A 72089-nucleotide genomic window follows, 5' to 3' on the forward strand; every position below is an offset into this window, starting at 1 on the left:
TGGGAATCCACCTCCTATGCAGCCACCAACACAAGCACTATTGCTGATGACAAGAAGTGCTTAATGGTAGGAGCCAGAAATTGATGCCTTCTCAGATGCTCTTCCTATGTCATACAGATATATTTGAGGATGCTTGCAGCTGACTATCAAACTGAGCATGTAGTTCCCAATAAAAAATCTAGAGAAAGGACTGAAAGAACTGAAAGGGTTTGCAACTCCATGGTAAAATTAACCTTATAAACCAACGGAGCCCTCCAGAACTCTCAAGGACTAAAATACTAACCAATGAGCACACATGGATAGACCCCTAGCTCCAGATGCATATATAGTAGAGAACAGCATTGTCCAGCATCAATGGGAGAAGAGACCTTGGTCCAGTGAAGACACATTTTCCCAATGTTGAGGAATGTCAAGGCACTGAGGTGGAGAGTCTGATTGGAAGAAGGAACACCTCCATGGAAGAAAGTGGAGGGGAAGGGTTAATTGGAGCAAAGAAAAGAGAATAAAATTTTAAATGTAAATACAGAGAATATTCAAAAAATCATTAAAATAAATAAATAAATATAATATAGTACATATAACATTTTGTACATTCATATGTCATATAATGATAACATATAATATATAGTATACAATATATAACAATATTTATTATGTATTGTATAGAATAATATATAATACATAGCATATAATATTGGGTATATATCATGTTTGTGTTTTATAATTATATATAAAATGCATGTTTTATACATATCTAGAAATCTCTAAGATATGCCAAAATATGTTATCGTTACCTTATAACTTTAATAATTTTTAAGAAGTTAAAATCCAGAGAGTTATAACAGGATAACTATTCATGTAATTAAAATATTAGAATACACTACAAAATGGTAAATAATTGCCTCTTGTAGTCCATTACTATGAGTAATGGAACAATATTTAAAATCCTAAATATAAGACAGTATCACAAAAATAAGGAATATTATTTTACTTAAAACTTAAGTGTTTGTGAATGTGTATTTGTATGTTTGTGTATGAAGCACTTAAATGTTTTATTCATGTAAGCATCCATGTGCTTGTGTTAGTGTGAAAGACAGAGGAGTATATTGGATATCCTTTTTATTAGTACCTAGCATATTCCCTTGCATCCATGACTCTGGCTGAACCTAGAACTCTTGTTTTATCAACTAGAGTAATTAACAATTATCCTTTATCTACCTGTTTCAGCAACTGAAACACTGTGTTGACAGATATTTGAGGACAAACCTTATTCTTTGAAGCACATTGTAATCACAAAACTCACATTTGAATGCTTGCACATCAAACATCTTTGCCTATTGACCATTTCCTCAGTACTAAACTAGAAGGTAGAGAGAAGGAGGAAGGAAGGGTAAGCAAGATGGGGAGGAAGAGGAGAGGAGAAAAGGGAGGAGGTATCAACACAAAACACAAGATGATACTGTAGTAAAATATAAAATTTCTATCCATTTAAAAGGTAAAAGACACTGAAGAAAGGATGGGGTTTATTGCCATTTGTTATAGACGGAATGTATGTTTAAAGAATCACTACATTACCAAGGATAAATCACATTTTATCCTTTCATTAAAATAATTTACAACTTTAAGTACACACATACTCCTGTGTAATGAAAACACCAATTAAAACTCAGCAAACTCTTATAACTTAGTCTGATTTATTGAGTCTTTTAGCATCATTATTGGACATTATTATAATCTCAGACAAATGACAGTTCCTGTCTGCAAATTTTCTACAGCGTCTATTTCTATTAATGAAAACAATGAAACTTTAAAAGTTTAGAAAAGAAAATATATTAAAGTATTAAAATCACCTTATAATATATGATAAAGTCAAATAATATACACATTCACCATATTAATTAAATGATGTAGATATTATTGCTGCTATCTAAATAACTATAATTATATACCTATTTATAATTATAATTCTATTTCACTATCTGGAATGTTAAGATGACATATTACTAATTGAAACCTCTTCATAGAAGAGATGATTTGAGCACAAGATTCCTTTTTTCTTTTTTTTTATGGTGGTGCCATCTACAAGTGTGTTAGGCCACATTTATGGCTATCCTAAGTCATACATGAGCTGAATCTGCATACATAAAGCATTTTGCAAAATGCTTTACTGAGAAAATTTTCAATTTCTTTACTCTGAATTTTATGAAACGGGGAAGGCTAAGGTGTGTTTTACATAGGGAAGTATACCCTTAATAAAAAGTAAAACACATTGTTATACTCCCCTGCTGAATCAAACTGTCGTTCATAGAAAGTAAATGCTTTTCTCTAATTTTTGATATTAATCACTCATATGTTATATAAATACGGAGAATTTAGCAGGAATTCAAGATAGATTTCCTTGGGAAAAAGGAAATCATAGAAAGAGCTCTTGAAACTTAATTGTATAATATGATAGCTCAAAATAACAACGGTATGTCATATCACAATGCTTGCTGGATATTTTAGTGTTCTATTAGCAGTAGTGTGTTATTACCAAGATGTAAGTATTATATTATTTTTGTTTGTTTTCAATATTTTTAGTTTTGATTGAGTTAAATATTCTAATAAATTTTGGCAGAAATTTTGCAAGATGATCGTTCAGTTAAAATTACATCTAAACTTCTGAGAAATAAATGATTAAACATTCCTTCAATATTTTTTGTCCACAAATACAGTCCTATAAGGAGGATAAATGGAAAAGTCCAACACAAAGAAGAAAACTATACCCAAAATAAAGCAAAAATTAATCACGCAATAAAGCCAAAAGAAGAAAAGCACACAAACATAAATCTACCTCTAACAACAAAAATAACGGACAATAAGAAATCACTTTTCCATAATTTCTCTTAATATTAATGGATTAAATTTCCCAATAAAAAGGCATAGACTATGCAACTGAATATGTAAACAGGATCCAGCATTTTGCTGCCTACAGGAAACTAATCTCAGAGACAAATACAGATACTACCTCAGAGTAAAAGGCTGGGGGAAATAAATCTTCCAAGCAAATAGCCCCAGGAAACAAACTTTAGTAGCTATTCTAATATGAAATAATATAGATTTTCAACTAAAAGTCCTCAAAAAGGATAAGGAAGAAAACTTTTTACTCATCACAGAAAAAAATCAAGCAAGATGACCTCTCAATCTTGAACATCTATGCTACAAATACATGGGTACCCACATTTATAAGAGAAATCCTACTAAAATTCAAAGTATATATTACATCACACACAATAATAGTGGGAGACTTGAACACTCCCCTCTCATCAATGGACAGATAATGGAGACAGAAAATGAACAGAGACACAGTGAAACTAGCAGAGGTTTTGAATCAACTGGAATTAACAGACATCTACAGGAAATTTCATCCAAAAACAAATGAATATACTTTCTTCTCAGCACCTCACTGTATTTCCTGCAAAACTGATCATATAGTCGGTAACAAAACAGGCCTCAGCAGATACAAGAAAATTGAAATACTCCTATGCATCCTGTCATATCACCATGGACTAAGGCTGGTCTTTAATAACAACAAAAGCAACAAAAAGCCCACATACACACCAATGCTAAACAATGCTCTGCTCAATGAAGCACATTATTTCATGAGTCTGCACCAGGTACTCTGGGTATATGTTATAGCTTTGTGTTACTGTGGAAATTCTAACAGTATGCACTGGTGAGACTCTGACTCTTTTATGCTTCTGGAAAGCATGTTTTTTTTTTTTTTTCCTATTGGGTCAACTTCAAGATGAGAGCTTCTGCCTTGTTTTATTGCGCCTTGCTTTGCCTCTCCTGTTTAGCTTTATTAACATAGGTGACTATTCCTTTCTGAAGTGGAAGGGGAATGGTGGGTGGATGGGAGTTGGAAGTAATAAAAGACCAACTGTATAAGAGAAAGCTCTATTTAGATTACAAGCTGATACAGCCACTCTAGATATCAGTCTGGCAGTGCCTCAGAAAATTAGATATAATACTAACTGAAGACCTAGCTATACCACTCTAGGGCATATAATCAAACACTGCTTCAACAAATAACAAGGACACATGTTCCCACCATGTTCATGGCAGCCTTATTTATAATAGCCAGACTCTGGAAAGAACCCACATGTTCTCTAACACAGGAATGGAAACAGAAAATGTGGTAGATTTACACAATAGAGTACTATGCAGCTATTATAAACAATGACTTCATGAAATTCCTAGGCAAATGGATGGAACTAGAAAATATTATCCTGAGTGAGGTAATCCAATTACAAAAAAAAACATGATATGTACTCACCAATAAGTGGATATTAGCCCAAAAATTCAAAATACACAAGATACAATTCACAGCCTACAGGATGCTCAAGAAGAAGGAAGAGTAAAGTGTAGAAAGATGCTCAGTCCTTCTTAGAAAGGAGAACAAAATGCTCACAGAAAGAAGTACAGAGACAACCGTGAAGCAGAGACTAAAGGAAATGCCATCTGGAGACTGCCCCACCTGGGATCTATGCCATCTACAGCCACCAAACACAGGTAATATTGTAGATGCCAAGGAGGGCATGCTGACAGGAGCCTGATATAGCTGTTTTCTGAGAGGTCTGCCAGACCCTGAAAAATACAGAGGCCATTGCTCACTGCCAACTACTGGACTGAGAATATGGACACTAATGGAGTAGTTAGAGAAATGAGTGAAGGACCTGAAGCAGTTTGCAACCCAATAAGAACAACAATATCAACCAGCCAGACATCCCAGATATCACATGAACTAAATCACCAAACAAAGAGTATACATGAAGAGAACCATCGCTCCAGCCACATATGTAGCAGGCTTCAATGGGAGGAGAGACCCTTGGCCCTGTGAAGGCTGGATGCCCCAATATAGGGGAACACCAGGGTAGAGATACAGGTGGGTGTAGGTGGGTGGGTGTTGTAGCACCATCATAGAAGCTGAGGAAGCAAAATGGAATAGGGGATTTCCGGAGAGGAAGACACAAAAGGGAATAAAATTTTAAATGTAAATTAAGAATGTATTCAATAAAAGAAAAATAAAGAAGTGGTAAATTACCTGATAAATTTCTTACTAAGCAATCATGTAGTCCTAAGCATGAATACCTAGTGTCCACATAAAAGCACAAAGTTAATCTTGCTGTAAAAATTGTATAAAAAGCTGTTAAAATCTGCTAAAAGAATTGCACAATTTAAGAGGCTTAGAATCATTTGCTAATTTGTACATGGCACATATGCCAGGACTAGTTGAACCTACTTTTGAACTAACAAGTTTTTGCAAATACTCTTGTTCAATTTGATAACTAATATCTACAATGTGATTTGTGAAAACAATACTATTTATTTAAAAGGTTTGATGTTTAGCATATCGAAATACTTGAACTATTCGAGATATTATTTATGACTCATTCAATAAAATACAGTATTTTAATAAATCATAGAAATAGATACTTTCCTTTTTTGGCGTCATCTTGATAGAACTTAAATTGTGAAAAAGATGCCACAATACTGCTTATGAATAAGTCTGATATTCTTGCCCTGATTAATGATTGGGCAGGGTTAAAGAGGTCAGTGTAGTACTTAAGAAACCCATGACTCTAGGGTTAGTATCCACTTCTCAGGGAGTGAATTCTCCTCTGTTTCTCTTTAGAAAAGAGAAGGCTTTCCATGTATATTCATTGGCTCTGGCATATCCAGATTTAAAAATAAGTGGATCTTCTTCTACTAAGTGTAGGGATGACAGCCTATTTAGGGAACAAGGTCATCACAGTAGTAAGCAACTGAGTCAAAGAATACTGCTACACCAACTGTGAGGAGTCTCATGTGAAGACCTGCTACACAAATGTAACATATATGCAGACGGTTTAGGCTGGGCCCACACACAATTCTGAGTTGGTCACTCATTCTTTGTGAGATCCCTTGTGGAATCAGGTTAACTGATTTTCTAGGTGTGTGTGTGTGTGTGTGTGTGTGTGTGTGTGTGTGTGTGTGTGTGTGTGCGTGTTTGTGTGTGTATGTGATTATGTTATCCTTGAGACCTCTGGCTTCTACAATCCTTCCTAGGTATCAATTCCTCAAGTTCTACATGTTTGACTCTAGGGCTAGAGTGACACCATTCTTATAATATGGCTATTTTCTTGTTTCTATTTAGTTTTTCTTTCTTTCTTCCAGACCTTACAATCACTACAGTTCAATGTCTCCTGGAACTATCATGTCTCCCAGCCACCCTTGCTAACATTTATGGCATCTCTTCCAGGGTGTTTACTTATGGGTGTTTGTGACCACTCAATTTTCTAGCTTATTTTTCCTTGAGGACTCTTGTTGTCACATTTTCTACGTGAAATATAACAACTGTAGCGTCCCATGGGAATATCAGTTTTTGCTTCTCAACTCACGGAAACTAAGAAATCTCTATTAGAATCTTACTTCCCACATTTAGTAAATGGTCCCTTGGGCATAGGGCAAGTTTTTCTAGGCCTAATCTCTTCCTATTCCTGCTTTGGGGATCTTAGAGCTGTGCTCCGGGGTATTCAAGGGTAACTGTTGTTTCTCCACACAGTGTGTGCAGAAGAAGGGAAAGAAGCCATTCTAAATACCCATACAGTTCTATACTCCATAATTACAGTACTCCACAATTTTGGGGGAAGGGAAGTATATTCTAAAGCAAAATGTATATTCCTTAAGTATTAAAGTTAATGAATCGACAAATAATTACTTTTACTACATAATTATTTTATATTCATATTATACATCACATGTTCTTAAAAAGCAAAATATTAAATTAATGAAAGCCAAATTAATAAAATTAAATTATATCTATGTAAATATATATGTTTATTTGACTTTTTTCACTCATTCTTTTCATCATTAGTATAAGTCTCGTGTTTGTTGCTTAAATGGGAGGATTTTCAAATGAAATCATTCTTCTGTACCCTATCATAGAGAAATAATTATTTAGTGCAAACATAAGTGAACTGCACTAAATACTTTTACCTTTTAGTAAACCAAAGTATGGGAAACTGAGAGATTTTAGTGGGGCAGATTTCTGTGGGCCTATACTTTTTTCAGTTATTACAAGTTTGACAGTTTCTGCTGGAGTGAAGAATTGTGTTTGACATCTTGTCTCTGTGCTCCTAAGACCTACAGATATTAATGGTGGTGCTGGGGTAGGAAGAATCTTTTAGTGAGCTCATCTGACTTAAGGGTTTCTTTTGAAGGTTGGGAATCATGTTTGGACAGAGTACTTTTAAGTGAGGCCTAAAGTTTTGGATTCCAGAAACAAAGAAAAAACAAATAGGCAGCGGGCTTCCTTTCTTTTGAAAAGGTAGGAAAGCCACAAGAGAAGACAAGGGACCGCTCAGGATGTAGAAGCAACAATAGAAAATGAAGAGCTCTAAGGACTTTTGCTATTCATAAAGCTTGGCTAGTTTTAACTCCAGGTTCTTCATCATGTATAACAATTCGCTCACAATGTGCTGAATTTCTCATTTTTTTTTTAAAAGCCATACTGATGAAATGTGGACAGAGCAAGAAAAGTTTTAAAAGACTTTGCTACAGAAACTAAAGAACAGTATGCTCAGAATCCACGAAAACTGATTTAACCTCACTGAATATTATTGTTAGTTTCATGATCTCCACAGCACTCAATCTTTTTGTTGTTCTTATTATATTATAGACAAGAATCATAAGTACATTGTGAAATGAGAATTAAAATGTTCAATCTTTCCGGAAGTAACCAAAAATAAAACAAAAAAAAAAAAAACCAAACAAACAAAACACCAGCACATTTGATCTGAAAACATGTCATTAGGAAGACAATGAAGGACTGTTGAAAATACAAAAACAATACTTAAAGGCAGGGGAGCCCATGTGTTTCCCAATATGGGAACACATGGGAACACTGTAATATGTAGTATTTTTCTTTGGTTTAGAGACAAAAATGGCAATCACAGGATCCATATGGAAAAAAAGTCACAGAAATATGTCACATTGATCTTCATGGTCCAGTTTTGTATTGCGTAAATGGGACTTATAGTACCATAAACACAGCCAAGTTAAACCTTGCTTTCAAGAAGTACATGTTGTAAGTTCAGGGGAAATCCACAACTCATCATTAGCTAAAATCTCAGTGGTTCTTCTCAATATTTCTCAATATTTTAATGTTTTGAATACTTTATCACTATAAGTAACAGAACCAACAAAGTGATATTATTTGTTGGGAATCTGTTTCTAAGCCAACCATGAGGAGTCTGTCTGTTTTTAGTGCTTTCTTCTCACGTGGTAACACTGTGCTCAGAGGTTTGTTATGTTATGAAAGATGTGGGTTTTAGTTATGGAGGCAGGAGGCTGCGCCCCCTGCATTCTTCACAGTGAAACAGAAGGATCATGACTTTGATGCCGTCCTGAGCAAAATCATAAGATATTGTCAGAAGAGAAAGAGAAATGATCAGTAGAAGAAAAAGAAAAAAGAGGAAAAAAATCAGAATGAAGAGGAGAATGGAAGAATGGATTTAAGCTAAAAAATAAGTGAACACAAAACAAATAATATACATATATAAATGTGTATATATAAATATATTTGTAGCATATATATGCATATAGATATATACACACATATGTTTATATAAATACATAAGTAGGTATTCTTAAATACACACATGCACATACACACACAATTGCCAATTTCTTTCTGAAAGCCATCTGAGTGACTATTTTGCTAATCATGTTTCCTCCAATATTACTACTTCATGAATTTTGTTTGTATAAGAGGCAGAAATTCTCCACTCACAGTGCTCAGATGTTTCTGAGCATCCAAAAGAAAACTAATCTTTATCCTGGTGCAACCTGATATGATGGAAACAGGCCCATAGGCTGTTCTCTTCTAGAATATCTGCATGCTATGGTATATTCCTCTGTTATAGAAATAATTATTGGTGAGTGTGACAGACATTGTTCTGACTTCAACATGATAGTGGTGCTTAATTAACATTTATAAAATTCTATTGAGATAAGTAATGTCACCACCTCAGCTTCCCTCATATTAAAGACATAAGTAGTTTGAATACTGGAGGACCTGTGCAGAGTTTAAAACCCAAAAGTCTTACCTACTCTTTCCTTTAGCCCTTTGCAATGTAATACAACTTGTTGCATAAATAATATGAGCTCCTAAAATTATATATATATATATATGCCCTTAAATGTACTATTATTAATATTTTCATACAGGTACCCCATTGTCAAATGTAAAAATAATTTTTTTCATCACCAAAAATAAAAGAAACCTAGCCATCCTATTGGGAAGCACATATTTTCATTTACATGTGGTTTAGTGTCATTTTAATATTCGTCCAAGAAAAATGAATGAATGTGTTGGACCAGTTGTTTGCTTTTTAAATGGCTGCTTAGCATTTCCAACAACTTTAGCATTGAACAGAGTACTCCAAGTGCTTCATAGAATTCTATTATTGAAAGGCTTTTAGAGTGCAGTGAGGTTACTTGTGCTCCTTTCGTTTTGCACTTCTGAGAAAGAAAGATAAATAATTCTTAGCTATGTTCTGCAGGCAGCTCACCAAAAGTAAATAAAAGATTCTGCACAGGCACGGGATTTTTCAGTTTTCCTGACCCCCAGAGCTCCGTTATTCTCTTGGGATTTCCACTTCTTGTAGATACATATTTATTCAATGTTTTTCTCTGTGGATTCCAGTGGTACCAACAAATCTTATCAGCATTAGACAAAGAATTTATAGATCCTTAAAACATCCATATTTCGTTTATAGATCCTTTCAAAAAATTGCTACTTCTGATTTAATATTTATGTGACACATTGATTTTTCTTAAATTATATCATACCACCTGTGTGTATGTGTGTTTCTGCGTCTATCTCTGTGTGTGTGTGTGTGTGTATGTGTATACACATGAAGTGTTCTGCATGCCATGCCACAGTTCATCTATGGATCTCAGAAGGAAACTGTGGATTCAGGTGACACCTTTATGTAGTTTGTGAAAAGGAATTCCAGTCACAGGTTTTTCCTCTTGTCCCATTAGGACATCTTGTCGGTCTCAATATTTATTAAGTTTTGGCCCAATATTGTAATGTTTGTATTTACCATTCCTTCGGTGAGCTCTTTCTTTTCCCCTTTACTGAGAATATCTTTGACAAAACCTATATCATAATTAATAATACATTAGTCATTTTCCATGAATCTGAGACACTCTTACAGTTATCTTTTACTTTATTTTCTTGGTCTTATATTTTCTTTATGTCATTCATGTAAAATTTACAGTGAATGAATATTTAGTTCTTATCCACTTACTTTTCAAAGAATTGTGCTATGCTTATGATATCTTATAAAAAACTTATACAATGTGACCATATATGATGACCTTGTGTTTTCTCAATATAGCCTGCATGCTATGATATTTTAATATTTTTCTGGATTCTCCAATAATTAACTGTAACTTCTGAAACTATTTTTTGTTGTAGTTTATAAAACAAGTATTGATTTTAAAGATTATAATCTTTGTTTTTAACACTTCATTGTTTGAGTAGTACTAGTAATCATAGCATAAAAACTTGCAAACATTAGAGCGGACTAGGAACTGGAAAAATGCAATCATTATTGCAAAAGGAAGTATGAAACCAGAAAACCAGACACTTGACTGTGTATTCATTAAAAGTTTTTATATCCAATAAAACTCATTTCACAGAAGAATCTGGCTTAGTCAACCAAGAGCTTTGAACACATAAAACACACACACACACACACACACACACACACACACACACACACACACACACACACACAAACACACACAAACACACACATACACCAATTTGTAACTTATTAGAATTTTTTTTACTAGATTCTATAGATTGATATAAAATTAGAAAATACGGATTTATGTATTTCAGACATGATGCAAGAATTTCTAAAGAAAAGAGTTATTCTCCTAAAAAATTGAACTAAGTGATTATATAGAGGAATACTAATACTTTTGATACTGTGAAGAAAAAGTTAGAAAATAAACTGTGAGGACAAGAAGAGAAGTATGAACCATAGTAAGAAAACATAAAATATAAGGAAGTATAAACTTCATGAAAGCAAATGAATTTGCACCTGAAGTATATAGAGTAAGAAAAGCACATCTACTGGTGGTTTTATTCATTTTAGGAAGGGACAATGCAGTCTTTAAACAGTATCTCAACTTGTTGTCTAATGTTAGTGCTGCTGTCATTAGTCAGGAAATAAGCATCTTGTTTCTAAATCAGACTCATTGGGAGCTGATGTTTCAAAAGGCCTCATAATGTTTAGTATACTATACTAGACCCACTTAATGACACCATTGCAATTCTGGTAATTTTTAGATTAGTATTATATAGCCATCCTGTTTTAAGGCCTACAGAATAAGAGAACAATTACATTCTTATTTACAAGAATAAACTTACTATATTCTAAAAAGTTTGTACTAGAGTTAACACAAGAAATACCTAACTTTATCTATCTATCTACCTACATACTTATCTATCTATCTTCTATTTATCATTCTATCCATTTATCCTGCTCTCCTGTTTCTTTTCATCTCCATTGTATTAATAAATCAGTCCAGTTCAAAGCAAGCAATCTTTGCTTGCTCTGTAAAATGAGCTATGCATAATAAAATATTACCCTTTTAAAGTCCAAAAGAGAAATGTCAGAGAGATGTTTTAGGAAGAAATGGTGTGATTTCCTATGTGTTAACTTTCTCTCTAGAACCTTGCATGGTCTACACCTCCTCAGATTTCAGCACATTGAGTCATGGCCCTGCAGCACATAAGAGCCATTAGAACATGTCTACTGCAGAATATCCTCATCCCTCCATAGACATCATTGGTAACATCTCTATGAAGAACCATGTCAGGGCTGGAAGCACAGGTTTTAGCAATTTTTGTCAGGCTCTGTAGCCCACTAGTTACTTAAGCATCATATATCTACGTATGTATCTCTGGTCTAGCCGATGGCATGTATCATTTCTTTGAGTTACTATGTGAACTTGAGGGTTAGCACTTGTTCTTTATCATTCATTGTACACTCTAACAAAAATACCTACGTATTCAATAATTATTCTATCTGTTTTGATTTAATAATTTTTTAATCTTCATTTTATTCTTACAATTTTTATGTTTTTTTCTTATTGAAATTACATGACAGAAAGGCATCTTACATTACAATTTGAAGCTTAAATTTCTCCCAGATATACAGGATAATTAACAAATAAGTTGATATCATATATAAGAATTTTTTGGGTTCTTGTCAAAAGCACTCAGAAATCGACCATATGCAAGAAATTTAAGTGCTACACCAAACTTTCTCTTATACATTTATGAATCATGTCAAGATTTTTAAAGGCAAGCAAATACATTTAAAACAAAGGCAATGAAAGGGTTGAATCTTATAATCTTGTATATCTCATTGGGCAAACAAAAATAAAATTTCAATTATTGAAAGCTTTGAATCTGTGATAATGTTTATCTCGTTGCACTAGTTGCAAGCCCTGTAGGTGAGATTTTATCATCAGACTCTAGATTCCATAATGATGTGTGTTTTATGGTGGAGAAATATTCAGTACACAGTTGCTGTATCAAATCATGTGAATGGTCAACATCCTTACAGCATAAAAAATTCCTCAGTACTACTCCATTTCTTTTTCGGAATATATAGTACATCAGCAGAAGAAGTAGGAAGAAAGGGAACTTATAAATGAAAATCTATACAAATAATAGCATCTCCCAAGAGAGATAACGTGGAGTTTATGTACTGTCTTTTTTATTCTTCTTTATTTTTAATTTGCTCTCACTTTTTCCCTTCCCCGTTTGCTCTGAAAGATAAAATATATTTTTCTATAAATGAGATATTTGTGGATTTGCTTCAATCTATTCATCATATATTTATAAATTAGTGTTATATTTTTCCATTTTGTCTGTATCACCTTTGTTACAACGATCATTGGTAAATAACCTTTAATTAAATCTATATGTTATAATTTTTAGAAAATAAATGTTGGTCAGCACAGAACTGTCTACATTAGGAAATCAATGCATTAAAAAATTAAATATGTTAATAGATAAAAATACTATTTTATACATTGTTCTGAAGTATTTTATTCCCATTTTACTAATGTCACTAGTAATAAAGACAATAATTAACACAAACAGATCTACAGAACAGATCTGTGATATTTATATGTATCAGTTTTATTTATCCCCAAATAAAATATTAGTGGTTATTTCTTTTTGAAGACATAAAAATAGGTTGGAAAAAAATCAAACAATTCTCTGTATTTCATTGGTATTGATATACCAATACATTGTTATGAAGGAAAATAAGAAAAATATAGCAAACTCTCATCTTGAATAATTGTTAATGTTAAACCTATAATGTTTACTCTTAGAAAAGTTTCAAAATAGTTTCATTATGTAAACAATTAAAATCACAATACTTGTAAAAATACTTTCTGAATAGTCTTGTGAGAAAAGGGACTTTGGTTTTCAATTTGAGCAAGGTAGGAAGAAATTTGACAGTCTTCGTTGATGAAAATTGGACTAGATTGTAAAAGTTTCTTTGTACTTGTTCAATATAAAATGGACTCATCCAGTCATAAGGAGGTCAACAGGAGTTGTAAGAGACAGACTAAATTAGCAGCAACTGATTTATTGTTTCAATTCTTTATATTTGAAAATACACTACCCTCTATTGGATTTTCAATAGGTTTGAGTAAGTAGTATGAGATAAACAGTTTGATTGTGAATTTATGAATGCCTTATATGAACAAATGTTGCCTTAAAGATAATTATAACCATGATGTAAAAAGATTTAAAAGTATTTCTGAAAAATATTCTAAACAATAGCCAATCAAGCAGTTAGGTAGAGTACAAAAAAGATATTTAGTGTGTAAGACACCTGAACAGTGACAACACTAGTTAACAAAACATTGTGATTGCAGGAAATCTCATGATTCATCTGTCCTATATGAAATGCGATCAATTAATGCTGAATGAGGGTGAACCAGACGTTCCAAGAGATGAGGCTTCTAATGTTTATATAATACCAAAAGGGTAACACTAAAAATACATACAAGTAAATACAAGTAGTTCACACTAAGGGTACACATTAAAGAATATTTATTTATTAGCATATATGTATATATCATATATATACATATATGTAAAACAGTAAAATGTTAAGAAAAGAGTATAAATTTTAAAGAGATATAAAGGGATTAAGGTTTGAGGAAAGAGAAGGAAGAAATTGTGTTAAAATATTTTAATTAAATAAGCAAAAGAAAAATAACCAGAAAACTTATTTCATAAAAGTATGTATATTCAAAAACTTATTATTATTAAACATTATATTTAAACAAAAATTACATTGGAAAGATAATACATTTAATGAATGTCTGAATTAAGTTTTTGCTAATATACATACATGTGTGTTTAGAAGAAATGAAAAGATAAGTGCAATCAGAATTACGTAAATATTTTCATAATTTTCAAACCTTCTAATGTGTCAGTAATTCTCCAAAATTGGACAATTGATGTCAAGATTAGAAATGATTTATATATGTTATAATTGTCTGTCTTAGAGGTGAAATTAAGCATTAGTATATTTATTTAAAGAAACAATTCTGAATTTTAAAATTTATTTCAATTTACATATTCTAGTACTACAATCTTACTGTGCACCCATTAAAAATCTAATCTGTTCATTAGAGCAAGACCTGTGATCAGAACCTCTCTTAATTTCCATCCTAAACATTCCACAGGTGAGCCTACACCTAGGTAGTTTTTAAACCAAGACAATACATTCGTTAATTTGCAATCTCAATATTTATACAAAAACTCACATTTATGCTAAATATGCAAAATACAGAACTAATATGAAACATAAGCAGGATTAAATGATACAGTCAATGAATGTGTAAATGTGCTTGTGTAAGTGTGCATGTGCAAACAAAAAAGGAACATTCAGACAGCTGTATATGGTTTCCCGAATGCCAAGTCAACTTTCAATTTGAATATATTATAAACTCTCCTTTAACTGTTATCCATGGTAGATTTGTTTCATCCACCTCATCATTATAATCTTAATAACAACTAGTTAATACTCACAGCATGTTCCAAATTCGAACTGCTTTATAAATGATAACTGACATCAATTAATCAGTAGTTATCAACTGATTTGTTAAATTAATCCCATTCTTGAAACTTCATTTTTATTGAACTAATTAAGGAGGTGTTCAAACAGAATCTAAGGCCATATCTAACTGTGTCCCTGTGCACATATTTTTTCTCATTAAGAGACTGAAAAATCCTTTTTTCTACAACATTTCTAAATGAGTACAGTAAAAATGACCTTCAGCTAGTTTCTAATTTATTCAGTATTTCGTTTTCTTTTAAAATTTTGATTTTTTTAAATGCTCCCCAATAATACAATCTTCTGTCTGTTGGGCTAAAAGGCTCACATGTGAGCAAAATAGTTCATTTGTCTTTCTTTTCCTCAAAATGCGGTGAGTTTTCTATTTTCATTAGCAAACCTTGTAATATTTGCCTATGTTTATCAAAATACTTTGCACACAAAATTCTGTCACATTTTGACAAAGTTAAAGATTAAACATATTAAAACTAGTATTTAACAAAAGTAGAAACTGATTAAAAATAATATACGTGCTACACAGATACCATCTAGTATGGAAAGTTTGCTCTTAGGAAGATTTAAAAAAAGAAGATCTGAACCTAGAGCCTACAGCATTTTAAAATGTTTCAACCAATTCCTAAAGAGGGTTAGGCATAGATAGGAGCCTGAGTCTTGTGCTTGCTAAAAGAGAACAGAAAACAACGGCTCTCCATCTTCTTTTTTTATAAGATTAAATTATTTATTTTATATGAGCACACTGTAGGTGTCTTTAGACACACTAGAAGAGATCATCAGCCAGCAAGTGGTTGCTGGGAATTGAACTCACGACCAGCAGAAGAGCAGTCAGTGCTCCTAACCACTGAGCCATTGCTCCAGTCTGAGAGTTCATTCTCTAAATCCGATTAAGCTATCACCCTCCTCTTTATAAACTCCCCAACAATAAAGTTTAAATATCAAAGAAGTGGAAGAAAAAAATAAAGGAGCAATTATTTGTATGTGTGTGTATAGTATATACATATATGTATGCATATGTTCTGTATAAGCATAAAGATCTGTGTGTGTTTGTAAATGTTTGTATATACATGTATGTATCTTGTCTAGTCATATATGCGTGCATGCATGTGTGTATATGTGTATTGTCTATATGTATACATATATATGTGTGTGTGTTTGTGTTTGTGTGTGGATGCATGTATGTATATTGCATATATATATATATATATATATATATATATATATATATATATATATGTTTGTGTATGTGTATGTTTGTGTGTGTAAGCACATGTGCTGGTATATACATTTACATGCATGTGTGAGTTTGTCTATGGGTGCCTTCATGTTTGCTTGCTTTTGTATGTTTTTAGGACCACTATATAGAGGACAAAGCTGTGTTAGGGTATTTATAGCAAAATTTACTCTATCTCAATTCTACAACAACACTCTTTGTCAGGGCTGTCATGCCCCTAAGAGGCCTGAAGGAGAATCTCTTTCTTCACTCCTCTCCAGTAAGTCAATGCAATGGACAGCAGTCGTTGGTACTCCCTGACCTGCCATCACATCTGTTCCCTCATCTGTCAATGTCCTTGCCTATATCTGCTTCCTTTTAATTTAAGAAGGACTTTATTCAACCTGGAAGAATATGTTTTAAGGCAAAAATAAAATGTGAAAACATATCACATTAAGAGATAACTTAAAGGGTTAAACTTTAAAATACCAATCATACTGAAAATGTTACAGACTTGAGATATAAATTAGAAAAGCTGACAGAAAAAAATGTAACATATTTACTTTCAATGCCCTGGGACTCTATGTTAAGTGCATTATGCTGGTATAAATTCTCCTTGGTTGCTAATTATAGAAGCACAAAACTTAGATAAACAATATCTAACCGAAGACTAAACTGTAAGAGATATTACAGGGTCCATTCCCTGTGTTTCTCTGCCTGTCCTTGGCCCATAGAACCTTCACACACAGGCATTGAAAGTCAAGACACTGTGTTACTGACTTCACTTACATGACTTTGAGTCATATATAAGGTTTAAATATATGTTGATTTTGTCTCTTCATTTTGTGATAACCTTGCTTTTTGTTACTTATTCTTGTATTTAACCTTCCTCCAATCCTGGGTTTTAAAGCCTTCATAATTTGAAATCCTTCCATGCCTCTATATTTCCCAGGTCGTTGCATGTAAACTTGACTGCAGGGGGAAAACATGATAATACTGACAATCTCTAAATAATCAACCAAATATTAACAAAAACCATAGTATATCTACTTAGAAGCATAGATGTTTGGACTTTTATGTGGTTCCTAAAGTCTGATTTTTTTTTTTTTTTTTTTTTTTTGCTCAGAAAAATTATGTGTGGTGCCAGCCGGTCTCATGTGCACTGTGTTATACAAGGAACTAGGTCCAGGAAGAAAAAAGAAGTCAACCTGGACGAGGTGTACCCACCATTTCTCCTGCCATCCTGGGGCTGTGCTTCCACTCACTGTATTGGATGTTCTGCTCTTGGAAGCTGGGAACCAGGCAGGAGTAGACTCCGAGATGAAAAGAAAATAATTTTCAGGATATATCTACCGGTCCTGGATTTTGCTGAATTCTCTCCAAATGACTTATGGCTGCTATTAGTACATTGATATTTACCACATGCAAAAACTACGCTTTAGATTAAGATTATCACTATATTCAGAGTATGAAACTTAAAACTATCTTGTAAAGCATTTGGCTCAGGTATCCTAAACTAGAAACAGTGTTCTGAGAACAAGATTTCAAACCTATTTCTTTCTTTGTTTTTTTCCCTCGTTTCTTTCTTTTTTCTTTCCTGCCTTCCTTTTTCTTTCTTTTTATTTCTTCTCTAAAAGAGAAATCTGTACAGGAAACAAATTCCTGGCATTCAGCTCTATTCAGGACTCGATATCTGATGAGACTCTCTTCATAAGCAGAGAAGTACTGAACATACCAAAGTTGATGTAAAATGAATCCCAGCCTCTCTCTAGGAAAACCCTCATCTTGGGCAGGATGTTATGCAATTGCTTAACTTCCAAATCTCAATGGATGCATAACAATCCTGCCTTGCCGTGTTGTTCTGACAATAGAAAGAGAAGGTATGTACATGAAAAAGCATAGCCTAACTGGCACCTAACAAGCCGTCCTGGAAGCATGCTAGTCAGTTCATTACATCTGCACATGCCTCCGGGAAACAAGACTGCAAACCACAGTTAGAAGTCTCTTCCTACCTTTAATGGGGCTCAGATTAAGTCTCAGCGAAAAAAAGAAAAGAAAAGAAACATCCATTTACAAGCCTGGTGCTTTCAGCCTGTTGTGCTTGAAATACATTAAAAAGCACCTGTTTGGCTCCTGCTGAATGTCAGGATTAATACATGACAAACCATGTAGCCAGGATCTGCCAGGAGTGCTGCCTTAGACAAGGTTTTATGTTCACTCCCAGAAAGTGGGTAGGCTATCTAAACAGACCCCAAACTGAGCAACAGGCAAAAGCAATAGGGAGCTGAAAACAAGATGGAAAATTAATCATGAAGCACTTATGAGTGGGGTGATAGAACCCAGAAATTACAGTTGAACGGTTTTTATGCCCATTGTTTAACATCAGGTAAAAAGTATAATTATTTACAAGTTGGGATATTCTTTGTAGAGAATTTGCATAACCCATGAGCCTAATTATTCTAATATAGAATCCTAGGATCCATTGGGAAGGGGGTTCTGGGGTGTGTGTGTGTGTGTGTGTGTGTGTGTGAGAGAGAGAGAGAGAGAGAGAGAGAGAGAGAGAGAGAGAGAGAGAGAGAGAGAGAGAGAGAGAGAGAGAGAGAGAGAGAGATAATCACACATGTTTGAATGCACATCCCCAAACATGTACATATGGAGCTCAAAGGGTAACATCGGATGTCCTGCACTAACACGCTCTAGTAAGCAGAGACAAGTACTATGATCTGCACAGCTCAGAGAGCTCACCTATCCGGGGCAACAAGGGAAGACAGACTGACAGACAATATGCAGAGAGATACAGAGAAGCTGATGTTGTTAGTTAGATTTCTCGGCTCATGCCGAGACAAACCACACCAAACCAACAGGGTTCCAGGTGAAGAGGTTTAATAAAACAGGAACAGGGTTTGAAGTCAAGAGAGGAATGAGGGAGGGGAGTTAAGTCTTTGATGAGGGTAGTGACATCATTTGCTGCTCTCAGGTGGAGGTGGGATTCTGAACAGAGGCATGCTTGGCTGTTTCCATGGCGAGGCATGTTTAGCTAAGCTTGGTAGCAGTCTCCACTGGGAAAATAGTCTTCAGGTTGTAATATTTAGATGAGGAAGCTGCAGTGAACAGTTCCTGCACACACTGTCAACATTTTCTCTTGGGCCCTCTGAAGATATTGCTACCCCTGTCTGCTTACCTGCAGAAGGCTTTTTCACTATCTTGGGGCTGTGAAGTATTGCATCCTTGGCATTACCATGGCCGTATCAAACAAGAAGCATTCCATTACAGGTACCCTCAATTCCTAGTGCACAGTTTCTTGCCGAACCTGAAGCAAGGTTATTGATCTATTAACCTCCCTGCCTCTGCCATCCTCAGGAAAAGGATATCCACACTTGGCTTTTTGCATAAGTGATGGGATTTAACCACAGCTTTTTATGATTGTGTTTCAAGTGCTTGCTACCCTTCAGATAACTCCCTATTCCCCTATTCTAGTGTTCATAAAACTCAGGTGTCATTTTTAAAATAAACATTAAAAATATTTGTGTTAACTCCAGAGTTAAATCATCTGGTCTCTACTGTCACTCCAGGTTCCTTATCTAAAAAGGAGATCTTATATATTCAGTGACACAACAAAGAAAGTTGTGTTCTTTTTGCATTTTAAACTATTTGAAGATTCTCCTGAATTTTTTTCTATTTAACATAACTCACAGCACAAATCTTTCATATAACATATTCTTTTTTTATGTAAGCAAGCTGGTCTATTAAAAGTAACTATTAAGTGTTTGCTTTAACTTTCAGTGTTGTTTCAAATAAGTAAAAGAAACCATAGAGCACATATGCACTTTGTAGCCTAATCTAAAAGGAAGTGACTTTCCACTGCCTGACTGGGGAATAAATAGTACTGTGCAAATCACAGTGAGTTTAAGTGTTCCTGGTAAGAATAGAAGCACCTTTATTCCCAGTGCAGTCTTTCTGCTTTTTCCTGGGCATCACCTGATCACAGAGGGAAGCATGTCAGCAGGAGCATGCTTTGAATGTTAAGTGGAATGCACACCTAGAAAGGGTGAACAACCATTCAAAGGGAGAAATTTCTACCCAACTGGTGTGGTTTGCTATTAACGCTTTGTATCCCAGAATCAAAAGTTACAAGTTGAAATTCTTCCTAAAAGTTACTACAGTGAACACTGAAACTTGTCATTAGACAGGGTTCTGCTACTCAGCGGAGAACACAGTGGCAGCTAATATTTGGAAAATTTAATGCCATAGTAACTACGTAAGGCATAAAGACACAATAAGTACCTGGGAAGAACAATTTCATTAGTGAAATATAGTCATGCAATATAATGTACATACGTCAAATATCACATTATACTGCTTAAGTTAATTATTGAACAGCATATTTGCAATTCAATGTTCAAATAATTCATAAATCGAGTAGATTCAATTTGTTATAATTGAAATCATTGCCTTTCATATTAAAATTGTATGTGTATGTGTGTGTGTGTGTGTGTGTGTGTGTGTGTGTAAATTCCAACTTTTTCTAAAGAAGTCAAATGTTAGTATCACAGAACTCTTAAACTGCATATTTGATGTTCTTGAATTATCTACATGGGTGCTGATAGCATGAACTTTGAGAGGGTATATATTTGTGATAACCCAGGCTACTGTACAAACTGCAAGGCCAAGTCCTTTGTAAAATATATTTCACACAGACTATGTTGTTCTTATCAAAGAACTAAACAGAAAAGAGAAGAATGCTATCTTATTCATTGAGGTTCATTAAATTGTCAAAGCCTTTTAAAAATCAATGTATACATGCATATTAATTTTTCCACTTTCTCAGGCAAATAAGCAGCATTGATATGTTAGCAGTTGTGTGAATAGAGTCAAATATTAGTTAATACTGAAATATTTTCGAGATCCTATCAGTTAAAGGCAGGTCTGCTACCATGTGTTTAATCCAAATACAAGTAGAACTTAGAGGACTTTGATGTAAAAAATAATTTTACAAATGTACATAATGAACTCAGGATAGAATGAAAAGAATGAAAAAGAGGAATTATGGAAGAAAAGGAACCAAATTTAAATGGGCAAACTCTGTCACATATCACATTATGAAAATTCTATAGTAGCACTTAAGTCCTTAAGAAAGGGGCAATATTTTCACAGAAAAAAGTTTAAGCACTGAAGATGACCATGATGATTCTAAAGATGTTAAAGACAGATAGTGATTATACTGTGTTAATTATAAAAATATAACAAATATTCTAATGACAGAAGTGGTGATGAGAACTTTTCACTGTACAAAGGACGATATATTTGGTCAGACTCTGGAATGTGTTTTAGGGCTTGAGGCTGTTGATATGAAATATTACTTTCCAGTGTGCTTTGCAAGTAGTGAAACAGGCATTTGAGGGGATTTCACACTGAGCTTCTTCATAGGAAGTTAGGGTAACTCTAGTTTGAATTCACTTGGTTGCCTAGTTTCCCCTTCAGGAATTCAGGATGCTGACCTGCTCTTCATGTAAATTTTTGAATGACTATTTAAAAGTAATTTTGTTCTTTATTTAAAAATATAAAATGAATGTGTTCTGAGAATTTATGTGAACTAGAGTATATTGTTAATTTTTTGAGCTAACTTTATAAGGAGCACTTGTAATAAAGCCAATATGCCGTTTTTGACACCCAGACAAACTAGATAATATAAGTGGAGGGGGGGAGATAGAGGAAAGGAGATAACATTTGAAAAGTAAATAGAGAATATCTTTAAAAAAGCAAAAAAGGAAAAGAGAGGACAAAAGAAACTTGATTATTTGCTAAATTTTAATAAATTTCCTAATCATAAAATATTTTTATGAAGTACAATACAAATTCAAGCCCCTAAAATGTTATGATAATGTATTTTATTGATTTATATAAAATTTACTTTATAATTTTTAAAGCTTTTTAGCACTGGCATGGTAAAACATAGTGAAGTTAAAAATGAATTTTTTAATAGAATAATTGCCTATCTCAGGTACAAATGATCATTAAAAAGGTAGCAGGTGACTTAAAAAATAACATTCTATTTGTTGAAGAAGCATACTTATTCTACTGCATAATTCTGCAAACTTTCTCAAAATTAGGTATTTGTAGGTCTGTTAATTTGTATGTCTTTAAGTGGACTCATTAATCACCTGTTTATTTGTGCTCCAATATCATTTGGCTTTTATTACTATTGCTTTGTAAGACAGCTTGGAAAGAGGGATGGTGATATTTCCCAACGTTCTTTCATACTGGATTTTTTAGTTATCCTAGGCTTCTTATTTTTCGATATGAAGTTGAGTATTATTCTTCCAGGTTTTGCAAAAAGTCATGTTGGGATTTGATCGGGATTGCATTGAATCTGTAGCTTGCATTTGGTAAGCTAGTCATTTTTGCTATGATAATTTTAATGATTCATGAACGTGGAAGACCTTTCAACTATCTGATATCTTCTTCAGTTTCTTTATCCAAAGATGTGAAATTCTTTCCATGTATGTCATTCCCTTGCTTATATAGGGTTGTTCCAAAACCATTACATGTTATTTTTGACTATTGTGAAAACTGTTGTTTCCCTGACTTCATTTCAACCTAATTATTAGTTGTATAAAGGATAACTACTGATTTCTTTTAAAGTAATCTTGTATCCAAAAACTTCATGGAACATTTTTATCAGTTGTTACCTGATTAGATTCCTAGGTTACATATATTTGCTAACATAACACCTGGATAAAGAGTTTGGGACCCAAAACCAAATATTTGGCATAGCTCTGTTGAACAGGGGAAGAAAAGACCCAGAGGAATCAAACACAAAATCACAAGAAAACTCACAAAATCAAGTAGCCTGGACTTACACTGGCTCATAGAGACTGAACTACCAACCAGGGTGTATGCATGACTCTGACCTAGACCTTCATCATATGTGTTAATCATCCTGAGTGAGGTAACCCAGTCACAAAAGAACACACATGGTATGCACTCACTGATAAGCAGATACTAGCACAAAAAGTTTTGAACAGCCAAGAAACAATTCACAGACATTATAAAGATTTTTTTTTTAAAAAAAGCCAGAGTGTGGATGTTTCAATCCTTCTTAGAAGAGAGAACAAAAAATTAACCAGAAGAAATAAAAGAACAAATAGAGGATCAGAGATTGAAGAAGAGAATACCCAGGGACTGCCTCACTTGGGGAAATATCACATACACAGCCACCAAACCCATGCACTTTTGCTGATGGCAAGTATTATTTACTGGCAGAAGCCTGATAAGGATGCCTCTGCAGGAGTTTCATGTGGATTCCCGCCAACAGGTTGCCAGGAGCTAGGAGGAGCTGCAGGACCACTCTTAATCCTAAGTGGAAGGGGAGTCAACTTCTTCTGCCCACTGTCTACCCTATAAGAGACCACCCAGAACTCTCCCAGTGCAGGCATCAGTATTGCCTGAAATTGCCAAATTCTGGCCCAAGGCCAGAAACAGAAAAGAAATGTCAGGACTGGGCTCTGCAATAGGAAATCACAGCCTACCATGAGAAAGAATGCACCCAGGAACAATTTCCCACTGGAGACGACAGGAACACAGACCCACAAGAGAGACAAGCTCCAGTAAGAGACAACAAGTTCACCTAGCATCTTCTTTATAAAATGTCAAGAGGCAAGGGCAAGACTCTAAGAAACACGAACCAAGAAAACCTGGCAACAACAGGACCCAGTTCTCACACCACAGTAAATAGTGGAGATCCCAACTCACCAGATAAACAAGATTCAGACATAAAATCATACTTCACAATGATGATGGAGAACTTTTAGAAGTACATAAATAACACAAAAAAAGAAGTACAGGAAAACCAGGAGAATATGTGAAAACAAGTTGAAGCCCTTAAAGAAGAAACACAAAAATCACTTAAAGAGCTAAAGGAAAGCAAAATCAAACAGGTGTGTTAACTGAAAACAGAAATAGGAACAATGAAGAAAACACAAAAGGATACAACCATGAATTGGAACACCAAGGAAAGACATCAGGAATCATAGATGCTAGCTTCACCAACAGAATACAAGAGGTAGAGGAAAGAATCTCAGGGGTAGAAGATACAGCAGAAATCATTGACACAGCAGTGAGAGAAAATGCAAAATTTAAAAAAGATTCTAACCCTAAACATTCAGGAAATCCAGGACACAATGAGAAGACCAAACATAAAAATAATAGATGTAGAAAATAGCAAAGAATATCAACTGAAAAATACAGTAAATATCATCAAGAAAGTTATAGAAGAAACCTTCCCTAACCTAAAAACAGGAGATGACCACAACCATACAAGAAGCCTACAGAACCCCAAATAGACTGGACCAGAAATCTAATTCTTCCCAACACATAATAGTCAAAACAACAAATGCTCAAAACTAAGGAAGGATACTAAAAGCAGTAAAAGAAAAATGACAGGTAACATATAAAGGCAGACTGATCAGAATTACAGTAGATTTTTCAACAGAGACTATGACTGCTAGAAGATCCTGGATTGAGATCATACAGACACTAGGAGAACACAGCAAAGCTCTCAATCAACATATGTAGAGAAACCAAGATATTCCAGGACAAAAAAATTTAAACAATATCTGTTCACAAATCCAGCCCTACAAAAGATAATAGATAGAAATCTCCACCAAAAAGAGGGAAACTTCACCCTAGGGAAATCAAGAAACTAATCCTCTTGCAACAAACAGCAAATTAGGAAAGCACACAAGCATAACTTTACCCATAACAAAAATATCAGGAAAAACAGAATCATTGCTCCTTAATATCTCTTAACATCAATGGACTCAATTCTCCAATAAAATGGCATAGACTATCAGAATGGATACATAAACAGGATCCAGAATTTTGCTGCATACAGAAAACTCATCTCAACAACACATACAGACAATTCCTCAGAATAAAGGGCTGGAAAAAAAAAAAACTTTCCAAGCAAATGTTCCCAAGAAACAAGCTGGAGTTGCCATCCTAATACCAAATAAAATAGATTTTCAACCAAAAGCCATCAAAAAAGACAAGGGAGAACACTTTTTTTACTCATCAAAGGAAAATCTTTCAAGAGGAACTCTCAATCTTGAACATCTATGCTCTAAATACATGGACACCCACATTTATAAGAGAAATCCTATTGAAGTTCAAAGCATATATTACATCACACACAATAATAGTGGAAGACTTCAACACCCCACTCTCATCAATAAACAGATCATGGAGACAGAAACTGGACAAAAACACATCAAAAGTAGGAGACATTATGAATGAACTAGAATTAACAGACATCTATAGGACATGTCTTACAAAAACAAAAGAATATACTTTTTTCTCAGTACCTCACAGTACCTCCTCCAAAACTGAAGTCATAGTTTGTCACAAAACAGGCCTCAACAGATACAAGAAGATCAAAAAAATTCTATGCAATCTATCAGATCACCATGGACTAAGGCTGGTCTTCAGTAATAACACAACAAAAGCCCGCATACACATGGAAGTTAAACAATGTTCTACTCAATGATAGCTTGGTCAAGGAAGAAATAACAAAAAAGAAATCAAAGGTCTTTTAGAATTTAATGAAAATGAAGAGACAATATACACAAACTTATGGGATACAATGAAATCAGTGAAAAAAGGAAAACTCATAGTGCTGAGTGTCTCCAAAAAGAAACTGGAGAGATTATATACTAACAACTTGACAGCACAACTGAAAGCTATAGAACCAAGAGAAGAAGATATATCCAAAAAGAGTAGATGGCATGGAAAAATCAAACTCAGTGCTGAAACCAATCAAATAGAGACAAAACAACTAAAAAAAATCAACAAAATCAAGAACTGGTTCTTTATTTTTTTGAACAATTTTATTTTAAAAAACAAAGATAAAAGAACAAATTTTAAGCATTTTTGCATAAATGTATTCGAATACATTTTTGTCAGAGCTTGTTTTCTTTTTTTTCAAAAGTTTGATAGTGTGCATTAAGGTCTTACTAGTTACAATAAGCAAAAAGTACATGTAAAACAGGATGCAACCCGGAATTAGTCCAAGTTTTCTTGGTGTGTAAGGATTGAGCATAATAGTTTTTTTTTTTTTTTTTTGTTTTGTTTTTTGTTTTTTTTTTTTTTTTCTTGAACATCAGGCAGTCTGTGAGTTGTGTCTGGGGTGTTCAGAGCTTTCTGGGTTTAGTATCCCATTATCAGTGACTGCATATTATGTCTGTTCTTTTGTGACTGAGTTATCTCCCTCAGGATGATATTCTCTAGATGCAACCATTTTCTTAAGAATTTCGTTAAATGAGATTGCGTAGGTTCTGTAAGGCTAACGACACTGTCAAGAAAACAAAACAGCAGCCAGCAGAGTAGAAAAAAATCTTTTCCAACCCCACATCAGATAGAGGCCTAATATCCAAGGTATACAAAGAACTCAAAAAGCTAGACAGCAGAGAATCAAACAACCCTATTGAAAATGGGGTTCAGAGCTAAACAAAAATTTCTCAATTGAGGAATATGGATTGGCTGAGAAGCATCTAGGGAAGTGCTCAACATTCTTAGCCATCAGGTAAATGCAAATCAAAACAACCCTGAGATTCCACCTCACACCAGTCAGGTTGGCCAAGATCCAAAACTCAGATGACAGCAGATGTTAGCGAGGTTGTGGAGAAAGAGGAACACTTCTCCACTGTTGGTGGGATTGTAAACTGATACAACCACTCTGGAAATCAGTCTGGCGGTTCCTCAGAAAATTGAATATAGTACTACCTGAAGGTCCAGCTATATACTTTTGGGCATATACCCCAGAGACACTCCAATATACAACAAAGACTCATGTACCACAATGTTCATATCAGCTCTATTTATAATAGCCAGAAGCTGGAAAGAACCCAGATGTCCTTCAGTAGATGAATGGATACAAAAATTGTGGTACATTTACACAATGGAGTACTACTCAGATATCAGAAATAAGAGCTGGTTCTCTGAGAAAATCATCAAGCTTGATAAACACTTAGCCAGAATAACCAGAAGGGGAAGAAAAAAGTATACAAAAGACTACTCAACAAAATTAGAAAAACCTAGAGGAAGTGCACAATTTTCTAGACCGATACCAAGTACCAAAGTTAAATCAGGATCAGATAAACCATATAAACAACCCCTTAACCCCTAAAGAAATAGAAGCAGTCATCATAATCCTCCCAAACAAGAAAAGCCCAGGACCTGATGGGTCAAGTGTTGAATTCTATCAGTCCTTAATAGAAGGCCTAATAGCACTACTCTACAAACTATTCCACAAAATAGAAACAGAGGGAACACTACCCAACTCATTCTTCAAAGCTACAATTATGCTTATTCTTAAACCACACAAAAGAATACAAAGAAAGAGAACTTTAGACCAATTTTATTCATGAGCATTGATCCAAAAATATTCAATAAAATGCTTACAAATCAAAGCACACATCAAAATGGACATACAATATGATCAAGTAGGTTTCTTCCCAGGGATGCAAGGTTAGTTCAATATATGGAAATCCATCAATGTCATGTACTACATATGCAAACTCAAAGAAAAAAATCACATGGTTATCTCTCTAGATGTTTTAAAAGCATTTGACAAAGTTCAGCACCTCCTCATGTTAAAAAAATTAGAAAACTTAGGTATTCAAAGCCCATACTTAAACATAGTGAAAGCAATAATTAGCAAGCCTGTAGCCACCATTAAAGTAAATGGTGATAATATGAGGGAGTAGAAAATCTGTTCATTCTTTTCCTATCTAATCAATATAAAAGCAGATGTACTACCCAGAGCAATCAGACAGCAAAATGAGTTCAAAGGGATAAAAACTGTAAAAGAAGAAGTCAAAATATCACTATTTGCAGATGATATGATAGTATATTTAAGTGACCATAGAAATTTTCCCATGAAAATTTACAGTTAATAAACATGTAAAACAAAGAGGTGTGATATAAAATTAACACACACAAATCAGTAGCCTTTTTCTACTCAAAGAAAAACAGGTTGAGAAAAAAATTAGAGAATTGACTCCCTTCACAATAGCCACAAAGAATTTAAAATACCATCTTGTGACCATAACCAAGCAAGTGAGGTATCTGTACTACAAGAACTTCAAGTCCCTGAAGAAAAAAATTGAGGAAGATCTCAGATGATGGAATGATCTCCCATGCTCATGGATTGGAATGATCAACATTGCTTAAGGCAATCTACAAATTCAATGCAATTTCCATCAAAATTCCAACTCATTTCTTCATAGAATTAGAAAAAAGCAATTTGCAAAATCATTTGGAGTAATAAAAAAACCAGGATAGCAAAGAACATTCTCAATAATAATAATAATAATAATAATAATAATAATAATAATAATAATAATAATAATAATAATGGGTGCAATCACAATCCATGACCTCAAGTTGTATTGTAGATCAGATGTGATAAAAAACTGTCTGGTATTGGCAGGTAGACTGATGGAATAGAATCAAAGACCCAGAAATGAACCCACACACCTATGGTAACTTGATCATTGACAAAGGAGCAAAAAACATTCAATGGAGAAAAGACAGCCTCTTCAATAAATGGTGCTGGTAAAACTGGCAGTCTGAATTCAGAAAATTTCAAATCAACCTTTTCTTATCTCCTTGTAAAAAGTCAAGTCCAAGTGGATCAAAGACTTCCCCATAAAACCAGTTACACTGAAACTAATAGTACGGAAAGTTGGAAAAACCATAGAACACATAGGCACAGGGAAATATTTTCTGAAGAGAACACCAAAGGCTTATGCTCTAAGGTCAAGAATTGACAAATTGGAAGCTCATGAAATTGCAAATTTTTCTGTAAAGCCAAGGACACTGTCAATAGGGCAAAATGCAAGTCAACTGATTGGAAATAGATTATTACCAATTCTACATCTGATAGAAGGATAGTATCCAATATATACAAAAAAATTAGGAAGTTAGACTCTCGGTAATCAAATAATCCTATTTTAAAATAGGGCGCAGAGGTAAACAGAGATTTCTCAATGGAGGTATATTGAAAGGCTAAAAAGCCTTTAAAGAAATGCTCAACATCCCTAGTCATCAGAGAAATGCAAATCAAAACTACCCTAAGATTCCACCTCACACCTGTTAGAATATATAAGATCAAAAACTCAGGTGACAGCAAATGCTGCCTAGGATGTGTAGAAAGAGGCAAACTCCTCTACTTTTGGTGGGATTGTACAACCACTCTGGAAATCAATCTGGAGTTCCTCAGAAAACTGAACATAGTACTACCTGAGGACCCTGCTATACCAATCCTGGGTATATTCTCAAAAGTAGCTCCAACATGTAACAAGGACACATGTTCTACCATGTTCATAGCAGCCTTATATATAATAGCCAGAAGCTGGAAAGAACCCAGATCTCCTTCAACAGAAGAATGGATACAGACATTGTAGTACATATCACAATGGAATACTACTCACCTATTAAAAAAGTGTTCATGAAATTCCTAGTCAAATGGATGGAACTTAAAGCTATCATCCTGAGTAAGGTAACCCAGTCAAAAAGTATTTTATGCACTCACTTATAATCTGATACAAGCCACCCCCCTCCACAAAAAAAAAAAAAAAAAAAAAAAAAAAGAAAAGAAATGGTCAGAATACCCAAGAAACCATCCACAGAACTTATGAAGTTCAAAAAGTAGGAAGACCAGAATGTGGATGCCACCATCCTTCTTAGACCGGAGAGCAAAATAGGGGAGGAAATACAAGGCCAAATAGAGTAGCAGGGATTGAGGTAAAGTTTGACAGAGACTGTCTCACCTGGAGAACCACCCCATATCCAGCTACCATACCGAAGCACTATTGTTGATGCCAAGAACTGTTCACTGGCAGGAACCAAACATGGATGTCTCCTCATAGACTCTCCCAGAGTTATATAGATACAGATGAGGATGCTTTCAGCTAAACATCAGACTGAACAAGGGGAAAACAATGTAAGAGCTGGAGAAAGGACTGAAAGAGCTGATAGGTTTGCATTCCCATGAGAAGAACAACACCTTCAACTGCCAAGCACTGAGATGGAGAGAGTAATTGGGAGAGAGAACACCTTCATTGAAGCAAGTTTCGGGGGACAAGGGAGGGCAGTGGAGGTATAACACTTGAAATGTATATACAGAGAATATTCAATAAAATTAAAAATAAATGACAAAAAGGTATTACAAGGTAAGTTGAGATAGTGAATGAAAAATGTTTCAAGTTCACCACATTTTTTAAACTGTGCACACTCCAAGTTCTTCTTTCCAAGCTAATATTATGTTTTATATTTAAATTAAGCTTTACATGATTAGTAGTACTTACATTAGAGTCTCTTCCTGTGATGGCACTGTTAGCTCAGGAGAAAATTGAGTTAGAAAAAAAGATGTCTGGTTTGACGAAGTACAGTTGCAAAATTACATGACAGTGTCTGGATCAGCTTATGATTTGGAAATAACTGGGAGCCAGTGTCGTTAAACTATTTTCATTGAAATTCTTTATACTGGAAATGTTAATATATGCATAAAAACTGGAGTCATGAACTTACTATAAATCTTGATTTCAGCCTAGGCTCCTTTGAAATCTTTCTGTGTGCCCAGCCTCTGATTCCATACACTAAATACCACATTGCCATTCCTCAGAGGTAACAACCCCAGCATTGTTCTGCCTGAGGACTTTATTAGATTTAAAGCTGAAAGCTCACAGTCAGCACTGCCAGTGAATCTCTTGAAAGCTAGAAATGTGGATTATCCTTTGTCTACATTTCTATTACAGAGACTGTTGTTAACCTTCCAGTCCCCACTTGAACTCACTTGATAGTATTGCAAGCCAGCAGCTCCATTTCCTAGAGCCTTCAGCAAGAGAAGAGTTGTATTTCACATCTTGCATAGACAGGGGGTTCCCAAAAAGAAAGGTAACCTGATGCTTTAACATTCTGCATGCTCTTGCAAGGCATAAAATATCTGAATTAGGATGTTCCTTCTGGGAGATAAGCATGTGGATTAGTTTGCAAAATCAGAGGTGATTGAAATATTTCAAATTAAAGTCAAGAAAGAAATTAGCTGATGGCCAGCAACATTATCATTTTACAGAGTGGAAAATGGGGTTTAAAAGATACTGAGTCGAGAGAAATAATGAGATTTGAATGAACATGTTGAACACTGTTTTACTGAGCATTTCTTTTCTGCATTTTTTTTTTCTTGCAAGAAAGTTAAAGGATGCCAAATATGAGGAAAGTTTAACTATTCTATGGAGCTTCATTTTTTCCATATATTTTATGATATAAAAGAGAATTAAATGTTATGTGCCCTTAATTGTGTTGTTATGTTATTATAGTCAATGTGGAATATTCATTTATCAGCTCTCTGTTTCAGATGCCTATGACATATAAAAAAATTTGTTTTTCTCTATGTAAGATATGAAGAAGTATCTAGTTAATGTTTGCACCAAACTGCTGCTAGAATGAAGAACAGAGACCAATAAAGACTGACTTAATGATCCAATGAGTTGGATTTATGAACAGAAATATGGATAAGAGATTATGTATAGGAGCAAAAGCAATTAAAAGAGAGTTGCATCCCCAAACACAAAAGGATATGGATGGTACCTTACTAGAACTAAAGATATGGAGGTATTTTCTTTGTGTGCAGCTGAAGTTTGAAGGTTTTCTTTAATGGTAGCTCCAGCATTCTGAGCCTCTTCCAGGTCTCTTAGCTGGCATCTGATTCTTCAAAGTAACACAACTGGTATTTGTTCTCCTCAGGCAGCTCAGATACTTTGAGAGCATCTATCAGCATTTATTATTTCTTATTCATGTTTGGGGAAGGAAGGGCCTATTGAATTTGGTCAGTGTAAGGGACTTCCTGAAGCAGTTGAGTTGTTTATTTTGAAAACTCACCTAGTGAGCTTCCCTGAAGGCTGGAGTGTTTCATCTCTCCTAAGAATATCCTGTTGTTTCTCATCCCTTTTAACATCTGATGTCTAAAGATATCTCCAAGAGAGACAATTTTATCTCAGAGGAAATTGCTACACCATATGTACACTGAAAGCCAATAAACAAACTCGCTTTCCTCATCCTATCTTATCTCTACTTAGAGTGACAGCCTGCTTAACAGCTAACATCAATAAATAGGCAAGATCTTTCTTTCTTGTCATTTTATCCATAATCAAAATTCAGAACTGCTCTACATCACTCACAATGAAATTATCTTGTCACTACGGCCTTAACAAGAACTTTAGAAGCAAATTCACTTCATCCCCCAAGTATCACTATGTAAACATATGGAAGTCATTTAAGGATGGCCTAATGCCTTAAAAACTACAAAAGCATTAATTGTTCTTTGTAATCATATCAATATAATGACTATAATAATTTATGTCAAGTAGAAGTAAAAGTATTCTTATTAAAATATTATTTCACATAGAGTCATTCTCCTAGACAAATAAATGCACAAAGCTATGTTGATGTATAGTGCATATATAATAAGTCTGAAACCTTTGGGAAGGGAAATGTAGAATGTGAAAGTGGGTAAGACTCAAAATCATTTAAGCAGTCACTTATACAGTAACAAAACCAAGGTTGATGAAAACAGTAACTTGTGAGTAAAAATTGTCTTTCCCTCATTAAATGCAAGCCATCTTATTTATATTTTAATCTGGGTCCACATTTGTATTTAAAATGCAAAATATCTATAGTGGATATTTTAAAATGATACCTCGGCTGTATAAGTGTTTCTTGCTACTGCTCCTTAGCATAGGTCAGAATCAAAAATTTTCTTGGCTATCATGGCTATTTTCCAGATCCCTGACTGCCAGGAAATGAAAAGTCTCTATAGCATCAAATGCTCACTTCTTAATTGTAAAACACAAACTCATTTTACTTGATCAACACTGTAAAGTACATAACATAAATCATTGGCTTGAATCTTTTATTGTCAGCCAATTAAAAACTATTTGTTTTGCTTTGTGGTAACCATGAGAGTGGTGACTGCATCAGTAACTTTTTAAACATATTTTGCCAAGTATGTTTGAATTATATTTATGTTTAAGATCCTCCATCATTCTTCACTAAAGAAGAAAATATATATTTTCCATCAAAGAAAGGATGAGTTACTGGAATGTACATAATAAAATGTACAGCAAGATATCCCATTTATTTTACAAGAAGCAAAACAATGTGTTATGTTCTTTGAAAAATTGAATTAAAGTGTTTAGAGATTGTTTAAGTTATAAGAAAGAAAACTGGCTAGTCTCATGACAAAACATTGTTTGCGTATTTTAAAATGTTATTTACTGAATAACTGATTTTGACTTTGGGAAAACAAGATAATCAAAATATATACATAAAACCTTAAAATATATGGAGTTCAATTGCTCACAGAAATACTAATGATATTATATTTTATATATCATATAGCTTCATAGAATATTATATATATGTATATAAGTTAAACCTGTATATTAAATTCATCTATATAATAAATGTACCTATATATGTTTCATTAAAATAAAGAAACTGTTTTTACATTGTCTAGTATGTGAAGTAAGAAATTGAAAGTAAAATTTTATGTTTAGGACAAATATAGTAATATTTTTAATCTGCAATTTTTCAAATAATAGATCATAAAATTAAAGTAGAGGTCAATATATTTTTTGTAAAGCCAAGACAATGTGGTGAAATATTTTTCGGTATGGGATATTTCTTCATACATAATTATGTAGATTCACAGTAATTGTAAAAATTCATGTAAAACAATGGTTGTAAATATTTAGAATTCATTAGAATCACCTGGAGAAAATGGTAAGTCAGATTGTTTTTCAGTAGGTCTGGGTGGGAGTCACAAAGTTTCCATTAATATTAACAATGATATTCATGGTATAAATCTCAGAAGCACATATTGAGAACCACTGGAAAGTTGATCCTGTGAAGCAACATAGGGGTTGATGTATTATTACTAAGTGTTTCCCAAGGAAGCAGATTCAGTAGAATAAACCAGATAAATAGATTGATGATAGTCATAAAGATTAGATAGATAGATGGATGGATAGATAGATAGATAGATAGATAGATAGATAGATAGATAGATAATGTCTTAGAAAATTCATTGCCAGGTAATGAGTGAACTGATTATGGAGTGTATAAAGTAATGTGTTCTTTTGCCTAAATGAGGTAAATGCAGAAATTCTAATTGTGTGAACATTCCTTTCATACCTGAAATCCCCAAAAGCGGAACACAAATTACAACAGTGACAAAAGATAATGCTGGATCTGTAAAAATTAGTTTTGAATCCCTTCATGTCTTCTGTCTTACACTCACAAGATTGAATAATGCCACCCTTTAATGGCAAAAGAGAATTTTACTAACCACACCCATACAAAGAGCAATCTCTTTTAGAGTCATTGAAACCCATAATCAGTTCTCTGCATCTTTGTAGTTAACCAAAGGGTTAACTGTAAAAGACAACAGGTCTGTCATCAAATCATCATTATAAAGAGTTTCTTTGTAAATAGTAACTTTAGCTATAATTTTATTTTAAGTTAAATGAGAAAGTTTTCAGAAATATTCCTTTTAAATTCTGTCACATAAACAGGGAATGCTCATAGAGATGTTACTATTATATGCTGTCCATAGGTCAATGGTATAATTACAAGAAGTACTTTGGTGACCTTAGGCTTTTTTTGCATGCATTTTTTTCTTTTCGTTTTTGCTCGTGGTGTTTGGCATTTTTTTTTTTTTCTGTTATACATACTCATAGGAGGTAACTTTTTGCCAGGGACTTAAAATGATAAGTCACTGTCTCCAGACCCCAACGTTGAAAACTAAGACCAGGAATAAGATTTTCAGTATAAAATATAGCACATATTTTGATATGGTAACATGAAAATAATGTACTAGTCGATATAATAATGTTGTATGTAAAATGCAGCATTTCTGATCAATTCATATACCTCAACTAATTTACACAGTCTAACAATGTTATACACAGTTAATTAATTTTCTGTTGCTGTAAAAACAATGCACCATGTTTTTAAGAGCTTATTTGAGTTTTAGAGTTTCAAAAGCTTAGAGTCCATAAATAGCATGACAGGGTTTCTGGCAGCAGATATGCAGGCATGGCCAGAAAGCAGTATCTGACATCTAATATTTGGAAGAGTAAACCTAGGGCAGAGGGAGAGCCTACAAATGGCTTGAGTAATTTGAAACCTTTAAGTGAAGCTTCAGAGACACACCAACAATAAAGCTTTTCCTCTTACACATATTCTTAAAAGTTTCCACAAACTGGCAGCCAAAGATGCAAGGTTCGAGACTGATTCTGAAAGCTACTCTTAGTCCACCACACAAAGATTGGTCATATTTGAGTTACTTAAAATATATTATGAATAATAAATAAATAGATGAAACTAAAACATTGTATCCTAAATGGGATAACCCAGTAACAAAAGAACACACATGGTATGCACTCACTACTCAGTGGATAATAGGCAAAATGCTTGGGACACCCAGTATAAAACTCACACACCTTCAAGAAGAAGGAAGACCAAACTGTAGAAACTTCAGTCCTAGGAAAAATCATGGGCGGTAAAGGGAGGTAGAGTCTTGGAAAGAAAAAAGGAATGGGGGGAGGAGGGGTTGAACCAGGCATGGGAGGAGACATGGGAGATGTTCAGAGGTTCAAAAAAATGAACAGAGTTATGTAGCAGTAGAATACAGGGAACTGGGGGTAGCCACCAGAAGGTCCCAGATAAGCAAGAGGCTCCAAGGACCCAAGAAGTATGACATTAGCTGAAATATATAAACAAAGGAAAGAGAGACCTGTAGAGGCCATATCCAGAGGTTAGGCACAGCTCCCAGTTGAGGGATGGGTTGGAGCCACCCACCCATCTCAAAAATATTACTCCAGAATGTTTATGTCTAAAATAAATACTAGGACAAAAAATGGAACAGAGACTGAAAGACAGGCTATCCAGAGACTGTGTCACCTGGGCATCTAACATGTATGCAGCCACCTAACCAATTAAGACAATATTGCTGATGTAAAGAAGTGCTTGTTGTTAGGAGTCTGGTATATAACATACCACACACACACACACACACACACACACACACACACACACACACACACACACACAAACATATAGAGACCCTCGCAGCTAACCATTTTGCTGAGCAGAGGACCACAATGGAGGCGAGAGGGTCAAGACTGAAGGAGCTGAAGGGGTTTGAAACCCCATACTCATAGGAAGAACATTTTCAAAGGACTAAAACCATCAAGCAAAGAATACACATGAAGGGGCCCATGGCTCCAGCTGCATATGTTGCAGAGGATGGCCTTGTCAGAAGTGGGAGAGTAAGCCCTGGGTCCTGTGAAGGCTTCATGTCTTAGAATACGGTACTGCTAAGACGGTGAGGAAGTGGTGGATGGGGAGGGGAGCAACCTTGTGGAGAGGCAGGGGTGGAAAAGATGGAATATATTTAATCATTTAGTGTGAAACATTATCATAATAAATCCCATTGTCAGTGATCATCATGATGTTAAAAGTAATCAGTGACATGTGCTGCCTTGCTCATCTTATGAAAAATGGCAAATTACTAAATACATAGAGACATTGAGAGGACCAATAAAACATTTTCACAACTTGCTAAATACATAGACATTTTCAGTACAAACAATTCATTTCTAAGTACATGGTAAGTAGAAACAGGTTATAGTGAAAGGAATAAGAAGTTTTGGGTTCTATTCTTCATTATTTCATTACTCTCCCTATGAGTAAATTGTATGACCCTCTGTCAAAAATTTCCATTTATAAAGTAAAAGGTTATTCTCCAATGATCTCTAAAGGCTTTTATAATTTGGAAATATAATTGTTGGTTTTGCTCCTGAAAACAGCTCTCGGCTCACTTCACTGCTCCGATACTGCTCATGCTCCAGCTTACTTCTTTAGTAAAATAAATTAATAATGTTCCATTTAATTGTGATGGCCATAACAAAAAATCAATTGGAAGTCATTAAGAGATCATAATTACATTTAACCAGGTTCTATGATAATTCAAACTTCATGTTAAGTAAACGGGAGCTTTTAATAAACTCTCACCCATTTATTTTAGAAATATTTAACAATCATAACTATCTCAATAGTAATTTCATATTTGCTCCAAGAACAAAAAAAAAATACTAAGCAAAATAGATAAATAGGAGAAATAGAAAGACAAATTCCTGATTATTTTAAATAAATTTGGATAGCTAGGTAGATGATAAATAGATATGCATATATGTATACATATACATTTGCATATATACATATATGTATCACTGAATTTTGCACAAGAAAACAATATTCAGATGAAGCACTAATTTACTGAAAAATATGCTTCCTAATGTCACTTAATTGTTGGTGAAGAGTAACATTTATGTGCACGTGGAGAAGAAACTGATTCATAAGGAATCCAGATCATAAGCTATTTTCAGGTGACTAGTCATTTAAGGTGTATTTCATTAGGGTCAGACACTGAAGTCTAAATGAAATTCTTGGCTCATCAATCTGAAGCCAGCATAGTTTTGACCTATACCCTACATGCAAAAAACCATCTGCTTGTGTCTCTGAGAACTAGAGTGTAAATGTGGCATTTGCCAAAAGAACACAATAATCCTTCACATAAGAGAAATTCTAAAAAGTACAAAAAAGACAGAACTGTATTTTAACCTTAATTGGCTCTAACTAGAAAAGTTGATTCAAAATACAGAATAGGGACAATAACAGAAATATGTTGCATTGTGAGACTGGAAAGGAAATTTATTTAGAATAATTTTGATCAGTACTTGACATATTATACAATGATAGCATACTAATATTACTATGTAACTGGTATTGTATTGTATATTGTTGAAGAAATAAATGCTTATCTAAATTTAATTAACTCAATATAAATAGCTTAAATTTAACACCTAGGTACAGTTATAAAGTTGTAAGATTTGTGAAACCTTTTAATTAAACAGTGAGTGATCCTCATTATTTCTGTAGTATAACAAGTCTACAAATGTAAAATTGTGTAAGAGATATAACAGAAAAATTAGCATCATAGTGGATATTAAAAATAAATTTTATTTATATTAATTTATATTATCTGTATACATATATATATAATTAACATATATAAGATGTATGTTGATTAAATAACAAAACACAGCTTATCAATGAAAATATTCAACCTAAAAACCTGAAGGTATGTTCATTAATCAGGTTTAGTCTTATTGATAGACAAGTTAGAATTGACAGAGATTATGAAGACAAACTGTACAAGAATTAAATCAATATAATTTATGAAAAAAATGAAGACAGAAGATATCATAAATACACTACTAGAAAAAGGAGTTACTTGCTTCTATAACTTGCTTCTATAACTTGTTTCTATTAGGGAATATTTAAAGGACATTAAAATTTTGTATATCATCTAAATAAGATCTGATTTGAAGAATAGATGATTGCCTTAAGAATCAAAATTATATATATATATATATATATATATATATATATATATATATATATATATACACATATATGTGTATATGTATATATATGCATATTATACTCAGAGAAACATAAATAGCATGAGTATATTTACACTACTATTTCCAGATGTCAGAATACCAATATAGCAATAATATATTAATGCATTTTTTAAATTGATTTTAGCTGTCTGGTCCTAAGTAAATCTTCTCTGTGTGCCATTAGTCTTTAGCCTTTGAAAAAAAGAGCTTAGAAAATGTTTTAGGGCACAATGAAATGTAAATGATCCTTGCAATTATAATCAAGCAGGTCCTATTGACTTTTATCTTGCAAACAAAAACAAGAAAGAAAAAGAGAGACAGAGACAGAGAGAGACAGAGAGAGACAGAGACGGGGAGAGAGAGCGAGAGAGAGAGAGAGAGAGAGAGAGAGAGAGAGAGAGAGAGAGAGAGAGAGAGAGCACAATTGGTCTTTAATGGACTTTGAAATGCAAATAGTGTTTGAAACTTAGTAGGTAAAATTTTCAAGTACTATAAATATTCACTAATATCAGTCGGCAGTGGACTAGGACTAAACAACCCCTGACTTCTCCTGATAGTACTATGTTGTCATCAACATTTCATCTGTAGATTTGCCCTAATTACTTTGTCTGGTTAAACCTTTGGATTGATATGAGTTGTGTGCACAAACATAAACATATGGTTGTACTTCTAAAACATTTTATTTAATGAATATAATACCTATTATATTTAGCCTAGTTTGAAGACATCATTAGTTTCTATAAAATTAAAATAATTTTTTGATTAACTTTTTTAAAGTTTATATTTAATAGCAATAGGATATAACTCAGCATTTCTGTTCATGAGTGTTTAATATCGGTTTGCTTTTAACTGTAAAAAACTGATAACAAATCCATATGTATCAGTTAATCAATGAAGAGGGAATATATGGTACATTTATACATTAGAATACTATTCAGCAATTAAGTCATAGTAACTATTACATTTGCATTTAAATTGATGAATTTACTAAAAAATATAATCCTACAGTAACTCAAAAACAAAAACTATTATTGTGCATCTTTTACATGTGGGTATTAGATTTAAACCTTTCTGTATATGTGCTACAATCTGAGTAATCAGAGGGACTAGGGGAATGTTAGTATCTCTCAAAGGTAAATAGAAGATAGTGTTATGGAGAGAAAATAAAGAGATGAGAATAGAAGAATTAATATGGAGTAGGATGAGCAAGAAGGGTGAAGAATGGAACATGGATGAAAAATATTAATACTGAAGGCTTAAGAAAACATATGAAAATCTACGAGTATGGAAACTTCCTACAATATAACTGAGAAGGATATATATGGATTCACCATGTAATAGGCACAAAAATGCCATAAGTAGAAATTTTATGACATCAAGGAAAAATTACAGTGCCAGAAATGAGATATATGATGTTAAGTCTATAAACAAAGGTGTCCCGTGGCAAATTTAAAATACCATAGATTATTCCTAAAGAAAATTTATGCTCCTCACAACCTATTCAACATAATACTGGAAGTCATGGCCAGAGAAATTTGACAGCGAAAGGAAATGAAAGGTATACAAATCAGAAAGGAAGAACGAAAAATATCACTATTTGCAGGTGACAAGATAGTATACTTATGTTACCTCAAAAATACCACCAGAGAACTTTTATGGCTGATAAACAACTTCAAAAACGTGGCTGGATATAAAATTAACTCAAACTAATCAGTAGCCTTCCTCTACTCAAAGGACAAACATGCTGAGAAGGAAATTAGGGAAAAGATACCCTTCACAATTGTCACAAACAATATGAAATAAATTGGTGTGATCCTAGCTTAGTAAGTGAAGAAACTGTATGAAAAAAAAATTCAAATCTCTGAAGACAGAAATTGAAGAAGATATCAGAAGATGAAAAGATCTCCCATAGACATGGATTGGAAGGATCATATTGTAAAATAGCCATTTTGCCAAAAGCAATCTACAGATTCAATGCAATCCCCATCCAAATGCCAATTCAACACTTGAGAGTTAGAAAGAGCAATTTTCAAATTCATCTGGAAAAACAAAAAACCTATAATATCAAAATCCATCCTCAACAATAAGAAAACTGCTGCAATCACCATCACTGACCTCAAGCTATATAGCAAAGCAGTTGTGTTGAAAACTGCATGGTACTGGTGCAGAGATAGGCAGGTAGATAAATGGAACATAATCGAAGATCCAGAATGAACTCTCACACATAAGGTCACTAGATTTTTGACAAAGAGGCTGAAACCTTCAATAAAAAAAGAACAGCCATTTTAACAAATGGTGTTGTCTCAACTGGCACTCGGCATGCAGAAGAATGAAAATAGATCTTTTCTTATCTCCTTGTACAAGGCTCATGTGCAATTGTATCAAAGATCTCCACATAAAACCAGGTACACTTAAACTATTGGAAGAGAAAGGTGTGAAACCCTTAGAACACATAGGTACAGGAGAAATTTCCTGAACAGAACAGCAATGACTTGTGCTCTTAGATCAAGAATTGATATGTGGGACTTAATGAGATTGCAATATTTCCTTAAGGCTAAGGACACCTTCAAAAAAACAAAATGGCAGCCAACAGATTGGGAAAAGATCTTTACCAATCCCATATATGATAGAAGTCTAATATTCAATATAAGCAAAGAAATCAAAAGTTACACCCTAAGAATGAAACAATCCTATTAAAAATGGGGTACAGAGATAAACAAAAAAATTCTCAACTGAGGAATGTAGAATAGCTGAGATGCACCTAAAGAAATGCTCAACAACTTTAGTCATCAGGGAAATTCCCATCAAAACAACCCTGATATTCCACCTCACTAGCCAAAATGGTTAAGATCAAAAAATCAAATGACAGCAGATGTGGGCAAGGATGCTAAGAAAGAGGAACACTCTCTCATTTGGTGGGGTTATAAGCTGGAATGAACACTCTGGAAATAAGACTGAGAGTTCTTCTGAAAATTGGAAATAGAACTATCAGAAGACCCAGTTGCTCCAGTTTTTGGATTATACCACAAAGTTGCTCCAACATACAATAAGGACACATGCTCCACAGTGTACAAAACAGCCATTTCATAATAGTCAGAAGCTGGAAAGAACCCAGATGTTCTTCAGTAAAAGAATGGATACAGAAATTGTGGAGTATAGGCTTTTATAGTAGGATCTGATGATTTCTTAAATTTCCTCAGTTGCAGTTATTATGTCTCCACTTTCATTTCTGATTTTGTTAATTTGGATACTCTCTCTTTGCCCTCTAGAAAGTTGGCTAAGGGTTTATCAATCTTGTTAATTTTCTCAAAGGATCAGCTCTTGGTTTTGTTGATTATTTGAATGGTTCTTTTTGTTTCTATTTGGTTTATTTCTGTCTAAGTTTGATTATTTCTTGAAGTCTACTCCTCTTGCTTATATCTGCTTCCTTTTGTGCTAGAGCTTTCAACTGTGCTGTCAAGTTGCTGGTGTATGCTCTATCCAGTTTCTTTTTGGAAGCACTCAGAGCTATGAGTTTTACTCTCAATACTGCTTTCATTGCATCCCATAGGTTAGGATATATTGTGTTTTCATTTTCATTGAATTCTAGAAAATCCTTAATTTCTTTCTTTATTTCTTTTTGACCTGTTATCGTTTAATAGAACATTGTTCAGTTTCTATGTGTATATGAGTTTTTTGTTGTCTTTGTTGTTATTATAGACCAGCCTTAGACCATGGTGATCTTAAAGGATACTTGGGAGTATTTCAATCTTCCACTATCTATTGAGTCCTGTTTTGTGAACAATTATGTGGTGATTTTTGAGAAGGTGCCATGAGGTACTGAGAAGAAGGTGTATTCTCTTATATTAGGATGATATGTTCTGTAGATATCTATTAATTCCAGTTTGTTCATAACCTCTGCTTACTGTGTCCTTGATCAGTTTCTATTTCCATGATCTGTACAATGGTGAGAGTGGGTATTAAGGTATCCCACTGTTATTGGGTGCAGTGCAATATATTTTTTGAGATTTAGTAGGGTTTCTTTTATGAATATGGTGCTCTTGTATTTGGAGCATATACATTAAAGTTTGAGAGTTTCTCCTGACAAATATCCCCTGTAATAAATAAAAACTGTCCTTCCTTATATTTTTGATAACTTTTGGTTTAAAATCAACTTTATTTAATATTAGAATGGCCACTCCAGCTTGCCTCTTGGGGGCATTTGCTTGGAAGGATTTTTATCCCATCCTTTTACTCTGAGATTGTGTCTGTCTTTGCTTCTGAAATGACATTCCTGTATGCAGCAAAATTCTGGGTTTTGTTTATGTACCCAGTCTGATAGCCTATATCTGTTTTGGGGAAAATTGAGGCCATTTATGTTAAGAGATATCAAGGAATAGTTGTTTCTGTTTCCTGCTATTTTTGCGTTTGAAGATAGAATTGTGCCTATGTGTCTTTCTTCTTTTGTTTTCTTGCTTAGGAGTTTTCTTGTTTTTACTAGAATGTAGTTTCCCTCCTTGTTTTGCACCTATAACTTGTTGTACTGCTGGGTTTGTTGTCAGATATTGTGTAAATTTATATTTGTCTTGGAATATCTTATTCTCTCCATCTATGGTGATTGAGTGTTTTGCTGGGTATAGTAGCTTGTGCTGATACTTGTGCTCTCTTAGTGTCTGCATGATGTCTATCCAGGCTCTTCTAGCTTTCAGAGTCTCTGTTGAGAAATCAGGTGTGATTCAGATTGGTCTGCCATTATATATTACGAGACCTTTTTCCCTTACTGCCTTTAGTATTCTTTTTTAGCTCTGGGCACTTGGCATCTTGACTATTATGTGCCGGGAAGAATTTCTTTCCTGGTCTTTTGGAGTTCTGTAGGCTTCTTTTATGCTCACGGTCATCTCATTCTTAACGGTAGGGAAGTTTTCTTCTATGATTTTGTTGAAGATATTTACTCTGCCTCTTAGTGGATATTTTTTTTTTGCCCTTTTCTATTTCTATTATCCTTAGGTTTGGTCTTCTCATTATATCCAGGATCTCCTGGACATTTTGGGTAAATAGGTTTTTGGTTTTTGCATCTTCTCTGACTCTTTTGTCCATGCTTTCAGTGTTGTCTTCAGCCCCCAAGATTCTCTCTTCCATCCGTTGTAGTCTGTTGGAAATGCTTGCATCTGTGACTCCTGGTTTCTTTTTGAGGTTTTCTACCCCCAGGGTTATCTCTTTTAGTGTTTTCTTTATTGTATCCATTTCCGTTTTAAATTCCTTCTTCCACACCTTCATCTCTTTACTTCTATTTCCCTCTAGTTCTCTGAGTGCTTTGAGTGTTTTTTTGTTTCTTCTTTAAAAGTGTCTAATTCTTTATGGTTTTCCTCATGGTCTTGTTTAAGGATCTATATCATCATCTTGAGGTATGATTTTAGGTCTGTGTCTTCTTTTTCTGGAGTGTTTGGCATTCTAGTGTTTGCTGTGAAGGGGGAGCTGGGTTCTGGTGTTGCCAGATTTTCTTGGTTTCCCTGGGGTACATACTTTCACTTCCCTCTTGCCATCTTGTAGTCTGTGTTTGTACATGTTCTTGTTGTCAGTGATTGGTTCTCATCTCTCACTTGTACCTGAACTGTGTCCCTGGATCTCTGCTATTCCTGGTGGCAGATGGACTATAAAAGCCTATACTCAAAAATGTTGTTAAATCTCAAAGAAATGGATGAATTCCTAGACAGATACCTGATACTAAACTTAAACCAGGACCAGGGAAAACATATAAATAATCCCATAACACCTAAAGAAATAGAAGCAGTCATCAAAAACCGCCCAACCAAAAAAAGCCCAGGTCCAGATGGGATCAGTGCAGAATTTTATCAGATATTTATTGACTACCTAATAGCAATACTAACCACAATATTCCACAAATTTGAATCAGATGAAACACTACTTGACTCATTTTTTGCACCAAAAATAACTCTCATTCCTAAACCACACAAAGACCGTACAAGGAAAGAGAACTTCAGACTAATCACACTTATAAACATTGACACAAAAATACTTAACAAAATTCTTGCAAACTTAATCCAAAAATACATCAAAGTGACCATTCACTATGATCAAGTAGGCTTCATCCCTGGGATGGAGGGATGTTTAAATATATGGAAATCCATCACTGTAATCCACCATATACACAAACTCAAAGAAAAAAAGAAAAACCAACATAGTCATCTCACTAGATGCTGAGAAAGCATTTGAAAAAATTAAAAACTCTTTTATGTCTTGGAAAGAAGAGGAATCCAAGGCATATACCTAAATATAATAAAAGCAATGTACAGCAAACCAACAACCAACATCAAACTTAACAGTGGGAAACTTGAAGCAATCCTACTAAAATCAGGGACTCGACAAGGCTGCCCACTCTCCCCCTACCTATTCAACATAGTACTGAAAGTCCTGGCCAGAGTCATTAGACAGCAAAAAGAAATAAAAGGGATAAAAATTGGAAAGGAAGAAGTAAAAACATCACTGTTTGCAGATGACAGGATAATGTACTTAAGTGACCCAAAAATTCCACCAAGTAACTTCTACAGATAATAAACAAGTTCAGCAAAGTTGATGGATATAAAACTAACTCAAACAAATCAGTACCCTTTCTCTATTCAAAGGACAAACATGTGGAGAAAGAAATTAGGGAAAAGTTAACCTTCACAATAATCTCAAACAATATGAAATACCTAGGTGTGACTCTAACTAAGCAAGTAAAGGACCTGTATGACAAGAACTTCAAACCTATAAAGAAGGAAATTGAGGAAGATCTCAGAAAATGGAAAGATCTCCCATGGTCATGGATTGGAAGGAAAAACATTGTAAACCTGGCCATCTTACCAAAAGCAATCTACAGATTCAATGCAATCCCCATCAAAATTCCAACCTAATTCTTCATAGAGTTGGAAAGAGCAATGTGCAATTTCATCTGGAATAACAAAAGACCTAGAATATCGAAATCCGTCCTCAAACAAAAGAAAACATCTGTTGGAATCACTATCCCTGACCTCAAGCTATATTACTTGGCAATTGTGCCAAAAACTGCATGGTACTGGTGCAGAGATAGGCACGTGGATCAATGGAATAGAATAGATGATCCAGAAATGATCCCTCACATACATGTTCACTTGATTTTTGACAAAAGAGCTGTAAACTTTCAATGGAAAATGGACAGCCTCTTCAACAAATGGTGTTGGTCCAACTGGCACTCATCATGCAGAAGAATTACCATACACCCATTCTTATCCCCTTATACAAAGCTCAAGTGTAAGTTGGTCAAAGATCTCCACATTAAACCAGATACACTGAAACTATTAGATAAGAAAGTAGAGTAAACCTTAGAACACATAGACACAGGAGAAAATTTCATGAACAGAGCACCAATGGCACATGCTCTAAGGTCAATGATTGACAAATGGGACTTAATGAGATTGCAAAGTTTTTGTAAGGCTAAGGACAAAGTCAAGAAAACAAAATGGCAGCCAACAGAGTGGGAAAATATCTTTACCAATCCCACATTAGGTAGAGGCCTAATATCTAAGGTATACAAAGAACTCAAGAAGCTAAACACCAGAGAATCAAACAACCCCATTAAAAATTGGGTACAAAGCTAAACAAAAAGTTCTCATTTGAGTTATATCAAATGGCTGAGAAGCATCTAAGGAAGTGCTCAACATCATTAGCAATCAGGGAAATGCAAATCAAAATAACCCTGAGATTCCACCTCACAGGAGTCAGAATGGCTAACATCAAAAATTCAGATGAGAGCAGATGCTGGCGAGGATGTGGAGAAAGAGGAACACTTCTCCACTGTTGGTGTGGTTGTAAACTGGTAAAACCTCTCCGGAAATCAATCTGGCCATTACTCAGAAAATTGGACATAGTACTACCTGAATATCCAACTATTCCTCTTCTGGTCATATACCCCAGAGAAGCTACAACACACAACAAATACAGATGTACCACAATGTTCATAGCAGCTCTATTTAATAGCCAGAAGTTGGAAAAAATACAGATGTCCTTCAGTAGATGAATGGATACAAAAATTGTGGTACATTTACACAATGGAATTCTACTCAGGTATTAGAAACAAGGACTTTATAAGATTTCTAGGAAATTAGATGTATCTAGGGAATATCATCCTGAGTGAGATTACCTAGTCACTAAAGACCAGACATAAAATGCAGTCACTGATAATTGGATACTAACACCAGAAAGCTCTGAACATCCCAGAAACAACTCAAAGACCATATGAAACTCAAAAAAATAAATAAATAAATGCTAAAAAGTGGAAGCCTTAGTTCTTCTTTGATAAAAAAAAAAAACTAACAATAAGTGTATAGCACCCTCTCATTGTGGGCTGAACCTAGACCTTAAATCATTAATATCTCAAGAGCTAAGAAAATAACTTTATGGCAATTTTTAGTATTTAAAAATCATTATGTTTAATCTTTACACACCAAGAACTTTGACTATTTTCATGTTACGTTTTTTATGTGTAGTTTATGCTGATTTTAACTAGTAAGATTTCAATGCATACTATCAGTATTTATATAATATGTGGGTACTGGAGACTGTGTTGATGGTTAATGGTTGTGCTATTAATGGAGACCAGGTTGCTGTCTGTTTTTCTATTGCTACAGGAGCCCATGATAATAAGTTTCATGTCTTTCTCAGTGCCTGGTGTTATAGAAAAGGAAGAATCTGTTGTATTCGTATTGATGACTATAGACTCATAATCAAGAGTGTGTGATATTGAAGGCTTCTGCAATAACTGCGCATATAAGACCAAGTGCCTTTTTTTCACTTATGCCAGATAAATCAATCCTCTGCCACATATGCAGGTGGAGCCATGGCTCCCTCCATGTATACATGTGATAGAACACTAATATTAAATACGTTTAAAGAACTCAAAATTTTGGAATCCAGAGAACCAACTAACACCATTAAAATGTGGTACAGAGCTAAAATAAAAATTCTCAATTGAGAAATCTTGAATGACTGAGAAGCACCTAAAGAAATAGGAGTATTATTTAGAATAACAAGGAACTGGAAAGAACCCAGGTGTTCTTCAAGAAAGGAATAAACTGTTGTAGTAAATGTTGAATATCAAATACTAAAATTTCACTCAGTGAGCACCACTTTACTATGGAGCCAAACCCACGGACCCTATCACTCAGTCCTTTAGCTCCCCTGTCCTGGGGATTCCTCCTTTCACTCCACCTGCCTTGCAGTTTCTGCCCTGGCAACAGCCCTGGCATGTTTCTTTTCACTACTGCCCTGCACAAACATTACTGCAAGAATCCAATAACTTTTTATGCAGGTTTATATATTCAGTTCAGCAATCCACAAACCCTCTATACAATAAGATTGAATACAATAGACAAAGACACAAGCTGCACTTCTATATTTTATAAATATCCTACAGAAATCCTTAAAATATTCATATCTACATATCTCTGATTAAGACCACCTGAATCTAGGTCTCCTTTCTCTAGCTCCATCTTGCTTCACTTCCTATCTCTCTCCTTTTCCGTTTCCCTCCCGTTTCTCTGCCTACCTTTCCCATGACCAATTATGTATCAACTTAACATAAATATACAATGGATACAGAAAGCATGATATATTTACATAATTGAGTACATATCAGCAATGTAAAATAATGACTTCATGAAATTCCTAGGCAAATGAATGGGATTAGAAAACATCATCCTGAAGAGATAACCCAGTCACAAAACAACACGCATGGTATGCACTCACTGATAAATGTATATTAAAACAAAGCTCAGAATAAACAAGAAACAATTCACAGACCACATGAAGCTCAGGAATAAGGAAGACCAAATGTGTATGCTTCAGCCCTTTCTAGAAAGAGGAACAAAACAGTCAGGAGTGACAGAGACAAAGTGTGGAAAAGAGACTGAAGGAAAGACTATCAAGAGACTATACAGACATCATATACAGACATCCAGGTACTATTGTGGATGCCAAGAAGTGGCTTTTTGATAAGAGCCTGATATAGCTGTCTTCTGAGGGGCTCAGCCAAAGCCTAAGAAAGGCAGAAACTTGTAGCCAATCATTAGACTGAACACAAGAACACCAATGTAGAAGTGAGAGAAAGGTCTGAAGAAGCTGAAAGGGTTGGCAACCCCACAGGAAGAACAACAATATTAACCAACCATAGCCCACAATCAGAGCTTCCAGTGACTAAACCACCAACCAAAGTGTAGATATGGAGCCACAAATGGCTCTTACAGCATATGTAGAAGAGGATGGCCTTGTTGGGCATCAATATGAGGAGAGGTCCTAGGGACTGTGCAGGCTCAATGCCTCAGTGTAGGAGAATGACAGTCAGGTGGGTGAATTGATGGGTGGGTGTGCACCCTCATAAAATCAAGGGGAGCGTTAGGAAAGGAGTTTCTGGAGGAGAAACCAGAAAAGGAGGACAACATTTGAAATGCAAGTAAATAAAATATTCAATTAATAGAATAATATATATCAGGTGAAAACAGATGGTGGTGAGGATGTAAAAACAAAGAACACTACTCCAATGATGGTAGAATTGCAAGTTTGCACAACCACTCTGGAAATCAGTCTGGCAGTTGCTCAGAAAACTGGAATACCTAAGGACCCAGCTACACTACTTCTGTGTATATACCCAAAGAACGCTCTAACATATAACAAGGACACATGCTTTACTACATTCATAGGAGCCTTATTTATAATAACCAGAAGATTGGAAAATTCCAGATGTTCCCTCAACGAAGAAATGGATACAGAAATTGTGGTACATTTACACAGTGAAGTACTACTCAACTATTAAAACTAATAACCATAAAGTTCTCAGGTATGGAGATGGAACTAGAGAATATCATTCTGAGTGAGATGAGGCAATCACAAAAGAACACACATGGTATATAACCACTGGTAAGTGGATATTTAGTCTTATTGGAATTTGGTTGTTTCCTTTAGACTGTTATTTTATTTTAATTTATTTTATTTTGTGGTTCCATTTTACCAAAGAAAGAGGTATGGAGAATGAATATAAAGTTTAGTGTGTAGGGAGATCAGAAGGATCTGGAAGGAGTTTGGTGAGTGGAAACATTATAAAAGTTATTTGTGAAAAATATTTTAAATAATAAAACTGGAAAATAATTAAAATCTGAATTTAATATAATGTACCAACAACTAAGACTAACAAATATTCTGTAACCTGAAGACAGAGTTCTGGTGTCAGTGAACGTGAAGTCACTAACTGCCTGTTGGAGCACATGTCCTCAAATCACAAATATTTATTTACACACTCACTATCCCGTTTACCTTAGCAGGGACACCGCTTGCCATTTTATTTAAGGAAATCATAACATCAGTACTAAAAATGCCCTATCATTACAAAATTCCACAATAGTTTCCATTTATCATCTCCCCTCCCTCTGGATCATTAATTCTGCAATGTTATTTTGTGCTACATGTGAAAAAGTGAAAGCCAATAAGAAAGATCTAGCTGGGCATGTCCTTAGATATGAGCACATATTCAGTTGTCAACAAATGAGGTTACACAGTAACAAAAGGGATGGACATATTAACTATTTGTGTGTCTAAGTCCATTTGTCAAAATGCCTTTGTCATAATACTGTTTTAATTGCATACAGAGACATGCTCGTTGTACCAAAATCCTTTCCTGATATGGGCCTTTTAATTTCTGATACCATCCTTTGAATGTCTATTTTTAATTCTCTATTGGTCAGACACAGATTCTGCATTTTTAATTTCTTTGTTGATCAGACACAGACTCCTCTAAACAACTATGCAAGCAGGGCCCATTGCTCTCTAATTCTTCCTCAGGCTTATTCAGTGTGATTATAGCTATTTCTCTAGGAATATGACTATATGTCTCCAAATGCTCAGGATTAATCATAACATCTGGGGTATCAATAGAAGCAGAAAAGGGAGAGAAAGATTTTACCCCTCCAAAGAAAGAGTATTGAGTAAAAGACAAAATCATCCACAGGACATACAGGCTGCATGATCCCAGGGGCTGTGCCCATGTCTGACAAAGTGAAACTAAATATTCTATCACATAGACAACATACCAAAAGAGCTTGTAACACCATGGTTTAAGTAATTATCATAGAAACAGTCAAATTTCAGCACAGGTACTTGTCAAAAGGAAAAAGTTCTCATAGCACTTACCACAGTAAAGTCCCATTTGCTCTGATGCAGCATGGCCATCATCAATAATGTACATAAATCGTTTATGGAACAAGTACCCAAACACTGGGAAAATGAAAATATTAACATTGAAATTCATATGATGGCTTTTGAAAATATGAACTTTACACACAGTGACACATAAACTCAACAAAATAACTGTAAGTGGCTAACTATATTTTTCTTTCAGTGCTTTGAAAAACAATTTTAATTAAAGAGATAATTTTTATAAAAAATGAAATAGGACTTTGAGGAAGAGAAACTTAAATAATTATATTATGTGATTTAAATGATGATAATACAAGCAGACTCGTGTTAGTGAAGAGATTAGACAGTCTACAGAGACAAGATAGAGTTTTGAATTTTATAAAGATGTCAATTTGATATGATAATTATGTAGAAGCTTTTTGTAAAATTGTAAAGTGTTTAATTTTGTAAAACTACAACAATTCTTGATAGAATGTTACATTAAAATTGCTATTTATGTCATTTGAGTAAGAGTGATAACCAAATAAGATTTGTGTGAAGTAATGAACATTATAAACATAATATATAGGGCTGGGGAGATAGGTCCATCTAGAATATGCTTGCAGTACTTTATTAGAATCTTAGTTCAAATTTTTCATCACCCACCAAACAAAACAGATAAATGACTACTTAGAATATAAGAACAAGGGAGCCACAAACATGAGGATCTGGGGAGTTGAGGGGGTGTCTTGCTATCTAATCTAGTCAAATTCATCAAATAAATTAAAGACTCTATCTTGAAAACATAATATGTAAATAAGCTGTGAAATATATTAAAGTTTAATTTGTAACCTTATCATGCACATATAATCAAACATATAAATATGTCCACAATGACCAGAAACACAGAATATATTAAAAGATAACCAGTAATCATGAACATTTGTGCTGTAAAACATGTATTAATACTATAATATACCACTAAATATTTTAATAACACTGTTGATTCAGTTTACTTTTATAATTAAATAAAATAATTTATTTTACAAATAAAGCAGACTTAAGCAAACAACGGCTTATTTAAAGGTTTATTTTTTTAAACGACTTTATTTTACAAAACAAAGATAAATGTACAGATTTTAAACATTTTTTGCTTAAAATTATACATTTTTGTCAGTAATGTTTTTTCAGACATTGAAACAATTTTTACATAAAACCATGTGAATATATTTTTTTTGTCAGAACTTGATTTTTTTCAAGGGCTTGACAGTATGCATTGAAAACCTAACAGTTACAATAAGCGTAAAGTACATGTAAAACAAAACGGAACATGGAAATAGTCAAAGTCTTCTTGTTTTGTAAATATATGTATATTTTTTTTGTTTTCTTTATTTCTTGGACTTCATACAGTCTGTGAGTTGTTTCTGGAGGAGTGCAAGCCTCTGGGGTTAGCATCCCACTATCAGTGACTGCATATTATGTCTGTTCTTTTGTGACTGGGTTATCTCACTCAGGATGATATTCTCTAGATGCAGTCATTTTCTTAAGAATTTGGTTAAGTCATTGTTTCTGGTGGCTGAGTAGTATTCCATTGTGTATATGTACCACAATTTTTGTATCCATTCATCTTCTGAAGGACATCTGGGTTCCTTCCAGCTTCTGGCTATTATGAATAGAGCTGCTATGAACATTGTGGTGCATATATCTTTGTTGTGTATTGAAGTGTCTCTGGGGTATATGCCCAGAAGTGGAATAGCTGGGTCTTCAGGTAGTACTATATCCAATTTTCTGAGGTATCACCAGACAGATTTCCAGAGTGGTTGTATTAGCTTGCAACCCCACCAACAGTGGAGAAGTGTTCCTCTTTCTCTGCAGCCTCGCCAGCATCTGCTGTCATCTGAGTTTTGGATCTTGGCCAATCTGACTGGTGTGAGGTGGTATCTCAGGGTTGTTTTGATTTGCATTTCCCTGATGGCTAAGGATGTATTTAAAGGTTTTGATCTACCCTAGCATGAGGCAACTGGACACATTCATATCCACAGAAAAGTGGGGGAAGGAAGGCTTGCTTCTGGTTCTCTATGTGATTTCTCTACATTTATATAGTCAAACGCTCATGGTTAGGGATTAGAGATGCCCACAATGACCAGTGGAATCGTTATGCATCAATGGCAGATTACATTAAGTGTATTGCAATCACTTTGGAAAATTGCTATCTTTGTGCCAAAAATAAGAACCATATTAACTTCAAGTTATTGATCTTAAGTATTTATAGTAGCATCTAGACCAGTTATCCAAATCTGGAATAATGTTCTTTTAATGATTGGTATGTAAAGGGCAACCTATTCTTATTATATTATAATGAATTGGAACAAAATGGCATACTACTTGCATATAAAACATGCAAAATCTCTTAGGTGGAGCTAACCTACAGAAATAGAGGTCAAAGTTGTAATTGTCTGAAATGGAAGAAGCAAATCATGCTACATTCTTATATAACAAAAATGACTATTCTAGATTTGTTTATATTTATGAAGCTAAATACTCTGTCTCTGTTTCTTTCTCTTTGTCTCTCTGCCTCTCTGCCTCTCTCTGTGTCTCTCTATTTCTCTCTCTCTCTCTCTCTCTCTCTCTCTCTCTCTCTCTCTCTCTCTCTCTCTCTCTCTCTCACTCTCTGAGTGTGTATCTGCATTCATCTATATGTCCATGTATCTGTGTGTGTCAATATATGGTTCAATGTAAATAATGAAGTAACAAAGTGTTATATAAGTTCAGCTCTATTTTTGTATTTTTTGTCCTGGGTTTGCTTAAACTATATTTTACCTCCTTTCCTAAACAATGGTTTAAGCTTTTGACATCCAGATGTGGCTTACGGATTTCCCAGTGAGTGTCAAAGAAGTACTTTTAACTTAAAAATCATGTCTTTTATATTTTATTTTTATGGTATTTCTATAATTAAAGAATTACTACTCCTACAGTAGTAAAACTCATCATACAATTATTTTTAAGTAATGAACATCTTATGTGAAGAATTTAAACCTCAGCTTAGATAATAATAAAATTGTTTCAGTTTAATTAATTCTTATAAATAAAAACAAAATTTCAGTTTTTAATTTTAATCCATATACTCTCTCTCTCTCTCTCTCTCTCTCTCTCTCTCTCTCTCTCTCTCTCTCTCTCTCTCTCACACACACACACACACACACACACACACACACACACTCACACACACACACACACTCACACACACACACACACAGAGGGGGGGGAGGAGAGAGAGAATTTAACTCTTTAATGAAGAATTGAATTTACAACAGACCTTCATGTTATATGAGAAATAATTTTCTGAGTTTATCTCAGTTTTTTCCTCTTCTCTTTATTTCTTTCCTCTTTCTTGTATTGGCTTTGCTAAAAGTTTTCACATCCATCTCTAAGCAATGTATTGAACTTTCTCTCTCCAGATATATTTTTTCAGATAGAATCAGAATTACCTAATGACAGTAAAAGTAGTACATTTAATCATGGTGAAGATCAAGCACTCTTTCACATCAAAACTACAGGTGTTGAAACACTTAGTACTTAGGATGAGAACAGATATTCTACAGACATTTACACAGATGCACATACACTTACATGACCACACACACCCAAATGCACACTCACACACACACACACACACACACACACGTACACAAACACAAAACATTATATATATGTATATATGTGTAGAGACTATGGAGCTACAGGAATGCACAGACAACCAGGTGAACAAACTGAAAACAGAAAGAGAAACAAAGAAGACATATCTGAAGTTGGAAACTCTAGGAAAGACATCTGGAGTCATAGATGCTATCATCACCAACAAAATACAAGAGATGGAGGAGAGAATCTCTGGGGAAGAAGATACCAAAGAAATCATTGTCCAACAGTCAGAGAAAATGAAAAAAATCAAGAAGATTCTAACCTAAAATATCCAGGAAATCCAGGATACAATGATAAGACAAAACCTAAGGATAATGGGTGTAGAAGAGAGAAAAGCATATCAAATGAAAGACAGAGTAAATATCTTCAACATCATTATAGAAGAAAAATTCCTAACCTGAAAAAAAAGATGATCACGAATATACAAGAAGCCTACAGAACCTCAAATAGACTGGACCAGAAAAGGAATTCTTCCTGACACATAATAGTCAAAGCAACAAATTCTCAAAACATAGAATGAATACTAAAATCAGTAAGAGTAAAAACACAGGTAACATATAAAAGCAGACTGATGAGAATCACACCAGACTTCTCAACAGACTATGAAAGCTAGAATATCCTGGAATGACATCATACAAATCCCAAGGGAACCCATGTTCCAGCCGAGATTACTCTTTCCAGCAAAACTCTCAATCACCATAGATGGAGAAATCAAGATATATCATTTGAAAAATTTCCACAGTATCTTTCTACAAATCCAGCCCTACAAAAGATAGTATTAAAAAAAACTCTGCCACAAAGAGGGAAACATCACCCTACAAAAATCAAGAACCCAATCCTTTTGCAACAAACAGCAAAAAAAAAAAAAAAAAAAAAAAAAAAAAAGAAATGCACACAATCATAACTCTACCTATATCAACTAAAATAACAGAAAAAAATCAATCAGTATTAACTAATATCCCTGAACATCAATGGATTCAATTCTGCATTTAAAAGACATAGGCTATCAGACCTGGATATATAAACACACTTCCACTTTGACATTTGTTGCATATAGGAAATTCATCTCAGCAGTAAAAGCAGGGAGTACCTCAGTGTAAAAGATTAGGAAAAAAACATTTCTAGCAAATAGTTCCAAGAAACAAGCTAGGGTAGCCACCCTAATACTTAATAAAATAGTTTTTCAACCAAAAGTCATAAAAAATACAATAAAGAACAGTTTTTAGTCATCAATGGAAATAACTCTCAAGAGGAACTCTCAATCCTGAACATCTATGCTCCAAATACAAGAGCACCCATGTTCATATAAGAAACTCTAATAAAGCTCAGAGCATAGATTACACCACACCCAATAATAGTAACCCCACTCGCATCAATGGACAGATTATTGAAGCAGAAACTGAACATGGACACAGTGAAACTAGCAGAGGTTATGGACCAATTGAAATTAATAAACATCTACAGAACATTTCACCCTAAAACAAAAGAATATACCTTCTTCTCAGAACCTTATGACACCTTCTCCAAAATCAGCCATATAGTCAGTCACAAAACAGGCTTCAACAGATGCAAGATGATAGAAGTAATCCCATTCATTCTATCAGATCACCATTGACTAAGGGTGCTCTTCAATAAGAACACAACAACAAAGAATCCCACATACACATAGAAGTTCAACAGAACTCTACTCAATGATAACTTGGCCAAAGAAGAAAAAAAGAAAAAAATCAAAGACATTTTTGAATTGAATGAAAATGAAGAGACAATATACCCCAACTTATAGAATATAATGAAAGTATTGCTAGGAGGAAAACTCATAGTGCTGAGTGCCTCCACCCGCCAAAAAAAAAAAAAAAAAAAAAAAAAAAAAAAAAAAAAAAAAAAAAAATTGGAGTGAGCATATACAAACAACTTGACAATACAACTGAAAGCTCTAGAACAAAAAGAAGCAGATATACCCAAGAGGAGTAGACAGCAGGAAATAATCAAATTCTGGGCTGAAATCTAACCAAATAGAGACTAAAAGAACTATGCAAAGAATCAAAAAAAAAAAAAAAAAAAAAAAAAAAAAAAAAAAAAAAAAAAAAAACAAGAGCTGGTTCTTTTAGAAAATCAACAAGAGTAATAAACCCTTAGATAGACTAACCAGAGGGCACAGAAAGAATATCCAAATTGACAAAATTAGAAATGAAAGAGGAGACATAACAACAGAAGCAGAGAAAATTCAAGAAATCATCAGAATCTATTACAAAAGACTATACCAAACCAATCTTAAAAAATCTAGAAAAAATGAACAATTTTCTAGACAGACACCAAATACCAAAGTTAAATTAGGATCAGATAAAGCACATAAACAGCCCAATAACTCCTAAAGAAATAGAAGCAGCCATCAAATACCTCCCAACCAAAAAAAAAAAAAAAAAAAAAAAGGCTAGGATCTGTGGACTTACTGCAGAATTCTATCAGCATTCAGAGAAGACCTAGCAAAAATACTTCAAACTATGCCATTAAATAGAAACAGAGATAATAATACCAACTCATTCTTTGAAGGCACAATTATGCTCATTCCTTTTTTTTTTAAATGACTTTATTTTGCATAACAAAGATAAATGTAAAGATTTTAAACTTTTTTTGCTTAAAATTATACATTTTTGTCAGTACTGTTTTTTTTCAGACATTAAAATAAATTTTACATAAAACCATGTGAATATGTTTTTTAGTCAGTACTTGATTTTTTTCAAGGGCTTGACAGTATGCATTGAAAACCTACTAGTTGTAATAAGCGTAAAGTACATGCAAAACAAAACGCAACATGGGAATAGTCAAAGTCTTCTTGTTTTGTGAATATATGTATATTTTTTGTTTTCTTTATTTCTTGGACTTCATACAGTCTGTGAGTTGTTTCTGGGGGGGTGCAAGCCTCTGGGGTTAGCATCCCACTATCAGTGACTGCATATTATGTCTGTTCTTTTGTGACTGGGTTATCTCACTCAGGATGATCTTCTCTAGATGCAGCCATTTTCTTAAGAATTTGGTTAAGTCATTGTTTCTGGTGGCTGAGTAGTATTCCATTGTGTATATGTACCACAATTTTTGTATCCATTCGTCTTCTGAAGGACATCTGGGTTCCTAAACAGCACAAAACAAAAAAAGAACTTTAGAACAATTCCCCTCTTAAACTTTGATGCAAATATACTCAAAATAATTCTTGAACACTTAATCTAAGAACACACCAAAGTGATCATTCACCATACCTAAGTAAGCTTCATCTCAAGGATGCAAGGATGGCTCAATATATGGAAATCCATCAATGTTATTCACTATAAACAAACTCAAAACAAAAAATCAAACAAACATAAAACCTGATGCCAAGAAGCATTTGAGAAAATTAAACCCCACTTCATGTATAAAGTCTTGGAAAGGTCAGGTATTCATGGCACGTACTTAAACATAGTAAAAGCAATATACAGCGAACCAGTAACCACCATCGAAGTAAATGGTGAGGACCTTGAAACAATCCCACAAACCAAGGATTAGACAAGGCTGTCCTCTCTCTCTCTCTCTCTCTCTCTCTCTCTCTCTCTCTCTCTCTCTCTCTCTCTACCTATTCAATATAGTACTTGAAGTACTAGCCAGAGCAATAAGACAACAAAAGAAGGTGAAATGGATACAAATTGGAAAGGAAGAATTCAAAATATCAATATTTGCAGAGGATATGATGGTATACTTAAGTGACCCCAAAAAATTTAACCAGGAAAAATTAAAAATTTTCAGTTTATAAACACAGTCAGCAAATGGCTGGGTATAAAATTAACACACACAAATCAGTAACCTTCTACTGCGCAAAAGAGAAGCATTCTGAGAAAGAGATTAGAGAATCAACACCCTTCACAATAGCCACAAAGAATATAGAATGCATTGGTCTGACCCAAACCAAATAAGTGAAGGATATGTACAACAAAATCTTCACATCACTGAAGAACCAATTTTCAGCCAAAACTCATAAAAAATGACAGGGAAAGTCACTTTTTACTCATTAAAAGTAAACAAACATCTATAGAATATTTCATCCTAAAACAAAAGAATACACCTACTTCTAAATACCTCATGGCACTTTCTCCAAAACTGACCATGTATTAGGTCACAAAACAGGCCTCAACATATACAAAAACATCTAAATAATTCCATGCCTCCCATTAGATCATCATGGACTAAAGATGGTCTCAATAAAAACAAAAAACCAAAAATTCACATATACAAGAAAACTAAACAATGCACTACTCAATGATAGCTTGGTCAAGGAAGAAATTTAAAAAATAATAAATCAAAGACTTTTTAAAACTTAATGAAAATGAAAGAACAACACACCCAAACTTATGGGATTCAGTGAAAACAGTGCAAAGAGGAAAACTCACAGCTCTGAGTGCCTCCAAAAGGAAACTGGAGAAGGCATTCACTAGCAGCTTGACAGCATCCTTGAAAGCTCTAGACCAAAAAGAAGCAGATACATGCAAGAGGATTAGATGGCAGGAAATAAGCACACTCAGAGCTGAAATTCACTAAACATAAACAAAAAGAACTGTACAAAAATCAACACAACCAAGAGTTGTTTTTTTGAGAAAATTGATAAGATTGGTAAATCCATAGCAGATTAACTATAGGGTGCAGAAAGAATAGCCAAGTTAACAAAATCAGAAATGAAAGGGGAGACATAAAAACAGCAACAAAGGAAATTCAAGAAATCATCAGATCCTACTACAAAAGCCTACATTAAAAAAAAAAAAAAAAAAAAAAAAAAACAGTTAAAAAATCTGGAGGAAATGGGAAACTTTCTAGACAGATACCAGGTACTAAAGTTAAATAAGTATCAGATAAACCCTATGAACAACTTCATAACTCATAAAGAAATAGAAGCAGTCATCAAAAGCCTCTGAACCGAATGACTAATGCAGAACTGTATCAGACCTTCATAGATAACCTAATAGCAATATTCTCCAAACTATTTCACAAAATAGAAACAGAGGGACTGCTTCCCAACTCATTCTTTAAAGCCACTATTATGCTCATTTGTAAATCACACAATGACGTTACAGAGAAAGAGAGCTTTAGACCAATATCCCTCACTAATATCAATGCAAAAATATTCAGTAGAAGTCTTGCAAGAACACAACAAATGTTCATTCACCATGATCAAGTAGGCTTCATCCTAGGGATGCAAAATTATTTCAATATGCATAAATCCATCAATGTCATCCACTACATTAAAAGAGTTTAAAAAAATGATCATCTCTCTAGGTGTTGAGAAAGCATTTGACAAAATTCAATAGCCTTTCATGTTAAAAGTCTAGGAAAGTTCATGAATTCAAGGCTCATACTTAAACTTAGTAAAGGCAATATAGAGCAAACCAGTAGACAACATGCAAGTAAATGGTGAGATCCTTGAAGCAATCCCACTAAAATCAAGGTCTAAACAAGGCTGCCCAATCTCTTCATACCTATTCAATAAAGAAAAGGAAGTACTAGCCAGAGAAGTCAGACAGAAAAACAATTTCAAAGGGATACAAATTGGACAGGAAAAAAAATGAAAATATCACAATTTACTGATGACATGTTAGTATACAAAGTAACCCAAAAATTTTCATCAGAGACCTCCTACAGCTGATAAATAACTTCAGCAAAGTGACTGTTTATTAAACTAACTCAAACAAAGCTGTAGTCTTCCTCTACTCAAAGGATAAACATGTCGAGAAACAAACTAAGGAAAAGACACCCTTTGTAGCAATCACAAACAATAACAAATACCTTGGGAAGAGCCTAACTAACTAAGTGAAAGATATGTATGACAAGAACTTCACATCTCTGAAAAAGGAAATTGAAGAAGACCTCAGAAGATGGAAAGATCTCTCATGCTCGTGAGTTAGAAGGATCAACGTTGTAAAAATGTCTATCTTGCCTAAGGCAATTTATAAATTCAATGCAATATCCATCAAAATTTCAACTTAATTAGTCATAGAGCAAGAAAGAGCAATTTACAAATTCATTTGGAATAATAAATAGCCCAGGATAGCAAAAACCATTCTCAAAAAAAAAAAAAAAAAAAAAAAAAAAAACTTCAGGGGGAATCAACATCCCTGACCTCAAGATGGTGATGGTTTCTGCCTTTCACCTCCTTGATGGTGAGTGCTCTCAGTAGTAAACAAGACTTTATTTGGCTGTGCCTGTTCAGCTTGCCTGCTTCCACATTGAAGCAGCCTATCTGCAGGGCCCATGTGGCTTACAGGGGTTGGTAGGAGCAAGGGGATTTAAGCCCGTGTGGGCCTTCCCTCAGGGGTGGAGACAGAAGCAGAAGCTGAAGAAGCTTGTACAAGGTTCCTGAATAAACTGCTTGAAGATCTTCCCTGGGTTGTGTCTTCATTGCTGGTTGAGGTTGGGCGCGACAAAATGGGACCTCATGAAATTGCAAAGCTTCTGTAACTCAATGACACTGTCAAAGGACAAAATGGCAACCAACAGATTGAAAAAAAGATCTTTACCAATCCTACATCTGATCGAGTGCTAGTATCCAATATATATAAAGAACTTAAGAAGTTAGACTCTAGAGAATTAAATAATCCTATTAAATATGGGGTACAGTGCTAAACAAAGAATTCTCAACTGAGTAATATGAAGTAGCTGAGAAGCACCTAAAGAAATGCTCAACATTCCTAGTCATCATAGAAATGTGATCAAAACCACCCTAGAATTCCACCTCATACCAATCAGAATGGCTAAGATCAAAAACTCAGGTGACAGCAGATGCGGGCAAGGATGTGGAGAAAGAGGAACACTTTTCTACCTTTGATGGGTTTTTACACTGTTACAGTCACTCTGAAAATTAGTCTGGCATTTCCTCAAAAAATTGGACATAGTACTACCTGAGGAACCACCTATACCACTCCTGGGCAAAAGAAACTCTAACATCTAACAAGGGCACATTCTCAGTAACGTTCATAGCAGCATTTTTTTAATGATAGTCCGAAGCTGGGAAGAACCCAGATGTCCATCAACAGAAGAATGGATGCAGAGTCTGTAGAATATGTACACAATGGAGTACTACTCATCTACTAAATCAATGAGTTCAGGAAATTTCTAGGAAAATGGATAGAAGTTGAAGCTATCCTCCTGAGTGAGGTAACTCAATACAAAAGAGTACTTGTGGTATGTACTCACTTATAAGTGGATATTAACTCAAAAAGTTAGGAATACCCAAGAAACCATCCACAGAACTTTTGAATCTTAAAGAGAAGGAAGGACGGGAAGAAGATGCTTCAGTCTTTCTTATAAGGAAGAACAAAACTTTAATGGGAGGAAATAAAGCAACAAATAGAGGAGCAGGGATTGGAGAAATGATTGTCCAAAAACTGCCTCACTGGGGGATACACCCTATATGTACCCAATAAACTCAAGTACTCTTGCTAATGCCAAGAAGTACTTGCAGGAACCAGATATGGATGCCTCCTTAGAGGCTGTGCCAGAGTCAAACAGATACTGCTTAGCATTCTTGCAGCTAACCATTGGACTGAATATAAGAACCCCAATGAAGTTGTTCGAGAAAGTCCTGAAGGAGTAGAAAGGGTTTGCAACCTCGTGGGAAGAACAACATTATCAATCAACCAAACCCTTCACAACTCCCATCATTTAAAATACCAACCATTGAGCACATATAGAGAGACCCATGACTCCAGATGTACATGTATCAGAGAATAGCAGTCTCTTGCATCAATGTGAGAAGAGTCCTTTTGTCCAGTCAGGGCAAATTTTCCCAGTGTACTTGAATGCCAAGGCACTGCGGTGGAGAGGGTGATTGGGAAAGGGTGCACCTTCTTGAAGACAAATTTAGTATGAGGGGAGATGGGAAAAGGGGAGGGAAGAGATAATATTTGCAATGTAGTACAGAGAGTATCAAATAAAATAATTAAAAAAAAAAATAGAAATAAGTCAACTAGATAAAACTATAACATGACTCTTGTTGGTTGTGAGGCTGAAGTATTTTATTCTTTCCCAGTCTGCTTTTATATCAATCTATGTACAAAATATGGTGAGTATTTAGATCAAAGGCAAATTGAACAAGGTGAAGATCAAAGAGATCACACCAGGTAGTTCTCAAACTAAGCAATAAACAAAGGCCCCCTTGTCAGTGGATCTAGGGGCTTATTATTTTTACCAAGACAATAGGGAAGTCACACATTGCTTGTCTGGGTCTACCTTGATCCTTGCTTTATCCCAAATGTGAATATTCTTATATGATCCTACTTCTTCCTCTGAGAACAGGGACAAGGACTTGCCGAAGTATCTGTAAGTGGCACCAGAAACTATCAATAAGTCCCACACTAAATAAACAAATTTATAACAATTTTGTCATGAGAATTTCATTACTAACAATGTCTGTTTGTGTCTTTGTATGGGACAAATTTTTATAATAGCAGAAGATATTCTGTACCATGGTATAACACATAGAGAGCAATCATCATTATGGGCAGAATAATCATGGTTCTATTGTTTAAATTATCACATGTTAATCATGCTTTTCAAATACTACACACTTCTTTAGAGATTAGTTCTATAATTTCTAGTCCTGAAAGTAAAATAAATAAAAAAAATAATATGGAATATATATATGCATTATGGTAGTTTAAATGAGCCCTAGAAATGGAAAGTTATCGCCAGTAAAGAAATACTACAGATTAAAGTGTTTCTAGGTTTTATGAAGAAAAATCAGAGTCAGTCCTGCAGACAATAGAGAATATAGTAAAAAGAGAAGAGAACCCTAGAGATCCAGCATAAATTAACAAATAATCTGTAATACTTTGGCTCTTACTGTACGCAAAGTGAAGAGTGGATACAGTTCAGACGTTTCACTCATAATCAAAGACACAATATTCCAGCAGTGTATATCTTTGTATATTTTCACTTAACTCAGTAAGAATGTGATGTTGTTTCCTAGTTACTATAAGATTTTAACCCAACAGATTTTCAAATGCAAAGAAGAGATTATTACACTTAAAAACTATAGGATTGTATTTTAATCATAGCATTCATTTTATACCAAACATGTAAGGGCTATAGTCAATGGTATTTTAATTAACACACACAGAATAATTATCAAAAATATCATTCTGAAAATCCTACTGGATGTATTAGATGTAAAAATTAGAACATATTTGATCAAAATTTACTAAATATTTACTCTGAGCTACTGATACATAGCAAAAAGGGAAGTTTAAAAACATATATTTTCAGTATGACAGTTATTGAAAATTCTACTATAACAAGGCTCAAAAAATAGAATTATCTTTATATATTAAACAACCTTATAAGAATTATATATATATATATATATATACATATATATGTATGTATGTATGTATGTATGTATGTATGTATGTATACGTACACACACACACACACACACACACACACACACACACACACACACACGTTCTCTGGTGGAATTTTTGGGGTCACTTAAGTACACTATCATGTCATCTGCAAAGAGTGATGTTTTTACCTCTTCCTTTCCAATTTGTATCCCCTGCCCAAATCCATTCTCACAAACTTGGCTCCATCTTAATACTGTTATAGATTTCTTTAGTCACTCAGTGATCGGGATGTAGCACTTAACAGTTCATGGTCCAATGATTAATATGGATACATTATGCATATAACCCAAACATTGACCAGACCAGTTGTTAACACTGCAATTTCATGATGCTGCCAGCCATGTGTGTTTCTGAGAACATCTGTAGTAAGTATTCCATGCCCATCTTCTCCTGAGTATCATGGTATTTCACGACTTCTTTATCATACTACTTCCATAAAAAGGCACAGTACAGGTTCTACGTATAAAGAGTATAATGTATCCTAATAATAGAATTTTCTACTTTTGGCACATAAGTTTTCCCTTCATTCAAAGATATAGCAAACTACATGTAACTACTCACTCCAAATACGACAGATGGGATTATATTTTGGGGTAGCAATTCTGAATATAATATAAGTCCTAAAGCTCCCAAAACTGATTCTCCATCAATCCTTACAACATTATGTTTTGGTTCTCACTTGATTTTCTCTTTCTATGTTATTCCTGATTCTCCGATTTTCCAAGCTTCGCAGTTTTGACTTCCAATGTCCTACGTAATTTTCATGTTGTTGAGACAAAGTCTTGTAATACAGACCTTCATCTTTCAAATTTTGTGATCGAAAATATAAGCCCAATTTCCTAGCTTACATGTCACGAGTTTTAAGAATTTTCAGCCACTGGTAAAGAATTCTGATGCCAATCTATTTATCCAAATAACTATATAATATTTTACAATATATGGCTATGATAAATATACAAACTAGATACAACAAAATATATCAGTCAGACATACAAGTATACCAATAGTGGTGATATTATTGTTTTATGAAATAAAGCTTTTATATCATACTTAATTCAATAATTTAAAATTTTAAAAAGTTAAAGAATTTATTCAATACTATATACCTGCCTTTAAAATAAAATAATTTCCTCAAATCTATTATAAAAATATTTAATATAAGCAGTTACAAAAATGAATTTAGAAGGATACAATATTTACACTAACAATTTCTTAGTTAGAATGGTTGTATTTCACTAAGTGTAAATAGAAAAATTAAAATGATAAATTGTGAAACATGTTAGCAAATACATCTGGAAGAATCTGGCATTTTGGTGTCAAGGTACTAATGCTGTGTTCATTTATAACCAAGTGCACTGACGAGATTGTGTTGCAAGTTATAAGGTCAGGGAGTTTATTACATAAATCAATCACCCAATCAAGAAGTATCGAGTTCTTAGAAGAAAGAAAGAAAGCACATAAAAGATGACCTTTCAGTAAATTTTGCAATTATTCTAAGATGACTATTTTTCATGGACATGAAACCTTCTGCCGTGAGTAATAAAGTATCATATACTTTAGCCTGAGTTATTCTTAGAGGCTCAACAGATGAACTACAATCAAATGGATTTATTGATGAAATCTGAGCAGGATCGGAGCATTCTGTGTAAAGAGAAGACACATAAGAGAAGATATCTCCACGAAAACAAACAGCCTTATGAACCCAGGATATGGGTGGCAGAAGGTTTGAGACATGAGCTAAGATTTAAAAGTGACATGTTACATCTTCTAGGTAAATTTCTTTTGTTAATGTGTCTCCAAAAAGGCAACAGAAAGACCACAGGGTATTGTTTTTGTAATGATGATCAACTTAACAAGTGATTTTATGATAATGCATACTGAAATTTATTCTGTAAGTAATGTATAATCCTTAAAGATAATTTAAACAGAATCCTTACAGAGAAACACATGTAAGAGAAAAATGAAAAAAAAAAAAAATGTTTTCTCTTCTTTTAAATCAACTATTACATTTGTAATAAGATAAGATTGGCATATATATATATACACACAAAATTCTTACCATTCCGTTACCTGATTTTTTTCTGTTTTATTGGTTATTTTGATTATTTACATTTCAAATGTTATCTCCTGCCTTAGTTTGACCTCCACAGGCTGCCTATTCCCTTCCTCCTCTATGAGGCTCCTTCCCCACATGCCTATCCACTCCTACCTCAGCGTCCTAACATTCTCCTACCTGGGTTATTGAGCCTCCACAGGTCCAAAGAGATCCCCTCCCAGTGATGCCCAATAAGACTATTCTCTACTACATATACAACTAGAGCCATGTGTTCCCCTGTGTGTACTCTCTGGTTGGTGGTTCAGTCCCTGGAAACTTGGGGGATCTGGTTGGTTGATAATTTTGTTCTTCCTATGGTGTTGCAAACATTTTCAGCTCCTTCAGTTTTCCCCAAATTCCTCCACTGGAGTCCCCATGCTCAGAACATCTGCATTTGTATTAGTTAGTTTCTGGCAGAGCCTCTCAAGGGACAGCTATACCAGGCTCCTGTCAATAAGCACTTTATGGCATCAACAGTAGTGAGTGGATTTTGTGTCTACAGATGGGTGTTTACAGATGTGATGGATCCCTAGGTGGGGCAATCTCTGGATGGCCTTTTGTTAAAAAAATACTATTTTCATAGGTGAAGAAAATTAGAGACATGTTCTTCACCAAACAGTTTGAGCTACATTTATACAATTCATATTTCCTTGTCTTAAATGCTGTTGTGACTTATTTTTGTTCTCACTCAATCTCTCTCTCTCTCTCTCTCTCTCTCTCTCTCTCTCTCGTGTGTGTGTGTGTGTGTGTGTGTGTGTGTGTGTGTGTGTGTGTGTGTGTTTATGTGTGTGGTGCTAGGAGATGAGAGGCATTAATTCTGATGATTTAATAAATAACACTTTGAACATGCACATAAAAATTCAATCCTGGAGCAGTAACATTAGTAAAGTAAAAACTACATTCTACTTTCTCACAAATGATTTTTTAAATCTTTTAAAGAGTAAATCTAAGTCTCAGAGGGCTTCTAGCACGACAAATAGGCACTAAAAATATTCTTCTAATTGACACAGAAAACATTCAGCTCAGACAAAGGACAAAAAACTTTTAGAAAAAAATTATATTAAAAAATCATTCTAGCATTTATTATTACTTAATAATTTTTAGAAAAATGTGAAAAATCTGAGTTGCTGTGGTGAATACAGTTAAATTAAATCTCCCTGAATTATGAAAAGTTTCCGATTTCTTTTTGATTATATATATATATATATATATATATATATATATATATATATATATATATATATATATACATGTGCTGCTCTGACATGAATAAGCTGAGACCTTAATGCAGGTAAAGAGCAATAGCAATGGATGCTTTAAAATGCAAGCCTGTCTTTGCAGACCCAGAAAGAGATACAAGAAAATAAATTATGGAGGTATCCAATACAGCTACATGACAAGATTTGCATTTATATTATTTTAACTATTGATAAACTAATTTAAGTTTTGTTAGCAGATCTTTAGTTGTTTTATTTAGAAGGTATAAGGTCTTAAATGCATCATATTTCTTCTAGTATTTTCAACTTGTGGTAGAGATTTGGAGATATAGTTTCCTTGAATGTTGAGACATTTTCATTTTTATTTATTTTCTCTGATATAAATTATAATTCACGTTCAGCTCTCAAATTGGGATAGCTTCAAATAATCTACAATGAGTTGGAATGATTGAAACTGGTGTTTTAAATACAAATAAAAGTGAGTCAGTCTAACCCTTACTATAGCATAAGGTATAAGCTGAGCATAAGAACATATGCCTATGCCATTTCTACTGAAACACAAAAGCAAAGTGACTTTGATGCAGTAACTGACCCATAATCTCTTCAGAGTCATGGAAGGCTTAAGGCCAAACCCAGCAACTCTTTCAAATGTTTACACTACTCCATCGTCTTTTCTCTTAAAGATACACGTAACATTTTCCAGTGGGGTTGTAAAGAAAAAAAATTAATGATTTTTTCAATGTTTATTAGACAACTGCTTTGAACTTATATGAACTTTTGAGACACAATATGCAATGGTGGTCTACTGATCAAATTAGGGCCTAAGGAAGAAAAGGGTGACTGAAGGTTCATGGACATGTGATGCTCTGAAATTGCTTTTTGATTAGATTCTTAGTTCTGAAGTACACAGTTCTCTATGTTGTGAGTTTCACTCTAAAGTTGAAGATGACTCCCATTTTGATGCTGTCTTCTGTCCAGTGATAAATATTAAGGTAGGAAAGAGTATATGGAACTCACCAAAAAACACTTCTACTTATAAAAATGGTAAAACAACGTTTCTACAGGGATTTCACAGTTACACATTTTTGATATGTATAGGAAAGACCGCAGGGGTGGTGTTTTCTATCATTTCAACCCATTTCTCTATGGCCTAAGCAGAATATGTACCATAGAGTTTAATATTCAATTTTTCAAAAGCTGTATTTTCATGAGCTAACTTACAGCTTCTTCTGTAGAAGACATGCTTTTGTTATGTGGAGAACTCAGTACTACTCTACAACTCAGTATTACAGAGAACTTAATACTACATACCTAGTGTGCAGTTAGTGCTATCTGAATTCTTTTAACTTATATTTGATAACAACTGTTAAAATAAATAGAGTCATTCCAAAATGTATATATTTCATTGCCCTGAGGTTATGAAATTTCACTATTCTTATCACAAAAATAATGCTTTGAGTTTCTTTTCCAAATTTAACTTTCCAATACTATTGAATATCTGATGAACCTGAAGTAGCAACTAATCACGAAATATTTGTAAGACAAATGAATGCTGATGTCTGGTACCTATTAAATCTAACAGATTCACAGGGTTCCATTTGTCAGAAGTAAGTGTAAATATTCTTTTTTTATAAAGGTAGGCATAGGTGCCTTTATCTGGGCTTTAAGTTTAGAACACTCAAATACAGACTGTGCTATTTTCTCTATCCAAAAATTCTAGCTGTGTAATTTCCATTAATTTAACTGTAATATTCTACATTCTTTTTTAATTATTCAAAAGGCTAACATTTTAAATGGTGGATGAAATAAAAGAAATTGTATAACATATCTGAGCTACCATGCAATTTTCCCACCTCTGTTACCACATGACTTAGCAGCCTTAGAGGCAGGAAACTGTTAATGGGTTATAGAGTCTAATTGTAAATTTGGTCAGTCACTGCACAGATTCCATGTATCAGTGTAAATCTATGCAACTGTGGCTAGGGACTCTCAATTTAAGAAATGTGGCTTATCTTTTGACAGAGTAAAAATATATATATATTGTAAGAACTATAGTTTTGATTATAGTTGAGAAAAGAAACTGAGTATTTACACAAACAAATGCTCTGTTGTACACCCAGATGCACATATCAAACAATGGTGATCCATTGAATATAGACCATATAGGGTTATTCAGAAAGTCAAAAGATCAGGTACTGATATATATATAAAACAAGTTACTGAAAAAGGGTGTGTAGCACTTAATATTCTTTTCTGTTCCAACAGGTTCAGCAGGTTCACACTTTAGCCTAGTCACAAATAATTACTGATGCTAAATGAATACTATCCAAAAGTACACAAGAAGAAATGGGAATAGAAAAGGAAATAGCTATAAATGTACACCTCTCAGGAAGTACAATAATAAAGGCATCTGACCTGAATAAAAGAGTTTCTAAGAAGATCATCTCAGCAGGAGACTATTGAAACAATCAAATGGAAGAAAGGTTGACCCATTTTTTGACTTTCAGTAAGGTGACCAAATTGTTCATGTTAACAAAAATGAAAACATCAATACTCTCATTGCTTTTCATTCAGCAAAGCATTTTTGAGGAATATCCATATATATGTGAATGACCATTTTGAAAACAATAAGAACTAACCAGACCCTACTCAAATCAAATCTCTATATTCTATCCAGAATCAAGAAAAAATGACATAGAGTATTAGTTGCACCTAGAAAATTAAAAACTGTGGCATTCCAATGCTTCTCTTTTCCACCATAGTGATAACCTTAAAGGCATGATAGCTAAAATGTATTTCACAGGCAAGAGGATGAAAAAGAAGAAATTTTTTCTTATTATTCTTTCCTGTTCACAACCCCCAAAATTGATTTTTCCATTCATACAATTTTAAAGTCTTCAAAACAAAGTTGTTTGATTTCTGAGATTTTCCACAATTAGACTTTTTTTTTTTCCCTTAGCTTGAAAATATAATGTTACTTCTCCTCATAAAACACTTCAATCCTGCAAACCACTGGATAAGGTGATAGGGTAAAAGTGATGTCAGTTAGGCTCACCACTCAAATATCAGAGGACATTTTGGATTGAGATATATATATATATATATATATATATATATATATATATATATATATATATATATATGCTTCAATAAAGCCACTCTAATGGCCATTTAATGATAACAAATAGAGAACCATGAGGCAAGACCCAGTCTGGACTGTGTTTGGCATGAATGGTGGAAGAATGCAATTATAACCAGAAGCTATGAAAGCATGGCCAGTTACAGAAAACAAAGACATGGCTAAAAAAAAAAAAAAATGTCCCCATACTGGTATGATTGTATTTACATACAGGGTTCCTCAACCTTCCACTTTCTCACTTATTTAGTAGCTAAAATAATATGCAGGTAAGTAATTACAGTATTCCTTTGAAATTGAACAACAGAATATTAAAGAGGTATAGTATTCTACTAGGAGAAGAATAAAAGTCACCCCAAGTTTTTAAAAATTATTGAGTATTATCTTTTGAAATAATAGCATAGATTAATTGCACAGAGATGAATTATGTTGTGGGAAGCAGAGATGCGGCTTTGTTAGTAAGCACATAGCCCAAGTTTGGTGTAAGACCAAAAATGGCATAAGACTGAGATTAGTGTGGGAGAAGTATGTGACTACCGACTGAAGAAAGAATAAACTCTGAAGATGTTGAAATACATTATCTTTAGGCAATGGACATTATTATAAAGTACACTTTCATAGGCTCTCCTTCCTACTGTAGGTCACAGGCAAGATTCTAGTAAAGCCCCTGTAGGTGGGAATATAGTGATAGTCATTTGCTTGCTCAAACTCATGCTGTGCATATGATAAACTAACTTTGGGTTAGTCATAAAAGAAAGGCATTCTTTCTTTTACTTATTTATTTTTTTATGGAACACTTTTCATGGGTAAGCACTTTGTGGTTACCATCAAGACAGCTATGCCCACCCAGTGGAGAACAAGTTTCCTGCTAGCAACATACTGCTATACAAAATAAGCTTCAATCCATTCTAAGATGTTCAGCTTGTGTGTTCGCAGACTGCACTGATTTCTATTTCCCTCCTTATTGCTTCTTTAACAGCTGCAGACCCGTTATGCTCTAGCATCAAATGAGAATACAATAGGAACAATAAGACTAAATAAATAGCTGCTGAAATTGTAAAAAATTTCACTCCCGTGGAACAAATAATTACATGTTATTATTTTGAAATTGATTGAACTTTGATTGATATACACAATAATTTAGAAAGCTAATGTTAGGAATTTTCAAGTTACCAATCTCGCTTATGTTTTATGCCATTGAAAATATGGTACACAAAGGTTCATTTTATCAAGCCCTAATAGTTAACTGTCTAGCAAACTAGATGGGTAAAATATCAGATAGGTAAATCAGGAAAAAGCAGACATACTGACTCCTTGGCTAACGAGTTC

This window comes from Micromys minutus (genome assembly GCF_963924665.1).
Source record: "Micromys minutus genome assembly, chromosome: 14".
NCBI lineage: Eukaryota > Metazoa > Chordata > Mammalia > Rodentia > Muridae > Micromys > Micromys minutus.